The sequence below is a fragment of the Lepeophtheirus salmonis genome, chromosome 8 (genome assembly GCF_016086655.4).
Source record: "Lepeophtheirus salmonis chromosome 8, UVic_Lsal_1.4, whole genome shotgun sequence".
Classification (NCBI taxonomy): domain Eukaryota; kingdom Metazoa; phylum Arthropoda; class Copepoda; order Siphonostomatoida; family Caligidae; genus Lepeophtheirus; species Lepeophtheirus salmonis.
Window position 1 is genome coordinate 19,279,748 of NC_052138.2, and position 72,089 is coordinate 19,351,836.

Here is a 72,089-nt window from a genome sequence, read left to right on the forward strand (position 1 = left end):
TATTCTAAGCAATTAGTTAAGGCACTTTGAAAAAGTCCAATTATAAATAATGTCTTGCTGGGATAATTGTACGGCAGAATATATCTAATAAACAGTACAAAGAAAAACCAATTTGATTAGTCGTTTTAACTTCGCTTTATCTAATTTCATATGTATCTACTAGTGCTGATAATCGGCATGAAAAAAAGTCAAGAGATAAATATTTACTAAATAATTGAGAGTGTTTGGATAAAAATACTACATGTCTGTGTTGAATCGATACAAAATAATCAATTGATCATAAAATATATATTCACTCTAACATATCGATCTACGTCGTCCATCAATCTAATAAGTTTTTTTAAAGTTCTTTGACCCAGTTATTTTTTAAGGTTATGCATATTCTTTGTAGAGTTTTAATCACTTCCCTGGAAAATATATTTAATTATTCAGCAGAAATTTAGATATATAAAAATATTTTAAAGTTGTAATTTTTATTTCAAAATACGGGAGCAAACTTTTTTGAGTTGTTAATAAACACAACCCTCAGTGAACAATGCTCGACCTTATCTAGTGTTCCGAGATATATGGGAACACGAGACTTGCATTTCCACTTGGATTGAAGGTTTAAAACTCAACTTTATCTCACAATCAAAACTCGAGACTTGAATAAAACTAGAACTTACGACTCAAAAGCTTTTTTATACTGAACTAAAGAAAAAATATATATTACTAATTAGACTTGTGATAAAAAAAGTTTAGACTTGGCTTGAACTTGCAGTATAAAGAATTTTTTTCATCTCAGGGTTGGAGCATCAAGAATTTGATAACTTTTACTTTAAGGAACATTAACTTTTATATAGAAAGTATTTACAAATATTTTTAATAAAACGTTCTGTTTTTGTGCTTTAGATGATTGAATTATTAGATTCTAAAAGGACGTGCTCCATGCATGCATTTTCCTTTAATGTTATTAACTATGACTATTTATATATATTATTAAGGTTCAATTCATGAAAAGTCCTTTATATATATAATATTTTTTTAATGTAATACAGATATGTTTAAACATTACTAATTGAATTTATCAAATAAAAATGTTCTCAATAATTCTCGCATGAACGGTTTATAACTATAAATTGGATGATTTAAAATTAATTATGTATATATACTTTCAGCTTTTTCTTGTAATTTCTTTTTAAATATACCTATTTTGAAATAATTTTATACGTTTAATTCAAACTAATTTGATAACATGAAATATGTGGTTCTTAAGCATCCGAGGCCTCGAATATAGGCTGATTATAGTGAGGAAAGCATTGTAGATCGAGACCCCCCCGTTGAATTGTAGAGATAAAGTTGCCTGTCCACTAATATTTCAGTATTTTTAACCATATAACTCCATGATATATAATGGCTTGTGTACATATTATAAGAGAGTTTTGGAATCGTTGATTAGTGTAATTTTTTCATTCAAAAATTTCATAAATGTAATTGCAAATATATAATCAATGGGTTATTAAAAGGAAAAAATAACAAGCTTTTTTACTCAGGACCTTCTAGTGTTGAAAACCTTCTGCATCATAAAAAAAGAATTTTAATCACATACTTTTTGATAAATGATATATCCAGTTATAGAGGTGTTACATAAAGAAAATAATTCATTTTTTATAAACATTAGCAAGAAAAGTAAGTCGGTTACTATGAATTTCAAAAATTATCGATAACTAATAAAAAATTCCAAAACTTCGACTTAAAAAAAATCAAAAATCCTCAATTTTGTATCAATCTAAGCAACAATACTTTGTTTTTGGAGATAAATAAGGATCCTGACCATGTATCATAACTTCGTGATGGTCTAAGGTTGTTTTTTCTTCTTCTAAAAGTAAAAAAAAATATTTATTTACAAATAAGACACAAATCAAAATGCATTTTCAAAAAAAGCATGGTCAAAATTTTATTTAATTACATAAAATATGAGAAATTGTGTCTTTAAAAAAAACTATTTTTAACATTCCACCCAAACTTTTTTGAAAAGACTTCCCACAATTTTTTTTAATTCTAAAACTGTCACTGTCCCAAACTATCAATCAATTAATATTTTTTTTTTTATGAGGGGCTCTTTGTTAATATTTTTTTTTCTTTGGAAAACGGATTTTCAGTTATACTATTACATATCAGAAGTACCGTAATCACAGTTTTATTATTGAGATTGTTGTTTTTACTGTTGGGGGCCTTATTGAGTGGACTTGGATGACTCACCATTAATTGACCGATAAGTAATTCCACAAAAAAATATTGGAAGTATTAATCCCCTTTAGCCCCCTGGTTATTACAGCTCTAAAAATAGATATATAGTTACCAAGCCAAATAGACAACTTCCAAGCCATAAAGACCACTTTTATGAATAATTCAATGATACGTCATTAAATTTTCAATTTGTTTCATCACGTTTCAATTTGCATATTATAAATAAGTACATGGGTAAATGAATATCTGATAATTTTAATAATACAAATATGTACATTGTACATGCATTTGCTGATTTATGAACAGAGAGAGATTACCTGGACCGATATGCTTATTTACCTCTCACATATTTAATTGCTTCATATAAAAATATTTTAAGAAAATGTAAATTTGAGACATGTATTTTGTTATAAACATATAACTCCTTTGGAAAAAAAAAACAGTAATGTAAATCTTGTGTATTTTATATCTGTCCCGTTAAAGGGACATTGATAATTTGGAGAATTAATTTTCCTTTCCTCCCTGTTGTAATTATTATTTAACTTCTGAGTAGTGAGCTTCATTTCCTATTACATTCAATTACATTTAGAACCTGGTTCAACATTCGTGCGTGCTCATAAAATACAGATAGTAAGCCTGATGTTTTGTTGGAGAGTTGTATTTGTAAATCGTTGGACTCCGAGTAGAATTGAGGATCGACATTGCAGTTATATACTACTATATATGATTTACATATCCCCCTCACCCTCGTTACAGCACTTGTACCTGATCTAATGAAACACAATGATTGCTAATCTGCACTTGTCCAAAAATATACTTCAAATTTTCATTATTACCATACTTATTATTGAACTTTTCAACCTTTCATTACTGTTCCTTCAATTCCTATCCTGATTTTCTTTATAATACTTTCAATACAAAAAGTCTTCATAGGACCATTTTTTAAAAATGGTTTATTCTTACAGTATATTTAATATCAATGTTTGTGTAACCGACAGGTTCTTAAATTTGTTTGTCTTTAGGAAAATACTGGATAGACATAGTTTTAAAATGTTTCTTTTCATAATAGTTTTAGTTTTACCTATATTAACTAATATTTAGAGGTTGTAGTAGAATTTTATGAAAAATAGAAATCTTACTTAAAAATATTCAACATAAATCATAATAGAGCCATTTAAAAAAATAATCTTTCATAAGTTAAAAAAAAAAAAATCACGGAAAATACTACTTTTATAATAAATGATTAACAAAATATTGTTGCATTTTATCTATTTTTGGTTTAAAATGTGAGATTTTTTTTTTTTTCATATTATATTACTGAGTATATATAAACACCATTACTACAATGGCCTTGAATAAAATATTTTTGTGTTTTTCGATTAGATAAATAGATACTATTTTAACAATAATCATAAAAGTAAAATATAGATTAAAAAAGCCAAATTTGTTGAACTAATTGATAATTAACTAAGAGGTTCTGTGGTAACTGTATATATTATTATTTTAGCTTATTACTTATTTATTTATATATTTTACTATGGAAGGTCAAATATAATGCAGTACTATCATTTTTACCCAAAATTTGTTTAGGAAGAGTAGAAGAAAGAAATTACTTGAATTAGCACTCACTAGAGTGCAAACCTCCCCATGATCATTTTTCTTCATTGAAAAAAGTTTGAAAAAATTCATAATTATAGAATAATGAAAGTAAATTCTGTTAGTGGTGTCCAAGCTAAAGCAGGGGTCCCACTAAAAATCCCTAGATTTCCCAACGCATATATTACGTCATAAATGTGTTTGATGACGTAGAAAACAAATTGATCAAATATTTAAATTACGCCCGCACATATATATAAAGAAACTGTAATATTTTTATGTCCGAATATTTAAATAATATTGTTAAATACCACGGAATTCTAAGTGAATGGAGGACTTCTTTTCCGGGGGGAAAAAGAAAAAAAAACATTCCTTAATGAGGGTGAGAGCTATATTTTGGTTATAAAACTAATTTCACGGATATCTCCAAATCACTTCATTCTTTCCTCAAGGACGAATAATCCAAAAATTCCTGGCTAAGAGTTATTATCAGACGACGAAGTACCTTATGACTATTCAAGGGTTTGCTCACTCTTTCTTCAGCATGGTGATGTGTCTGTGAGAGTATTAACAAATGAAGGGATTTCGAAAATACAAGATACATCCACAGGGGATTGAAGAAAAAACTTCAATAGCGTTATTTGGTGACTGTTGCTGTTCATAGCAAATCTTCTAAAATATATTTCCATTTAGGACCAGAAACGTCCAAGATACGCTTCTAAAGCCACTACATCTGCTAGGATATCAAGTGTAAATGAAGCCATCATTCAAGCAGAGCAAGCTTTTGTCCTAGCGGACTGTGTCATTGATATCAATAACTGTTGTTCAAATTGTCAATTAAATGCTTCCAAGTAACATTCATTCAATCATAAAACTGAAGACTTACTTTAATTTTAATACATGTTAGAATTATCTCTAGAATTCATTCCTATCTTTTTTCCTTTTTTTGTCAATGTTAAATAGGATCTGTTCTTTGTATCATAAAAACTTCAAAGTAAGCCTCATGCTAAGCATTGACATTATAACAGAAAAAAAAACCCAAAAATTTACGGAGAAGATATTTTCACTGCTAATAAAATTATATATATCATGAAAGAGGAAGAGTACCCCTGAATAAGTTACTTTTACTGAAATTTCCATTGCGTTCGTCGTTTCTGGCTATATAGCCATATCACTATTCTCTAGACTAAAATCTCAACTACAAAAAAAAAATATATCAAAACTAAAATACATAACAAAATTAATGGTTGTTTTGGTTTTTATAAAGTTGTGTAAATATACCTTCTCTATAACCTCATAATGAGGTTATACAATTATTTCTTTTTAACTAGTGGTCTACTTCCAAAAGTCATCAAGTAGTAATGTTTAAAACCCTAAGGTAAATTTAAAAGTAAATTCATTAATATATTAATTTAAATAATTCAGAAGTATACTTTATTGATTATTTTGCTAATTTGATTTAAACAATGTAATATATTAATACAAATATATTGTTTATATAAACAAGATAAAGAAATTTCAAAAACAAAATAAAGAAATTTGAAACACACAACAAAGAAATTTAAAATTTCTTTAAAATATATTTTTGAGTACATCTATAATTTAGACTAGAAGAGATAGAAAATATAAAGGAATCAAGAGTATTTACCCTAGTAATATACCTATGATGAATATTATAAGTACCCTGTTTGAATTATTTAAATTTCAAGATTAAGAATTATAGATCTTTTTATTATAAACAGCTACATTAATTAATTACATAGAACGAATTAAAAGGGATGGAGAGGGATTAATTGTTAAGGTGTTCTTTGAAAATTAATGTCTTAGGAGCCAATAGGACGGAGGATGAATGTCCTGGGAGTAGAATGTGGTGGTAGTTTTCCAAACTAAGATATAGTTGTCATATAATAACCTTAATTATTATTATTGAAAATAGCAGAGGTAGGAAATAGTTCCTATATTGAAAATGACAAATGTATTCATTCTTGAGACAGGTTAGAAGTCACTTTCACGATATCTCCATAAAAAATAAATGATGCATTAAAAAAAGGTGATATCCGAAGATGGAGCCATGATATCTTCTTCCAAACTCTGAACATCAAATTTAAGGTAGGAGCTGAGTGTTTAGAATATACAATTGAAAAGTAATGAATTCATTAGAACAATGAGTAGATGCATATACCTATATTCAAATTTACCAAAGACAAAATCCATCTACATTATATAGTTAGAGATGGGTAATTTATTTGTTATGTTTATTAAGGACAAATTAGGGATCCTTCAAAAGACAAAAATACAAAATACAAAATAGAGGTGAATTTATGATTAATTTATTCAGGATTTTCAATGAAGTAGCATTGAATTGAGAAATACAACTCCTTGGGTTCCTTATCGAGTCTATTATTTGATTATTCTTGCTCTAAGTTTATATAGAAATTCATAAGCTTAAGAGGATTCCATAAAAAAAACCTTGAGCCACTGATGTATTTTTAAAGTGATTATCTACGGGAATTTAGGTTAAAATGTATCTCCACAATGAATGATCCGCCCGTTAAAGGAGATGAGAGCCAATAAGTGAGTCAAAGATCTTGCTTTGAAGGTTCGATATCCCTGAGCATGAAAGCGTATTCTTAGGATATTAAAATGAGAAAATATGGATTCAGTGTAACAATGGGTGGATAAAGATCCATTATACGAATGTTTTGTCGAACATATCCGTATAAATCACCGATAAACCAAAACTATTGAGCCACTTAATTCAAACTCTCCCCTCTCATAGTTATGTTATGATTAATGAAGTATGTTTACCCGACGAGGTTCCGTGGGGATTCACTATCGTAGTTACTAAAGAAAAAGTAGGTACAAAATATCTCAACGTAGGGTTAAGCGTAGGGAATTATTTTCCATCAATAATATAACTTATCCCTACCACAGATTAAATTCCCCTCCAAGTGGCAGCACTGAGCTAAAGGCCATTCTATTTATTGTATCTCAAATTTATGCAATAATATTGATTCTTTTGAAAATTTTAATAAATAAAGCCCAACAACGTTTTATTTATTTTCTACACTTACGAACTTTTAGATGAAACACCCTTTATACAAATAGTGGACATTTTATACATATTTAATTACAAATGCAGTTTGTTTGTACTAAGTTGCAATATCGCCAACACATTTTATATTATTTGCATAATAAATCAGTAAGATTGGCATGGATAATATTATTTTTATTGATAAAATGACTCACGATTTGTTCTCATTTACCTTAATTAAAAACAATAGTTATGTTTTTTACCTCATGGCTGATTAAATATTTGCATGAATTAATTGGTATCCTCAATTAAATATATTTTCTTAAAACTTAATTAAAAAAATCACAATTTTTATTTGAAATATACATCAATCTTATAAAATTTAATAACTTTTGCAACAATAAAAAAACAACACTTTTATGTGCTCTATAGATGTATAATAATTAAATCCTTATAAACTATTTATTTAAATATTTATTAATGGCTATTTACACATGAGAAATTATCATATTTGGTAAAAATATCTGTATAATGTAAGTGAATGAACAGAATTGCAAATAATCATATCCCTACTATCGTGTATGAGGGCTACAAAATGGGCCATACTTATTTTTATCTTTTTATTTAATCTCTTTCAATATACATATATTTTTGCAATTTATCATTAAGATCAAATTATTTTGCAATTTTTTTTATTTTTTGACATTTTAATTTATTAAATTTATATAATTTGTGGACAGTAGCTTGAAGCTTTATAATTGTAAGTTCAATATGGGAGAGTTAAATTAAAAAACAAATTATTAAAAATTCCTATCAGTAGATAGAAGAAACCCCCCGGGTTTTAATTGATGCTTCTTCATTTATCTATGTAAGTGCATAAAAAAGTTAATTAAATTATAATTTCGAGTGTAGAGATGTGAATATTAACTGTTTGTTATCAGGCATTGACTTTGAATAAACATATAGGGAAGAATGCACCAACAAACTTTACTCTACAACTACACATTTGGCCAAAACAAATGCGTTTCCCTAAAATAATTATTAGTTAAAAAAACAAATTTAATTTGGGAACAAATTATTTTGTTTACTTGAAGTATTATCATTTGAACTTTATTGTATTGAACATTGTCCATAGTAGTGTTCCACCAGTGTTGCTAGTCAGGAGCATTTTAGACATGTTAAAAGAAAAGAAACGAAAATCAATATGGTATCCTTGACAATTTGAAGAATGTTTTGGAGGAGAGCCTCTTAGATGTCGTGACATTTTATTCGATCAGATACAGCAGCTGTGACGAAGGAAAAGGAAAGTAAACAAGGACATAAGCAATTATTACTCCATTGCCGATCCTTAATTCTACTCCAATTCTCATAGAGTTACAGTTATAACTCCGCAACAAATCTTTAATATTACTCTCCGTCTTTTATGACCACACTTAAATGTTCAATCAGGTTTTGGAGATAGTTGAAAGTAGTAGAAAAGGAAAATAGTCATGACAACAGCTTAGAAGGATGAAATCCTCTCATCAGTTTATCCACTCTAAAAAATAAAACAACAGCAAACTAAAAAATAGACCCCATTCTCATGAAATGTTATCACGATGTAAGTATTTTCGTGTTGGTTCCAGTACAAAAAAATTAGTTTCAGTATTTTGATTTGTTTCAATACTTTTCGATTAAACATATTTAAGAAAAATTTAGTGATCTGAGGATGAAGTCATACCGCTTCTATAGAAGACATATTCTTACAGAAAAAATAAAGGCCACCCAGACTGCCAACGGGAAAAAATAGCTTAACGATTTGAAGTCCCATGTAAACCGAATCATCTTTTATTCGGATGAGAAACAGTGGACTGTCAACAGATCCCACAACATCCAGAACAACGGATGGTTGGCCGCAGAGAGAGCTGATGTCCCCCACTTCTTTAAAAGCAAGGTTATGGCTATCATTATAATCCTTGAAATCGTTGGTAGCAACGAAATTGTCATGTCCCCATCTTCTTTGACCAAAATAGAGGGTGGCTCCCGACAAGTACTGTGAACTCCTTTCTGACCAAATGATACCTTGTATGAAAGCTGAGGCCAATGGTGGTGATTTCCTATTTCAACAGGACTCGGTGCCCTCTCACAAGGCCCCAAAGACCCAAAACGTGTTAAAAGAAGAGAAGGTACCATTTTGGGAGCCCCAGACATCTAACTCCCCAGATAGGAATCCCACAGATTACTTCTTTTAGGTGGAGTTAGAGTTCTTTCAATTCTCACAATAGCGTCGACTCCTTGAAGGCCTCCATCATCAAGTATTGGGACCAAGTCTCCCCCACGGACGTGGTCAAGGCCTGCAAATCCTTTAGGCCTATCATCGAGCGAATGATTGGTGAAGATGGCGGACACATTGAATGGTTTTTTTCTTTTGTATTATTAGAACATAGAAATTTAATTTCAAACATCTAATTGCTTCGCTGATTGATCGGATGCAGTAAAAGATTTACATGGTCGACCCTCTAGGTTAATTTTCTACATGAACAACTTGTACTTTGACCTAATCCGAAGCTAATATCAAGGGGTGAGAAGACGACCATCTGATGATTTTTTCTCTAAATTGAAAATAAATTTTGTTCACTAAAGGGTCCTGATGGTATCATGAATTATTATATAACTCACTACGTTGTTTCCATGAATTTACAAGGGGAATTCTGTGCAGGAAATAAAAGATTACATACATACCTCACGAGGAAAAGAAGATAAAGTGAAGAAATAATCTGTAATGTTTTAAAACAGACATCTCGCGTAGAAAAAGTATTGTGACCAATCTAATTTGGGCAAAAGTTAATTATATTATGGTTGTTCTTCGCTCAAAAAATGAACTGAAATAAATCATCGAATGAGTGCCTGGAGGGAAATTTTTCTGAAAATAACGAATCCACCCAAATAAGTGTGAATATGTCCAAGCTAGGATATTGGTATATTGAAGTATGCAATATTCTCAAATAGTAAAGTTGAATATTTATTTGCTTAAAAAATATTGTAACTATGTTCATTCAGCGCCATCTAGTGATGAATTATTATTTGATTGAATACTTTATTTAAATTATAATAGCCTTTATTACTGCTCAACGAATTTCAGAGTGGAGGGAGAACATTGTTTATTCACGCCACCTATATGTATGGGAAATGTTCCTTACTCCAAAGTTGATAATTAGGGAGAAAAATAAATACCCCCCCCTTCGGTTGTAACAGTCCTGCCTTTCAACACCTTTCAATGCACATTATTACTCGTGAAGATCCATTAATTTTGCACATTTTCCACTAAGATAATCAACCTTTTAATTCTATTACAACTCTTGGTATTGTTATTTGCTCACTTACCTATCTGTGCACCTATTGGTACATGCATGCATGAGTATATAGATAAATATGTATAAATGTACGCATGGTAAACCTAATTTACCTCCCTTAATCATCTTTATGGCATATTTTTATTCCATGACAAGTAAATTACGTTTCGTGACATGAAGAACAAAAAAATGTAGCTATGATATTATTATTTATGAAAATTGAAAATATTTTCTGTTAATTGAACCTTGATTCAATTTACTAGCTATTCCATACTTACATGTTCTTAAATACAGGGTGACACTTGGAAAATTTCCCTTCTTCATTTTGTTAGAAAAACACAATATAATTAGAATATATAATCAAAATATCGCTAATTTTTATTTATTAGGGCGTTACCAAACTAACACAAAAAGTAATCATGTACGTTTTTCTCAGCTGTTGATGTTGGAGCTTATTTTAATTCTAGAAGGGTTTTGAACATTATTTGGCCAAACTCGAATTGCTTTTATTATTTTGTCAACGATTCGCAACAATTATTAAACTATAACTCAACAATTGGGAAGAATTGGTCCAGCATTGGATTACTTACTGATATTTATCCAACCTTTTTTCCCCTTTGCGAAGGTAAGGATGCGTAATACTATCAAAGTAACCCCATGTAATGGTTTATGAAGATAATTTATTCAAAGTTTGAAGATCTGACGACGACACATTTCTTTATGCAAAAACAGAGGTTCAAACATACACAACGATTTATACGTGAATAATTAACTCACACTTATGCTGAATGGAGGATCTATATTGGAATGGCGGACTTGAACAACTTTTTTCTTCGTTACATCTTAAAAATAATAATCAACATGCTTGAGATTTGAGAAAGAGGGCGGCTAAACCTCATTTGTCTATAAAAAACAAAAAATGAAAAAACTTTATTGGAGATATAATGCCAAACAAAATTTCTATCCAGATAAGTATCTTCGATCTAGGATAAGAAAAGGTCCTAAAGGGCCCTTACGTGGAAGTGAGAGTTGATTTTGGTCCCATGCATCAATTCGGCGATTATATTATCTAAATCATCCCTTCCAAAATATAGTAACCTTACTTTTAACTTGACGACTACTGTTTTATCCTCTTTTAACACCTTGAGAGGATCACCGATGTTTTTCATGAAAATCACGTTTTGCTTTTGTAAAAGGATGTAAGTCAATGAGTCTTCCTAATGGCGTTGTTACTTCTTCATCTGGAGGTTTAATAACAAACAATGCATTGGATTCGACGTTGCTAATGTACAATGCGTTCAAGAGAAATTATTCTCTTCAACTTAATGTCGAGCCCATATCATTCCTAGAGAAAGATATATATTTTACACAAGATTCCTAGGTTAGATGAAATAAATGTAATTCTATAATGTTTACTTATACTTAATCAGTGCCAATCCATCTAACGAATTAAAGGAAGATTTAAAGAATGCAGCTTTATCGAAATACTAAAGCTTCACCAATTAAATGTAATAATTTCGAATTACGTATGATTATTAAAAATAACAAAACCCAAGGTGAAAATATCAAAGTATCACCCTGTATAGGGTTTAGAGTGGTGTAACCTGGAATGTATCAAATGGAACAAAGAGTTGGAATGAAAATTGTTTTTGTCATAAAGTATTAAAAAAAAGATTATTTTCCTAGAAAAATATTTGTGTTTGAACTTTTTTTTTCCTTTTTTTTTTTTTTTTGCTTGTAAGTATATTAAGGAACATTAATACAAGGTCTTGACGTAGGAATCTGGAATTTCTTTCTTGATAATAGCAATTACTTTTTAATAATAATTGGTGTAGCATTTACTTTAATTTTTGATGTGATATGAGGGCTCAACGTATCAACTCTGGCTTTTCTAACCAATTGGTAATTGCTTTTAAGTAGGTAAATGTGATGTAGCTATGGTGTAATTAATTTCATTTTTATCATAAACTTCTGAAAACGTCGTGTGATGAATAAAACTCGTTGAAAATTATTGTTTTTAAAGTTTATGACATTTTCAAATCGTGTTTGCTCCCAAAAACGCACTTTAAAAATCTCCTCTAAATTTACTCTAGTGTTAATTAAGCCACAGAACTAAAATAGGAGCAACCTTTGTTAATGATAAAAGTGTTGGTGGAGATCAAAACCCATTTTAAATACCTTGGAATAATGTCGTCAAAATATAGAAAAACGGTATTAATTTTGAAGTTTCCTGATAAATAATTATATTTATATTTGTTTTTTCACAAGATATATATTTCGGAACAATTCTGTTGCCAAAATTTGTATTCGTATTTTCATACTTATTTGACTAAATTTCATTTCACATGCATTGAAAGAAGTTTCAGTATAATTATTGTTTGTGGTATCTCACAAATTTAATGATTTTTCTGAAAAGGTAGAGGGGTCGGAAATTTTGAAGGATTACGTCATTGGGAGTCTATGATCATACAGTGTCAATAATGATGTTTCAGATTTAATTATTTTTGTACCAGGATAAAACGTCAAAAGCTAAAACGACAAAGTTTTAATTCAACAACTTCAAAATATACATGAAATACATAAAAAACTAAAAAGTATATGTATCCAGATTTAAATAATAGACATTAAACTATTTTAGTTCGATTTGAAAATATAGAATCATTTGTATAAATCAATGCTATTGGACATAATTGTAAATTTATAATAATAGTTATGTAAGAAAATACTCTTAAAGAGTCAAAAATATTCAATATAATTTTAGAATTATTTATATACTAAAATGTTCCTTAAATTTACAAAATCTATTTAGTTATGCTAATAATGGAATTTTTTTAAATGTAATTATGCATTAATTGGTTGCAATTTTCTGCCCTCAGATCTCTTCGTTTTGCATATCATTTATTCCATGATTTTTTTTATTTCAAAATATCCTCATAAAAATTGTCGGTTCTACTTTATGTACGTTCCACAATTTGTCTGTTCGAAGTTTTGCCCTTCTACGTTTTGTACGCTCGATGTTTTTTCCTCCGATGTTAATTTTGATCACCATTAATTTAACTAGACAAAAAGTATTCGCCAACAAAGATTTTTGCCTTGACAATCACTAGGTGGAACCTTTTTTAATATTTCGTAGGATTTTGCGAAATAAACACGATACTAAAAGTGACGATGACGGAACAGTAAAGATTATAGAGCTAGAGGAATCGAAAAAATAATTGTATTAAATTTTAAAGGTGCCGGAAGTTACGCCCTGTACAGTTTAGCCCTGTGAAGTTTTGCCCTGCAGAAGTCTCATCCATATATATTATAGTATAAATGTATCTTCCAAATATAATTTAAGGTCTTCCCTTACTTGAACTCATTTGTAATTCATTATGACATTTTGTAGTAATTCATATGAAATAAATGTTGTTTCTTATTATAATGAGTTACAACGGCATATAAAGAAGTTGGTCCGAACTCATTATAAAAAGGTCCGATATTCATGTTTGATATTTTATATTTTAAAGTATATGAAACTTGAATTAAATGCGCTCATTTTACACTAATGAATGCAAAAATGCATTACAGATGATTTCAAGTGGGGGGATACTCATTTTAAACCTTAAATTATATGTGAAAGTACATTTATGCTATAATATATGTATGAGGGTGTAACTTCCTCAGGGTAGAACTTCACAGGGATAAACTCCCTTAGGTGTAACATACTAGAACAAAATTTTAAGAAGGAAGAGCTTAAATTATTTAGTGATTTGAGGTGGAAAAACTATTTTATAGGCTATCAATCTAATATTAACTCCACATGACAAATAAAAGTTAACATATTTTTAATTTATTAATTCGTTTCCACAATATCAATGAGATTTTATAAGAAATTTCCCAAAAAAATTCCTTGCAAAAATATAATTCACGTATTCCTTTAAAAATAATCTATGAAATTATCATTAGCGTCATTGATGATATTAATCGATGATGATGATCGTGATAAAAGCCAATTCGTTAAATATATTAGGTTTTAAAAGTACAATTTTTATTGGTTATAATGACCTCACATCACGCTATATACCCATAAACTTACCGCCAATATGTATAAAGTTTCAAATATTGCAAGTCCATTTATGAGCCCTTGCAAAAAACTCCCACTATAAATTTTAGTTATAGACTTATCTTTAATATAACTTAACTGGCTATTAATTAAAAAAATTATTCATTTTCCTTTTAGTAAAAATGAATTGAAAGTCTACATTTCTTTTCAGTTCAGGTTTGTTAGAAAACGTAATGAATTGTAGGAAAGGTTCATAGATTTTGTGCCGTTTTTATGGCAAACTTTTTAAGCCAAAAATTGGTACACTTGTTATTCATATTTCCCCCTCCATTCTTAATTAGGGCTTAAATACGGGGATGAACTGAAGCTCAGCTGGCCTTGATAATGTCCGAGGACAAGTTCTTCCACTCCTCTGTAATCACAGCCTTCAGGGCATCGACTTTAGGGTAAGAAGTCTTGTTCGTCTTGCCCTCCAAGAAACACAAAAAATCAATTCCAGGGCATGCAAGTCGGGTGAGGGCGAAGGACAGAAGTCTGCTGGCCAGAAGGCAGCCATGATCTCCATGAAGAAATGCTGCACCTTCTTGGATGTGGCTACCAAGATCTATTTGGTAAATCATAGTTATCCACGGGAGACGTGTTCTTCAAACATGCCAGACATGGTATCTAAGGATCTTATTGTAGACGTGTGATTTGACTTTTTCGTTGGCTTTGAAGAAGTAGGGGGCATCTTGCTGCCGTCGGACACCAGGACGCCAAGGACCATGACCTGGGCTGGACGTTTGGGCTCTTGATTCTTCCAATAAGCGATCATTTCTCCTGTTCAGAACAATGTCAACTGTGAAGATTTTCTTGTCGGTGATCGACTTCTGCGTGGAGGAGATCGCACAGCCTATGACATTTTTCTTGTTGCCCAGACATTTTTGATTGTACAAAAACAAAACAAACATCAAACTATAGATTTTTGTCAGTTCTTTTGAATGGCACCAAGTACAAAATTGTCAAACTTTTAGAACTGAGGCTGGACGGCCTCGAAGAGGATTCTAATTTTTGAGTCCTCACCTTTCATGTATTTACTATTTCCTGTTGATTTATATGTATGTACCTAAGACACTAATAGAAGCATGTCTGCATAGTAAAAGTATATACATAATATCTGGTTCTACATAATACCATTAAAAACATTAAAAAAAAGTAGAGCAATACAAAACAGTAATAAAATGTATTTTATAGTATATTTAATTATACTTGAAGAGGTAAATCAATTGTTTGATTAAATCCCTTTAACTATGTATGTTATACATTTATAGAAGACTCAAATATTATTATGTTGTTGTTGTTGTTTTTTATAAAAAGTCAAACGATTAATACATCATCACAGCAATATGTGGCCCGTCAACACAAAAACAAGCAAGAATTATTTTCCTTCAAATTGAGTGTGAATTACATTTGTATCTTCCACGATTTAAAGTCAATTTCTATTTATCATATTATTCTTGTTAACTCTTTGCAGGTGCGGTAAATTTTACTTTAAGGCGCCAAAATTGATTTTTATATTAAATGAATGAGATATTAATATTTTATATTAAATGAATGAGAAATTAATATATTATATGTGAAAGGCCACATCGGGGCAAATATTAATATCTTAAATCGAATAAAGCTTTCAACCCATTCTGGCAGAAATGTAAATTATGTACCCATTGAACACCTCCTTCTACTGAAATAATATTCTTTTAAAGCATAAAAATGATATGTATTTCTAAAAATTTGTAGAGATATTCTTTGACTCTTCTTATTGTAGTAGAAAATACAAAAATATAGTATGGGGTAAAAAAGTGGAAAAAAAATGTTGTCCAAGTTAGATAAATTTTGATAACAACGCTTTCTATTCATATGAAAAAAGTTTGAATAAAAACAAATTTTGTTACTATATTCTATGTCTAACCTTATGTAAAATATAATAAAATATCAAAAAAAATAATTATAAAAGAAATATTTTTACTCTTAAAGATACACTAAATTTTGACCATTTACACATCTCTACTAATCACAATAAGCATTGTTACTGTTGGATAATTTAATTATAAAAGTTGAATTTTAGATCTGTCTGAAAAAAATCAAACCCAACACATTACGAACCCCATAAAATTGAATCCTAGCCCTCAGAAAAATCAAACTCATCTTTTTTCTTGAATCTGACTAAGCACATTTGCTACTCAAGCCTTATTTAACCGGAGATGAAAGTAAATAAGGTTGATTTTGGGAAAAGTAAAGTTCCGATCCAAAAAAATTCTGGGAATATCTCAAAAGTTTATTGTACATCAAAAATGGTAAGCATCAAGTTGGAAGTATTAAAGTACATATTTAAAAGAAGCCTATTCTTCCAATTATTTATAACTTAACAGCAACTAATTAAAGTTCAACTAATCAACGTTCAGAACACAAATAAGAGCAAAAGAATAATAAAGCCACAGGTGACGCAAAAATACATTGTAATTGTATATGTTTTAAACATTCCCATGGCTAAAGATACGTATAAGAAAGAGAAGGCAAGACGTTGGAATAAATAAATATGTCTATAAATTATGTTCACTCATTCACACAGCCTCGATCAAAAATTGATATTGAGAATACATTTGAAGAGTGGGAGAATAATTAAGCTGTAATGTTTCTCTACATACAGAAACCCCATTCCTGACAATGACCCAAGTCCAATGATGAACATAGCGCGGTAGACAATTTTAAACCTATCAGAATACAGGGTAATATTTTCCCCCATTTATAATTTTGTCGCCTCTCTTCTTAAAGCCTCTTAACCCACGACTATTATTTTGAATACAACAAATCTTCATTATGTTTTGCTTTCAGCTGTTTTATTGAGTTGACTCTAGTATGATTTAAAACTACCAACTTATATATTGGTAAAATTATCAATTCAATCTATATAACAATTGATAATTAATATGACATTAATAATTAACAATATTGTTAATTTGTTTCAATTTTTGTTTTCCCTTTTGGCAGTCGAGGTTGTGAATGCATGAAAAAAACTAATACTTTCAAAATTCATTGTGAGCGGCTTCAATACTAAATGGATAGAGGGTACCACATTCTACCATACTCCTTCACTTTCATTTTTACTGATTTTAAATATGTATTGAATTGTAATCAAAGGTAGATTTGAATAGATATGATAACTTTGTCTTAGTCACGAATACAACATAAATCCTACAAAAAGTATAAATATTTTCCAATCTTTTAAAAATTATTTTTTACCCACAAACAATACCCATTTATTTATTTATGTTTCTCAACAGTGAACCTATTATTTCAAAATACAAACAAAGTACATACATACATTTTAAATAAACAATTTAAACATATTTATTTCCCAAACACACAAAATAACATATCTATATTTTATTTTTTTACTCGAAAATAATATATATGTTTGTTTATATATCCAATGCATATTTTTGAATGGATAATCATACAAAAATTCTGTTTGCATTCAAATGTATTTGGGTCAACACCTGAGAAGCTTCCTTACCTTTTATATGGAGGTACATATACAGGGTGAAGACTAAAAACTTACCCACAATTACATTATAAGTGACAAATTTTAAAAACTATATATTTATGAAATATCAGCTGTCACAAACATTTAATGATAAGAATGTCATCAAAGCTCAAGGTCACCTTTAATTTGTGCGGTTCAAACTCTAACTGAGATTTCAAAGTGAATCATTATTGTGGCGAAAAAGGGCTGTTTTGTCCTTGGATTTTTCTTTGAATAAGGAAAAGGGGGGCTTCTTAACAAATATTTTACAATTTTCACAGATTTTTTTTTGTACACATTTCATTTTTGAAAAATGACAAGACTTTTTTAGAAAAAAAAATTACACATATATAGACTTCAAAATTTCTTTAGTTATAAGTGACAGATTTAAAACCTTCCATAGAATCTAGAAGATATAAGCTGTCTAGAAAAACTTAATATTTTTTTAATCGAGATATTTATAGCATCAGAACTCATGATCAGAACTTTAATTCGTGCGGGTAACACTCCAACTGAGATTTCAAAGCTAACTATAGGAGTGACCAGGAAGAACTGTTCATAGGTTTTTTCTTTGAAGAAGGAGAGGGTTGCTTTTTAACAAATCTTTGACAATTTTGACATAATTTTAGTTTGACAAAAGTTACATTAGACACATATAATTTTAGAAAGGTTACCATTTTTTTGTAAAAACAAACAACATTTGTTTCCAAAAAAGACGAATTTGAAAATAACCTTTTTTTTTTTCTCAATAAATTCGACAAAAAGATTTTAGTAAGGGTTGTGTAGAATTCGGACTTTTTGGGGAGGAAGACTGTTTATAATGTAAAATAGAAGTTGAAAAATAATATCATGTGAAGTCAATATGATCACTACCCTGTAGCATAAATGTTAATCTATTTATTATTCTTGATTATTCCTTGGAGCTGAAGAAATATACAGAACATCATGAAAGTGTGGGTCAATTAAGGGAACTGCTCACCAGACCGAGAGTGAAATGGAGTATTACTACATCCGCTTGTCCTGTTACAGTAATCCGTAAGAGGATTAATGTCATTGTAACAGGCGATGGTTACATTATTGAATAAAGAAGAAATATTAATAGTATTGGAGATAGTTTAGAAATAAAATATGTTATTCTTGTAACATATATTTGAAAAAATATATATAACATTCAAGAATAATATACAAAATCTATAAATTTTATTTTACACCCGATATATGTAATTAATAGCCTTTTTTTACACCTTGACTGGAAGTAATCTATTTCTCTCAAATGTAAATATACATCTCATATGTATCTTTTTTTTTTTTTTTTTTGATAAAGTTGAATTGTGGGGCTCAGGGAATAAGCAAGTTGAACGTGCTTGTATTAAAAGGTGTGTTATCTCGTGTTAATAAAGTTGTTATTACAAAAAAAAAAAAAAACAGGAGTCATAGCTCAATAAAATTGATATATACATACATAGGAATATTATTAAAAGGAACTTAAGGGAGAGTGAGACAAGTTGACGACAGAGTAAGTTGGGTTTCTTCCAAGTGTAGCAAGTTTCTAATAGTTGTGCTTCAGTTCTTTTGTGGAATACCCATCTATTAGTGTTGCATTAGCTAGTTCTCTTTGAGGATAATGAGTGCACTCAATCCTCAAATTTGGGACATAGTATGATTCTACACACTCTGAGTTATTTTATTAATAATCAGTATTTTTTTCCGTAACTCAAGAATTAGTTTGAATTCTGAAACCATTTTTTTTTATAAAAAAATATATGTGTTATTTCAGAGATCAATACATTTAATTAAATAAGTATTTATTGTGATATTATGAGTACTTGAAGTCAAAGAGTAGCTGGAGCAAAACAAAAAAGGTTAAACAGTAACCCAAAAAGGCCGTTAATGAAAGATTTTAAAAATCCCGCAATCTTAAATAATAATAATATATGATATCCCTTTAATTATAATTTGAGGTTTAATTTATTATTCATATATTAATGCGATATATTTATGAATATAATTTAATTGTTTATTAGATTATTTTATATACATATTTTTGGCTTACCTTTGTTAGTGAACATCCACTTTATAACGCGATAAGTGAACTGGGTAAAAAGACACACAAAAATTAAAATGTCTTTAATTAAAGGATAAACAATTGAACGATTATAATAATTTCTTAATTTATATATATATATTTAAACTATTCCATCCATTTTCCAGGCACAAATATTAATTAAAATGCTGAAAATACTTGTAAAAATTATAAGATATCTAGAAAAATAAATTTTTCCTTCTAAAATAATCTTAACAACATAAGTTTGGGGTTTCAACAAGACATAATTTGTTATTTTTATAGTAAAAACATTTATATAAATATTCATTACTTTATGTAAATTTTGGTCAACAAATTAGTACTCATAACTTTTTGATGGGGGTACATATATTATATAAAATAATAGCTGCAATACTATACTTCATTAGCTACTTGTGTAATCCTCAGTTCTTACATTAAAAAAAAGAATCCAAGAAATCAACAACTCAGATCTTTAAATCACTTCTAAAAGCTGAATAATTTACCAAAAATTGAAAAGTGTGACAACTATAACGTTTTTCAATTATTTTATTGAGGACTGTTTTTAAAAGACGGTTCAATACTTCCTTGATCAGATGATATAATAGGGAATCAAAATGGCCAACTATACCATCGACTTGGATACATCTCGGATACGTATAAAAATAAATATAACTTTTATATTTAGCCAATTATCTTTTGCTCTGATCCAATGATTGATTAATATATAAAGTGAGAAAAGATTGCACCTTGCTAATGAGATGATCATTTGAATAAGTAAATCTTTTTAAACATCTGGTCCCTACTTAAAGCATGAACAATAAACTGCCATACAAAATATAGTAGATAAATATTTCGTTAATTTCAAAAAGGTATATCTGCTTCCTCCCCCTTCAAAAATCCGACCAGTTCAAGGCTAACTGTTACATTTAATATATTTTCATCAATAATAATCATATATCATATAAATATATTTATTCATTCCTACTAGACGCAAGGTTTAAATTAAGGGTCATGAAGTGAGTTAAATCTATCTATATCTACATCATACTCTCATAAAATGATTCAGTCAACATATTCTTGATTGGTCATAATAACTCCAAGGTGTATAGAGTCTACAGAATGGTGTTTTAATAAAATTTATTAATTTTAAGAACAAAGTAAAATATATCCACAATAGTTCTTAGTATTAAAAAAAGTAAGCTAGTAAATAACTGGTGTTGGATTTGAGAATTTTTCCATCTAAAAAAAAACGACTTTATTAAAGTCTGCAGTTTTTTGAAAGTTACTCCAACTCGTCCAAAAATATTTTGTGGAAAATTTGACTTTAATTAAATTCAAATTATAATTAAAATTCAAAACATTCGAGTATTGATTATTCAAATTTCTTATATCACTCAAAAAGAAAGTGAAAAACTACAGACACTCCTTTCTCAACTAAGATAAAAACCGGCATATTAAAAATGTATAATAAAAAAATTAAAACTGGAACTCAAAAAGTTTGAATTGAATCCAAGACTAATAATAACCCAATATGACTACCCTCCGGAGCAATCCCATCTTTGACATGAGAACAAAACTTGATGTACTTCATCTACATATATTTCTTAGACATTCGATTCAAGTCCTTTATGATGATGGACTTCAATCGATACTCATTAAGGTGAGAGGTCTTACCGATTTTGCCCCCAAATACTACACACACTGTAGTCGATATTAAGTGAGGATGTAAAATTATATAGGTAGAACAGCCCTTGGGGATTGATATTAAGTGTACTATTGCCGTTAGAGTTATTTGCCTTCAACCACGTAAACCACTCCAATTCTAAACCTTGAAATAGGTCTCAATATCAACTTTTTCCTTTTGCTTCGAAAAATATAGTTCCAGCAGCTTACCATCAGACGCCAAGACACTTGGCATGAAGGAGATGCATTGTTCTGAATGCCCTCTTAACCACTTCTGATGATTCTACGATGAATATGTTAATTCGTTGGTTTAGAATCTGGCCAAAGTGAAGATCCAAGAAAATGTCAGCGTCCACGATATCAAACACTATTTAATTATTTGTATCCTGTAGACTAATTTTTTTGTATGCCTCCAAAAAATTTTAATACAGAGGTGGAAGGAAAAAACTAATTTGTCAGCGGATGCTTCTTTTTTCTTCACTTTTAAATAATGCTCAAACAAATAAAACAACAAGGAGAGGTTCCTTCCACACTCTGTATAATATGGTGCGTGGACAAAACGTCTACTATCGAACGTCAACCGCCAGAACGTCGACCGAAAAAATGTCGAATAGACTAAACGTCGAATAGACAAAACGTCGACCAGACAAAACGTCGACTGACAGAAGGTCGACCTTAGAATATAAAATAAAGTTCTAAACCAAATGGTGTTGCGATATATCCCATTCAGACATTTCCCGCCTGAAACATAACCCAACAGAACCATTTCTATATAAACTACCAGTAAGGGATCCTCCAATACCCTTTACATGTTGGGGATATTTTCAATCACTGCCGTGTCCAAAAATGGGATGAAACCCACCGCCACTATCTAAGCAACCACTAAGAGCCCATCACAACCCATATGTACCCCCTAATGTATGAGCTGTTTTCGGACGGCCTGTCCCCAAAATTGGATGAAACCCACCGCCACTATTTAAATTTACCCCACCTCCGCCTACAACCCGAAAGTATCCCCTAAATTTGAGACGGTTTCGGGTTTCATCTCTTTTTGAGGCCATTTCGTACCCCGAAATAGCCCCAAATTTCGATATATAAATGGGGGCTTGTAAGGGTTCTTAACTGTTAGTTTATATATGAGTGGTGGGGTAAATATCTCGAGCTGGAAATGCCTGGAGTGAAATGTCGTAGAAACAGTTTTTCATATTTTGAAATCTAATATTTTGCAGTCAACTTTTTGTCCATTCGATATTTTATCTATTCGTTGTTTTGTCCATTCAATGTTTTATCTATTCGACGTTTTGTCCAATCGACATTTGGCGTTCGACGTTTTGTCCGCTGACGTTTTGACCTATATAATTGACGTATAAAACATCTAAATTTATATACTTTCATTATAACTTAATATAGGCTACATAAATATTGTGCAATCTTAATGAAATTTAATGTATTTTTGAGAGCACAAGCTTAATATTATTTGTAAAATTGTGTTCACATTTCAATTCTTAATTTAAGAGGGGAGAAACATTTAAGCCCTTCCATTTTCCTTCGAATATGAAGAATATTTTGTCATTTAAGATGTACTCGTACATAAATATACTTACACATACGCATAAGTATATGTAGAGTTATATGTTTGTATTATTACAAAAATATTCAAGCATGCCTCAAGGGAATTGATGAGGCAGAGAGGGAGATTTATGGTTAGATGAAACGGCTGAAAAGACGATCTCATCAAATGAAATATATCAACAACTTTGAAGCTAAACCAAGCGAGATGATATATGATGTGTTATTTGAAATATGTATGTATATCTTGTGTATAATATATATAAATTTATAAATGTGTTCTTAAAATGACACAATTTGTGGAGGAAGCTATAATGAGACTTGCGTTTAATGGATGACACCAGGAAATGAGTAAAATCCCATCAATGATGACAATGCTATTACTAGATTTGTAACAATCCCTAATATGGGCTTAATAATAGTCTCGTTAAGTCCAGTCCCTATTATCAGTCTATAAAAAACCTCCCAAGTTTTAAAGGGTCCTCTACAAGGTACCATTTTAACTAATATCATGGTAAATCATCTCAATTATTCATTTGAGATAGTTTAGTAAAACTTTAAGTTTTGTCACAGCAACTAAATATTTTGCCATAATTTATAATTCACACTAATAAAAAAATATTTATTTATGATGACGTCACGTGTTGATATCTATAAAGATTCTTCTATTGGACGGCTATTGAGTCGGATTTGGATGGGATATCAAAGTTTTGAGACCGATACATTTCTAGCTATTTATAACTGATTTACCAAACAAAGACTTATTTAAAGAGTCAAAAAGCCAATGAATCACTTTTAGACAATCATATTTTGGGATATGGGTATAGTAAATGTCATATAAAAGTACTGAATAATTGCATGCATGTTTTCATTTTAATTTCTGACACACACAAATATACCCTATCTGTATTAAAAATTACTCGGTATCTTTATTTCAAATCTAAAGAGTCAATAAATCATAATATTTATGGAGCGAACAACATATGGATAGCATCGGAGGTCTTGCCCTGCTAAAACCTCCTACCTTGAAAAAAAAAACTAGTTGTCAATTTTATAGAAAAGTAAAATAGTTTTGTCAATTATTATGTTGTTGTGAAAATTTTAGAATTAAACAACTATTTGAAATTCAGAATTACGTTTGTCTTTTAAAATGTATGTATTTTAACAAAAAGAGTAAAACAGTTATCGTTTTGTATAATTAACTGTCAAAATTTTCTAAAATATTTTTTTTAATTTGTTTTTTTCTACAATATTTTAATTTTCTCAAACTTATCAAAAAAGATTTTTGTATTAAAAAAAAGGAAGTTTATGTCAAATTTTATCTTTTTGTAACTTTTCTAAAATGTCAAAATTATTAAAATTTTCTCAAAAAGACCAACACTCCAAAATCATAGTCACGCCCCTTTTTAATAATGTTAATAAACTGTTTATTATTAGTATTTTATTACAAATTTGTTGAACTTGAATTGCAGCAAGCTAAAATCTTATTTAAATAAGATATAGCATGAATATTGCCATAAGGATTCGACTACTAAATAAATAATACTTAAAAACGTCAAAGATGTTATTTAATGTATCTTTTAACTTTTATTTTAAAAAATAGAGTATATTAAACCCAACTTCATATTTTGTGCAAGTTATAACATGTAGGTTGCAGATTGTACAAAATCGCATTCAAATAAAAGAAAAATATTTTTATGAATAATTTATTTGTTTGAGAATATTTTTTTTTTCTAGGTTTTAAAAGTTTTTGAAAACAATATGCCATGACAAACTAATGTTAATATTTCAATTTAGACTTGTTTGAATATTTTATAAGCTCTGTAAGTGTAAAATATAATATTAATTTATTAGTTGGTTACACATTTTATTTTGTTTCAAGTAGGTTAACTTTAAAATGGCAGCATATAGGGACCTGAAATTTAGCATGAAGGACTATGACTGCCCAAAAATGATGATTTGCGTATTTGAATTAATAATTCAAAAGAATGCGAGTTTATAAAAAAACATATGTAACCACGGCCAGTTCAACAGCCAAAATGAAAAAATATTAAGGGAACACAAGGAACTTATATTATATTGACTATTCTTAGAGTTGCGAATAAGATGACTTATCAGCGAGCATCGATTGTTCTGAAATCATTTCAGCTAATTATATGCAAAAATCATTATATATGACTTTTTAAGCCCCTTTTTAGCAACTCAAGATGTGGTAAATAATGATATGTTTTGACATACTAATATGGATATAAATATTCATATAAGATTGAGTTCCTAATTAATTTTCATCCAAGGTATTTAAATGGGTAAAAGAAAAATTACTCAGTGATAAAGCAGCTTTATATTCGTCATTATATTCCTTAATAATTAAGACTCAATGTTCATAAGTTGATATGCTATTCTTCAAGGTTACCATATTTTTATAACATCATATAAAACAATATCCTTAACACCGTTAATAGCTCTTTGTCAAATCAAAGACCAATTTTAGAGGACATAGAGGGCATTTAATTATTAGATTCCTATGCTATTTATATTTTCCTTCAAATATCTTTCTTAAATTATCCTCAAAGGTACTCAACAGTTCGTACTAAACTGTTGTTGTTGTTGGAGAGGAAGAACAGTTTTTACACACTATTACATATAATACTATATCAGATGGTTGTATGAAAAAAAAAAAAAACAGGCAACTTTCAAATATATAAGTGAAAACAAATTGTTTTGGTCATTCTTATACACACTGGTCATCCTGTATATGTATAAGTCTGGTTAGGATTTTATTAAAATTGTGTATGTTTAACTTACTTTAATTCATTAATTTGCCCTAATCGAATTTAGGAGCTAGTTATAATCAATGCTTTAAAATAAAGTTAATAAACTAGTTTGAAGAAACTGTCATGGCAACTAAAAAACTTTTTTTTACTAAATGTCGTATTTTAGATAGTTACTACTTTAACCCTAATGGAATCTAGGATAACCTACCACAATATATAAATAAGAAAAATTTAAATTTGATTCAAGTAAAAGTAATAGTGAATAACAAAGGTAAGGACTTGGGCTCGAGACTTTTGACTCAACTCGATCGCACAAGCATTGACTCAAACCTTGACTTGGACTCAAAACCTAAAAACTCTGACTCGAAAGTTATTACAATTGTTCACTGGATCTAAAGTTATATTATTTAATGTGTATATTACTTTTTGAGAACTTCACCTAGACTCGAAACAAATATTCAAGGATTTGTACTTTAATGGACTTGTGTGCAAAACTTTTAGACTCCACTTTGACTTCCATTTCAAGGACTTTTTTCCGACCTCTGCGGAATAATAATTATCATCTGCTATTATGAGTACGTCACTCCATATATGGGTACATCACTTGTTATTCCATATATGTATTGTAGTATGAATAAATTATTTAAATTCAAAATCTTAACTACTTTTACAGAGGATAGCTCAAAATAATTATATTGTTACATATTTAATTACACTACAAACACATTAATGAATTTTCAACAATAATTATTATAGCTAACATTTTTCGATGACAGCAAGTAATTTATTATGTTTCAACATGTCGCCTCAAATATATTTGTATTTCTCTATGCATAATACCCCCAACGCTCCTAAGGGACAAGAAGTGTTTCCATAACCAGGGCCGTTACTACGATTTTTTATTATTTTTTTAGGGGGGGAGTTTAGAATTTAGAAAAAAAAATGACAAAAAACTTGCTTGCAAGATTTTACATATATTTTTTTTTTAAAAAGGAACATAAATTTTTTGAACAATTTGACACAAATTTCAGAATTGTGAAAACAATATGAAATAAATTAAAAAAAAAAAAACCTTTTTCTCAAATTCGACAATAAGCTTTTAATCAAGAAGTTGTACCCCCCTCCCCTGTAGTCAAGGGTCTGGTGAATTTTGATCACATGGTCCATTAGGTTTTATGCCCATTAGTCCGAAAAAATCATATACTAGAAAGCAATAAACCCCAGACGATGTTTGATAAAGATTTTTTTGGCTGTGAATTGATTTCTTCTCCAATATTATATCATTTTTGTGATACATATTTGAGGTACGTTACCAAACAAAATATTTTCATTTTATTGTTATCCTCGTGAAGTAAGTAGTTATTTCTTTCTTTTAAATTGACTAAGTGAATAGAAGTTACATAAAAGTATGAACTCTTTGCATTTTGAAATTCAACAAGATATAATTTATTAATTAACAATAAAATTTCAACAAAATTAGCAGTCAAAATTTACTAGATTCTGAGAGTTTTTAAGTATTGAACTTCCATGTACTGATAAGTTCTTTAATTTAAATCTGTGCTTCCAAACATTTTTCTTATTTTTCATCTCTCCATATTTCACACTTGGCAGCAAATATTATGTAATTTTTTATCTTACAGGTATAAATGCGATTTTTGTAGAGAAAAACACCGTTTGTTGATTAGAAAAGGAAAAACGCTTGGTGCGTCTGCTATTTGGATATTTTTTTCATTCTTTGATTTGGGTGTGTCCTTAAAATATAGGAAGAAACGTCAAAATTCAACGTCCCAAATTAGCACTTTCCATAAGTTCTTTATTGTGCCTTATTTAGAACCAAGGACAGTGGTCGAGTCCCACTTCTCAGACTTTAAAGAAGATCCCTCTTGACCTCATTCATAATTTCATTTTTTAATTATTCCGTTATATAATACATAGAATAAATCATATAACTAAGTAAAAATATAACATGTTATATGTTCGTATTATATTCTATTATAACGAAAACATGAATATTTTCTGCAAGATATGTGAAATGCTTTTAATACACATTTGGCCTCATAAATTCAAGAACCGACAGTTAAGGATTGTTCTGAAGACTGAACTGAACCATATAAATTAGGGATTAAATATCAGTTGGTATGATTGACTTATTTGGCTAACTACCAGATGATTTCCGGCCATTTCTCTGTTTATTTTTGGAGGAGAGGTTGTGTGATACTATAAAGACAAATAATGAATGACATAGATATTAACTTGCTTTTTAATGTAACTGTTCAAAATTGTATTAATTCTAACAATACATTGCCTTATATCCATTTAGATACACTTTTCAAAAACTCATACATTATGTATCTGAGCATTGGTTTAGTTAGATCCGTATATATTTTTATTCAAATATATATAATATACAAAATTATTTATATATTATATTCCACAATATGCAAGTCTGACAATGACTTCACATAAATAATACACCCTGCAGTTCCGAATATTAAATTAGGAAGATGCTTATGACAAATAAATACCATTATACAATACATATAACTATTAATAATATAAAAAAATGAGAGACATACAAAAGTTGGCCAAGAATTTAAAAAACCATAAATATCAATTTTTTTTAGAAAAAAAAATATACAATATATTGTACATATTTATATAATATTTTGGAATATTTGAAAGAAATGTACCTATACTTAATGAATTTCTATATTAGGGTTTCTCTTTCGGCTCCTGGCATCTCATTTTCCCGGAATTTCAAGAGATTTTCAACATACGGAAAATTCCTCGGAAATATTTCTTTTTACGGGAAAGCCTGCATTATGTTGCACTATTTAACTTTTATAATTATATATGCAAAACAAGGTGACTTTTAGCCTGCGAGTCAGTTCCGTATTTCAAAATTATGTAACACCCAGTTTAAATCAAAAATTAGTTCATTTATCACTTATTATTTAAGCCTCCATTTCTAAACTGAGATTATACAGCCCGAGATTTATAAAAATGCTTCTTATTCTATTGAACCTATATTTTATAGTCAGTTTGCTCATAAAAAATTATATCTGATTATATGCAAATCTATACTTATCGTATTTCTATATTTAAGTATCTTTAGTTGAGGTTTCATAAATTTAATTAAATGTAAAACTGATGGGTACTCATTAGATTCCCAAAATTCGTATAAAGTAATGAATATTTTATAGAAATATTTATGAAACATTAAAATATAATTTAATTTACATGAAACACAAATTGTTAAAATTATTTTAAAAATAATAATTTATTTTTTCTCGATGTCTTATATTCATACTAGTATTACGGCATTTTAGTTGATATTTTTGAGGGCAGAAAAAAGATAGAAAATTGAAATGATGTAATTACAATAATCGTTCAACGGTTTATCAAGTCACCATATATTTTTTTTTACTTTTAGATTTTCTTTTTTAGCCAGTTTACTAACCGCATTAAAAAAGGATGTTCATTAACAGAAGCTTAATTAATTTTTATTGTGGGTAAGATTAAGTTACACAATTTTAGAACTGTGGGCTATGAAGAAGCAGCTTTCTCACTTTTAGTCATAATGAAGAAAATAAAAATTCATAATATATGAATAAGACTGGCTTCAAATTTTTTATTTCTTCAAAAAATATATCAATAATTACTTAAATTTCACTATAGCTATTATTTACCAATGGTAACCCGCAATTGAAAAACACATTTACCTGGATACCGAACAAAGACAATTTACCGGTAAATGAGAACCCCTATTACCTATAATGTACATACATCAGGGGTTTACTTGTACAATCACTAGGCTACCAAATTTTGATACATTCGTTTATATGGAAACAAAACATTAAACATTATTATTTACGAGACTCGAAACTCAAAATATCACAAAGACATTGTGAGTATCTTTCCATTTGCCTTAACGACATGAATACCTGCGATTTTATATATATACATATATATATTTAGGGAAGACCGTGACAGTTACAAATATTTTTGTTATTGACCCAATGACTCCCAGTTAGTTTGACTTAGACTTGCCAAATTTTAACACCACATATTTACATATGTTTTCTATTATTAAAATAGATTTAAATGTTATACTAGTTAATGGGTTGGTTTTGAATACGTCTTGTAAAATATTGTAATTGTCCTTGTAGTCAGAGACGGTTGTAACTGTTTGAAATATCGAATTTAATTTATGAACTGAAAAAAAACGACGAAATAATATTTTATGCTTTTGAATGATTAAATTTGAATTTGTTCTAGAGCCTGGGAAACCAAATTGGAAACATTCATCTCTTTAACTTTGAGATACTGATTCTCATTAACCACAAAAGTTATGTCAATAATTCTTTTTGCAAGAGTTCCACTCTTAATATAAATTTTATTTTTAAAAATGCTTCACCCTTTTTCAGCAAACATTCTCTCTACTTAGTTCCTGAACGCCTTGCACGACGAACTTTTTGGACATTTTGACAAATTCCCTCCCAACTGTAACTTTTTTTTTTTTTTTTTTTGAGGTGTCGCACAAGTCTTCCTCTTAACTTGGCCCCACATAGCATAGGCGGGAGGGGAAAGGTCAATTGATAAAGGAGGGCACATTTCCCATCTTGCTAACTAACCTAATTACATTCTGCATAGTTTTTGTCCGGCAACAGCTTAATAACCTTCTTAACATGGTTTATCATGTTTGTCGTTTGTTTGCCTTCGATTTTTGACGATGAACCGGTTTGAAACTCAGCAATGAATTTTTGGTGTGTCCACCACTATCAAGCTTCATGTTAAAGTCTCCTCTACCATCTTTAAGCTTCTTGACTGTAGCCACAAGCTTCTTGTACAAGGGAATGGTATGGAAAATATCTCCAGTTGAGAGTTCTGCGTCGATAAGACCTTACACTCGCTGACCCTTGGACTCAATCTTGAACTAAGGTAATGGAACAAAAATTGTTGTGGAATCAAAATGATCATGTTTTAACTATTTAACAGACTGATACAATAAAAAGATGCGTTAAAATAAAAGCTACAAAGATAATCAAAGTAATCAAAGTTTTGCTTCCCCCACACTGTATTAGATTAAGATATAATAAGATTTATACTATATATCACTGAGCAGTATTGTAGAACGGATAAATTTACCCTCACAATACTTTTCAGGAACTTGCTCTGTTTTAATGGCATGCTCGACGTGAAATGTAATTTTATAAAATATAAAAAATCTTATGAAATTTTTAGTACTTGATGCAAATGTCTCCATTACAGCTAAGCGTTCGAATGTTTTAAATTTATCCTTTTTTTGAATTTTGAGAAAAATGTATGAACACATACGAAAATCATTAATAGAACATTTCATGTGACGTCAGCATTACTGCTCTGAGACATTTTAAGGGTCTATAAGACTAAGTTTTATATAATTAAAAACCATTTTTTTATTAATATTAAGGAAAATAGTTGCCTATTGGATTTCAAAATGGGATCAACAATCAAAATAGCATAAGCAAAAGGTATTAAAAATATGTTATTACATCGTTCTACAATAATATTTCCTTATTGTAGATAAAAACTAAAAATTACAATGTAAAGAATAACATATTTTACTTTAATTATCCGACTTCTCTCATCCCCAATCGATATTTATTTTACAAATTTAGTGATTTGATATGAATTTTTCAGCATATATTACTTTAATTCAACTAAAATACCACTTTTACCAAACCATTTTATGTAGTTTAATCAAAATTTCTTGGAAATTTGTATATAAATATCAAATTTTGCCCAAAAATGGGGTTGTACGCTTTATAATTATAATGAAAAACTAATCTTTTAATATTATCATTATTCAAAAATAAGGGTCCTTACAAAAACTACTTTTATTCATGAAAAACGTTTTTTTATTGAATAATACCTTATAAGTTTTACAAGTTTTTTTATAATCGAGAAAATGGGACTTTTGCATTTGTCTCGGGTCTCCCGTACACTCTAGTTTCTTATGACTATATATTTTGTAAACAATTGTGGTCTTTTAAAACTTTTTTTCAAACAAAATAATTTTTTGTGAATTGCTATGGATTTTTGAAGTTCTTTTCTTTCAAAAAGTTTAATTTTTTGTGAATGTCTGTGGATCTTTGAATTTTTTTCTAGAAAATTTAATAATTGAAATTTAATTTAGAATTTTTTTTTTTTAATTTGAAATTTTTGGATTTTTTTGTGAAAAATAATAAAAAATATATAAATTATCCTTGAGAGGTCCCTGGAATATATAAAATATATGACATTTGGCTAAAATTTCTTTTTGACAAAGAATTATCTTTCAGTGAGTTTGTTTTTCTAAAGAAAAAGACACGTGATTCAAAGACATGTTGTAAAAAAACCTTGAGTTAAAAAGGTTAATGGTGAGAGAAGGCACATTTTCTCACGTGACTGATTTAATGTAATTACACCATAGAATGGGGTGGGTTTTTTTTTTCTCAAATCGTAAATTATAGACAGGGAGAGAAAATTAAGTACAAAAAATGTCTAGAGAATTAAACATTTGAAAAAGACCTCCTGTTGCTACGATATTGTCATATCATAACATTGTATCTATACAAAATATTATGTAAATTCATATTTAAAGTGGGAGGATCATGTAGAAAAGTAATGTCTCAAAGCCTTAGTATAAGGTACATAAATTTTGCTCAAAGAATTTCAATTGGAATACATTGTGTTCTATATTTTTGTAAATAGCTCCACATATATGAATATATTTACTTTGGAGAAATTATTTTTAAACATACGAGTATTGTTGTGGTCCAAAGACCAAAACAAGCTTAATACTTTGAAGGAATCGAAAGATAGAGGAAAAAATTAAGATTATTCTTTATTTCATTTTTCAAAATTTTATTTTAGTTGCTTTGTGATGAACAAAAGTGAAGAATCGGACTCTAGTATTGAACACCTTGATTAGGACTTGAGTTCATATTTTGAAACTTTGGGCTTGGTATGATACTGAGCTTGAAAGAAAAACCTGAGCACTATTGACCTAATATTATAACTATTGACTTGAAATGCGATCAAAAGTAATTTTACAGTCAAGTACTCAAGACTTGATTTGGACTATTTTATACTGAGCTTGAAAGAAAAACCTGAGGACTATTGATGTCCTAATTATAAATGTAGAAAATAAGTCCATAATATTATAACTATGGACTTGAAATTATCCGTCCTGTCATCCAAAAGTAATGGAGATAAAAAGATAGTTTACGGTGTATAATTTTCCACAAAATCCTTCACTATATAAAGTTGCACTCGGACAAGGAACAAGTCCAGGTTATACCCGTACCTAGAATTTCAATGAAAATATCCCTATATATTTCCTAAAAAAACGCGTACCCTATCATTAATAAATCATTGGCGGGTAATATTTAAAAAAAGTATTCGGATCTTTATTAATTGTCACGTACTCTTTTTTATGCGGGCATTTGTCGCAATTGAAGGGTAATTTCGACACTGACAGCTTTCAAAAATGTTTGAGAGGAGAGCAGCTACAAGCTGACATGACTCTGAGACGTCAAAAAGGGAAATAAACACAAATCAAATATTCCTTTAGAGTCAATGCATACATCGGATGGCAATCCTCTGACTCCGAGACTTAGACTTATAACTCCAAAACAACTTATTAGCCTTGCTCTTCATCATTCATGTGCACACGCATATTTTATGTTCCTTCCTCAAAAATACTGATAACAGACTTGAAAAATAAAAAACAATGTTTAGTTTGCAACTACAAAAAATATTGTACTTGACTAAGTTCATTTTTTTTTACAACTCTACTTATAACTTTGATTAATAGCATGTTGAAAATGTTGCCCAAAATATTGTTAGTGATAAGTGTGTGCCGTTTAGCTGACAGAGAATAGGGCTTATTTTTTTTAAAGGAAATTATGAATTAGATTTTTCAATTTACAAGAAAACAAAGGGTATAAGTGTAATGAATTTATGTATAATGGATTTAAATAAAGAAAACGTTCATGCAAAAAGATTAAATAATGGTTTTGGATATTTTTTGCAAAGTACCCATTCTTTCATTCTCTGCATTTTTTTTAGTACGAAAAGGAAATATTCTGCATTATGAGGTATGAGTCATAAGCCTGCTGACACTTAATTTATGAAGGGAATTTTCATCTCCTTGTTTTTATTGTAGAAATAATAATAATATGTAATTGTACACATAATATAGTAAATAAGTAGAAATTCTTTTTGAAAGAAACAGCAGAATATGCCATTTTCTTCAAAACAAATGTTTTGCCGCAGTTTATATGATATTACTTAAATATTCTTATATATGAATTATAATAAATAATACATTTTTTTTGTTGGGCTTCTCATTTCCCGGGAGTTTATCTTTGAACGGGATCCCAGGAAACAAGTTTTAAACTAGAATTAGCCCTTAGTGGAGCACAAACCTTGGAGTATAATTATTTTTTCTAAAAATGAACATTCATCTCTGATGTATGTTATAAGAGGTGGACTGAAAAATTTGTAACCTAATATATAAAAATACATTTTTTTGCCAAAATTCAATTTATTTATTCAACTTAGTTTTTACGATTATAGCAGTCATACAGTTTTCAGATACCATTTTTTTATAAAATTTCTCGTTAGTCTCAAAATAGATCTCTGTTTCGACGATTACCTCTGACTTTTTTTCAAGCAAGCATTTTTTTGAGATATTCAAACAAGAAAAAGTCACTGGGGGCCAGATATGGAGAATACGGAAGTTTAGGAATGATTTTGAATCATGATCCATGCAATGGCCTGAAGTGCATCCAATAATGCGTTGTAATGATCCCTGTTGAGGGTCTCTCTTTTCGAGGTAATCAATGAATATTATACCATGCGCATCCCTGAATACTGAGAACATAACCTTGCCAGCCAACTGTTGCGTCTTTCCACCCTTTGTATTCGGTTAATCACCTGTAATCCACTCCGGTGACTGTTTATTGGACTATAAAGTGTAGTGATTAGTCACATATCTTCTAAGAAATTCCTACATATTACTGTTAAATATTGCGTTATATCTATTGTGAGCTAGTTAGACAAATATTTTGCATAGAGCTTTTGCTTGTCCAAATATTCATCAACGATTTGTTCATTGCGTTCCCTTGATATCTGTAGAGTCTTAGCTATGTCGATCAACTTCACTTTACAATCATTCAACATTATTGTGTTTACTTTTTTTTATTTTCGGATGATACTTAATTGGTTCGGTTATCTTAGTTTGTTCCAAAGTTATAGTAGATTATGCATTTTAACGTTTTGTGTAACCTTGACCTTTGACTTCAATCTATAAAAATTTAATAAAGTTTTACCAAAATTGCTCAGTAACTCTTTAAATCATACTGCTCCCAAATAAACAAACAAATGACCATGACCATTGATCTTCACCTCTCAAAATTAAATTAAACAGCATTTTACTGTATACAAATACAATCTTTCTACAAATTTTATCAAAATCGGTTATTAATTTTTTCCGAAATTTCCCTTGGAAACTTCTGTTTAACTTCGTTGGCAGAGATTATATACGAATATCGTTCTTATTATGATCATTTTTTTAAATAGTTAATTGCATTGTTCACTGAAAGCTTAAAATACCAAGAAGTCCTGTGAACACGGGCTCTCGTTAGAAAACTTTAGCATGTATTACATTCTCCTCAGTAGATTTTTGTTATTATTTCAAGGCATTTTGCATGCCTATTAGGCATTTATCAACAAGATATGTATGTATAGTATGCATACTTTTATAAATGTATGCATATTGTTTATTAAATTTACTTAAATTATTTTTTCCTATCAAAAGGAGTACATTCTTAAGGGTATGTAACTTTGAATATACACACAACATAAGTTAGTATTTGTGTGCATTTTTCATTTAGTTCAATCGAAATCTATTTTGTAAGAAATAAGTATGTTGTGTAGTGGGTACATTTAATCTAGATATATCACATCATTACTTTTATTGTATCACACAAACTTTTTATCCGGATCAAAACTGGAAAAAAGGCCCAAAATCAATTGATAAATAGTTAAATTCTTCTCAATTATGAAAAAATCATATTCAATCATTGTTAAGAATTGTTCACAGCTTAACGAAAGCTAATCATAATTTAACAAATCTACATTCAGAACACTGATTGAGTGAAATAAGCAGAAAAGTTCACAGCTGACAATTAAATACTGTGTAAGTATTTTTGTTGTTGAGGTAATGCGTTTAAATGCAAGAAAATTTACTCACTGGTAAAAATGTAATTCAATTTAGAGGTTTAAGGGCCATATAGACATAACTCAAAAATGACAATTATTGCGGAGTTATTGCTTATTTATTATTAAATATATTTAAAGTTAATATTTAAAAAAAGATCAATTTTGAACGTTAAAAAGAATTTCATATATTAATTTTATTCCATAGATTGGAAACACCTGAGCTTAATTCATTAAAGTAAATATTTGAGTTGCAACAATTTGGCTTGTAGAATTAAATTTTTTTATGTCAATTAAATGAATCTACATAAATTATAAAGCAACCATCCTACTAAAAAGTATATTGTACAACTAAAAGTTAACCCACCATTATTTATTTTCCAATTCTAACGTGAATATTATCTTGTGGTGTTTAGCCAACATAGAAATAAACATTTTACCAATATTAACCATTATATTTCATACCCATCAAGTCATACATTAAAATAGTAGTAAAAGAATACTAATTTTATAGACTGTTGAGGATTTATATATTAATTCAACAGGTAAACCGTGTGTATTTTTTGCCTGGTACAATTTTTTTAATTGGTAATCTGAAGAAAGAATTTTTCATTTTTCTAAATATTATTTAATTCGTGATTAGTGAACTCCTTTTCCTACTCGATTCAATTATATTCAAATCCTGAACGAATATTTGTGTGTGCTCATAAAAGACGAAAAGTAACCTTGAGGATTTGTTACGGAGTTATAGTTGTAAATCATTGGTGGTCTCAGAGTAGGATTGGGGATCGACTTCGGAGTAATTCTTGCCTATGTCCTTATTTATTTCATTCTCCTTTTCCCTCCTTGTTACAGCTGGTTGCAGCTGCTCTTATCCAAAATATTCTTCAAATTGTCAGGGTTACCTAGAACAATTTTTCGGTTTCTTTTTTTAACAGACCATACACAACTTTCTCCTAAAAAGACACTTCTCATTCTACTTCTTCATTCCTTTTACATTTTCGTTGTTTGGGTAGAAAAATAATAAGAATGCATAAAAAACTATTCTTTGCAACCTGGAAAATATATTCATTTTTTTTATTAATAACTCAGAAACTAATGAAGTACTAGCTCAAAATTTTTTGTTCATAAAGGATAACATAAATTAACAAATTACATTAAGGTTGGGGCAAAAATATGATACACACACAAGATATTATAAGGATCAGTCTTTGGTATGTATAAGCACTCCAAGGAAGTAACGGAGTGTTAATTTTATCAGCCAGGATTATACCAAATTTATTATTTAATAAATGTTATATTTATTGATGATGACGAGGCGAAACAATTTTTTTCATATTTTTTTCAGAATAAAACAAAAAAATTATCTTCTTGACAAAATATATTTAAAACTAAATGTAAAAAACGGAATATGATAAAGTTGAATCGCAAAAATGCTGACGAAATTGATACTGAGAACAAAACTAAATTGTACGTTATATTAAAAAAAAAAAAACCTTTTTAAAAGTAATTAAAAATTTTCTCTTTTGGACCGTATTTTACAATAGACAATAAGAAAGGTAATGTGACAAAACTTAAACGAGACACATAAATAGCTTTTTATCCATTCTGAACCTCAACTGTCAAAAGGGAAAGGAAAAATGGAATCACAATAGCTCATGGACAATGCGCTCGGGCGTCGTTATTCTCTTGAATTAAATGTGTGTACGTTCGCGCACAGGTGATTCTTAGAGTAAGAAATATACTTTAGGTAGATGGATTTCACCAAAAGATTCCTAGGTTAGATGGAGTAAATGAAATACTATTATATTTATCAAAATAATTATTAATGAGATTGTATGAAGTAACACGTATTATAAAGGAAAGCTCAGGATTTATATAAATTAGTAAAAAAATTCAAATTCTATGTAATACCTTTTTGGATTCATAATATGTAGAGTCAGCTGCTTTATATCATATGAAATTCAACTTATGAAAATAAAATGAAATAAAACGAAGAAGGGAATAGTTGTTTAGTAAGATAATACTGTTAATTAGAGTGTTTGCTATCATTAAAGTTGACAAAATTCAAAATTATCATGGATCATGATATGTGTTTAGGTGTGTGTAATGACCAACTAATTTTTTTTCTGTGCCATCAAAAACCGTTACCCTCCATCCGGTCAAAGTTCCAGCGTTTCGGAAGTACTTCAAAATGAAGTCGAATTAAAAAAAGAGAAAAAATCCAATTATAATTAAGGCAAAAGAAAAAAAAACTTATTTTATAAATTTTTTGAACTTGTTTGTAATTTTTTGACTTTTTTATGTAGTCGGTTTTGTAAGTAAAAACTCATGAAGTAACTATTGACGGCATACAAATATAAATCAATAATTAGGGATTTTCTATTTATTCAGCTATTTACATAATTAATTTTTTTCAAGAACAAGATACAAATGGCAATAAATATACATAGTTTTTAAATCTTTGAATAATCAGAAATTAATTCATGAAATCAGACTTTTGAAAGTTTTTATTCAATTATGATCTTGAGTGATTTGTAATAAATTACATTTTTGTGTCTTTTCTCTTGATCATATGTTTTGTGGGATTAATTTAGGAAGTCATTACCAATACCTAAACACATCTCATGATCCCTCATAATTTTGAATTTGGTCAACTTTAAAACTTTTTGAACACTCTACTGTTCATATTCAGTTCGTATTAAAACTCTATTATTAGCCAGATTCAAGGAATGACCAATCTTTCTTCTCCATAAACCACCTAGATAACTTTTGTACGCGATCCAGAACCTGCCTTAACCTGTCCATCTGAGAACGTCCATTTTTCCCAATTAAATATGCAAATAAGCCCTAAACCCTTTCCTTGGTACAAACATCAGAATTTGTAAAAGATTTAACTAATATTGCTTAAAGAACTAATGTAGTACTATGAATAAAGTTATCTTTAGTCCATTTTAATAGATAAAGGTAATATCCTTAGAGTAGTAAATCCTTAGCATTTTTTGCATGCGAGTGTTTAGATAGTTGACAACCTAAATAAGGTTTTTTCCTCCGGAAACTGATGTGTTTCTTAATTACCTATATATATTTACAGGGTGTGTGGGGTATTTGTAGCGCCACTTCAACCCGGTTTCTTGACCTCTTTACATTTTTTTTTAGGTTCCTGCTCTTTAACACATCAAGGGTATATATATATAGGGTTAAAAAAAAATCAGATCACTCAGGATGAATGGGCTGATTGTAGAGGCCAAATGGGAGCCATAGTCTACAGAATCCGCGTGGGCAGGTCCAATGTTGAAATAGCAGAATTTGACAACATTTCAAGCTCCATCTTTGAAAATTGGATTTACTTTAAACAACTGTATGGAAATATTATTGCAATAATATTAAACACACTTGTAGTTACTCCCTTGGGGAATGGAACAAACAAATATTTTAGATATTTTTTTCATAAATAATGTTATGGGAATTTAAAATGTGTTATTATCCATAATTATCTTTGATAAAAATACGGGCAATTTTCGTAAATGGTAATTTTCTACGGGAAATTAGGGTGAAATAATTAAGTTATTAAGTCGATATACCAATACATACACTGAATTAATATTCTTGAATAGATCCAAAATACAAAAAAATATTTCAAACGTCTTTGTCAAAGTCCAATTTGAAACCCTATGTATTAGACTAATGACGCAGTAGTAATATAACGAATAAACTTTTGACTTGTTTTTCACAACTAAAATGGAGGAGCAAATTTACAACTTTTGAAAGATTTTATTATCTTCGTAGCCCTAACAAACAAAAAAGTTGTGAATAATTGATATAAAATGACATACATAAGAACATGTGCATTCAAGATTTATGTAAAAAAGTTATACCTGAAGTGGATTTACAATATCTGGGAGAAGGTTTGTTTAAATAACAGCTTCTTCGTATAAAAAAATGACAAGTGTCATCGTGACTTATAAGTTTTTAATTTATATGAAATTAGTTTGAGATTTATGTAACTTTGTGTTTGAAAAAATAAAAAGTAAAACACGCCAAGGCTTAAGACAACATCTGTCTGTTATTGTATAAATTTATTTAAAGATTATCAAGTTGTTTTTCTACGATTTTGTTTGAATGCAGCCCGTAAATTGTTGAAACTGTCCCCACAGCCGAGAACAGATGTAAATGTTAACAAAATCGAATAGGAGTTATACATTTCAAAAAATAGAAAAATCACACTTTTCGTAGAATAAATAACTAGATCTTTAAAGGCATTTAATTATTAACTTTTAATGTATTATGTTTAGGCGATACAGATACATATTATGATTTTTATTTTATTGATCAGTATTATAATTAAGAAAAATTCACTCACACATCTGTCTTATGGGCTCTACACTGCCTAACAAACATGTTTGTGGTGAAGTGTGAAAATATAAACAATAAAGAAAAACTAACACTGGGAGGAAAATTTCAACAATTGTTACATTTGATTCATTTGTACTGAGTGCTACAATATCTTAAATATGTCCATCCTTCGGGAGTTTCAATACATCAAAGGATATAACTTACAACAAGAAGAATAAAAAGGTGACTGCATTATTATGAAAATATTGTTCCCCCAAAAAATAATTTCTACCCCACAAATTCCGTTTTCATCCGAAAAAAAAGTAAAAAAAAATATGGATTTTTGTACATAAATCTGCATTATATTGTATAATGGAAAGCAAACTTGAGATTTTAATTCTTTTGATATTCGAGAAATAGAGTATATTGTAATTACCCAGAGTTCAAACAGTTTTCAACCTCCCCCACAATAAATTTTGATATTTGTATTCATTCCCAAGTAATCTCTTATCATCTCCATAAATGAATCATTTTCTATGAGGTCATAATGTTGCATCCTTCTAGTCCAATTACAATTATGTACATTGTGTAAATTAATATGAACTCTGCAATAAGCAATATTATTACATGTGAATTATATCTTCTGATAATGATAGTTTGAACTATTTATTATTTGTTATGTAATAAATTGCTATTTTAAAAATTCGACTCATGGAATAATTAATCAACAACATTAACACAAGCAAATTTCCTTGTTATCCTTCATTACAAATAACATTAAAAAATCCTTCAAAAAAATGTTATAACAATATTCCAAATGAATTAATAGATGTAATATGTACATTGTACACGATGTCTGAAATTTAAATTTTTAGGAACTTATTGAAAAACGATTTCATAAATTTTGTTTTGTTTGGAATGACTAGGGATTACTTATGTACATATTTTTGTATAAGGACATCAGTATGCATATATTATGTTTTTACAAGTATTTATTTTACTATTGGTTCATGAAATAGAAAGAATACAATAGAGTGGTCATAATAGTTTGAGACATGTATTTGTAATGTTTCTGTGATTGCTAGGTTAAGTTACTAAAAAAATGTAATGTTTCCCTGTAGTTGGTCCATCAATTGTTTTAGACTATTCTCAGAGATAATGAATCTAGTTTAATATTATAATCATGGCAATCAACAATAATGATAATTTATCTCTACAGTTAAATTTTCAAAAAGCATACAAGTTCAAAACAACTCTTAGAGGACAAATCAAAAGTGCAAAATATTATTTCTCACTTTAAGAAGGTAGAGATGTTGATTCTTAGCCAAAAAAAAAGAAGAGAAAAAAGTTACAGATTAGAAAAATAAAACACGATAAAATCCCAACGAACAGAGTTGCTTGTCAATAACGTCGTCAAGAACAAACGGTACTTTATGTTGAGTAGGGGTTTTCATCGTGAGAGCTTAAATTGTATTTTAATTTTTTGGGTTTTTTCCCTGTGGTTATCCTTTTTTCTTGCCCCGAATTATATAGACCCCTTAATTGATAGTTACTTTTATTCCAAAAAATAAAATAAGTATAATCTTGATCAGGGTCATTGGATAGGCAGCCAACAGACAGAGTAATTTTTTGAGTTTTGTAAAAAGAAAAATATATATATGAGTAAACCTCACTAACTATTACGTCATTTGACCTATGATGAAGAATAATTGAATACTCTAGCTTTATGTACACAAGATCTTCTATGTCTCCTCATAAGTGTTGTCACAATATCAATATTTTCGTACCGGTTCTAAGTATTTTGATAGTTTTTTCGGTGAAAATATATAAGGGGAGACAGGTTAGTTCACATACGTCTTCAGGATTTTTGTTTTGGGTAGTTGGGAGGAGGCTAGTTTAGAAATAAAAATACAATTTTCTTATTTTTTGTGAAGGGGTCTTTTTCACAATTTTGGAGGTTATGTAATAAAAAGCTAAATATTTGAATTATGTAATGACACTGTTCGTACAAGTTCCAATACCAATTTAGAATAGTACCATTCTAAATACTTCAAAACTCCGGTAACAACGGTAATACTTAACAACGGTACTTGGAAACGTAGTTCACTTGTAAAATAATCTCAGTACCTTTATTCTATCCTTCAACCTTTCTTATAAAATGAAACAGTCAAAAAGGCCCAAAATCCGTTGGTAATTACACAATTCTACCCCACTATGGAAGTATAATGATGGAAAATTGTTCACAGCTTAACATGAGATGATTTAATTTCAACCCATCAACGTTCAGAGCATTGATAATGGGGGAAATAAGCAGAATACGACAGCTGACAAAAAAATACAACGTATATTTTTCTGTTAGTGAGGTAACGTTTTTGACATATATTAAGCAGAGTTTAAAGAAAAAAATGTTTGTTTAAATTGATAGAAAATAATTTTTTTGTGGCTGCTCAGAGATTTAATATTTGTTTTTTTTTAAATATATATGATGTTGAAAATACACATTCCCTCTCGAAATATCCAGGGAGGTTAATTTATGTTTATCTTAGTATATAAATATTTTAATAAATTTAACATCATAAACGGATAAGTAATGGCGGATAGTGTGCTAAATTGAGCTTTTAACTACTAATTTTTGTTCAATTGTGTAGTTTGTATACATATTGAGCAAAAAATTGTTATTGATTTATGTTTTGCATCAACATTTAAACAATATTGAGCAAAAGTCACAAAAGTTAAATAATCTCAATCTATGTTTTTACTTTGTATATATACAACCTAACATTTCATAGACATATTTCAGTCAATTATAAGGCGTGTATTTTAATATTTGGGATGAGCTAAGATATTAGCTATACTTAATTTCTTTATTTGATTAAAGAGATTCTATATGAGACCCAATTTGATCCCTTTCAACTTCTCATTCTTTTATTGAGACATGAATTTTGTCTATTTTAAGCCTAATTTGCAGCAGTTGTAAATGGTTAATAAGGATAATTTGTTGACAGGAATTGATAAAAATTCGCTTAAAAATACAAATGCAATCCCCATTCAATTTTGAATAAGAAAAATCATTCTAACTTGTTTTTGTGTTGACGGGCCACATATTATGTAGATATATATTTACAAAGATATAAATATCGTACATTATATGTAAGTAATGTAATTTTTGATCAGTTTTGTAATATTATTAACAATAGTAATGTTATTTTTTTCATTTTCTTATCTCTTTTAGGTACATACTTGTTCCAACCACACAATCTACTTCGAATAGAAGCTCAACAATAGGGTTAGAGTCGAATAGAATATATATCTACTACCATATAATATTATAACCATGTATGTATTTCCCCTTCTCCTCTAACCATCTTTATCTGAATGATAAATTTCTTTACCTAAATAAATGAAGGTACGGTAATATCTCTCCCATCTATCTTTGTATTTTCATATAGGTATATATGCTATTCTATGCTCTACCTTATACAACTATTTTTATGAATTACACCACATTTTCTGGTTCTTTCCCCCTTGTTGAAGAGTGGATTCTAATATACACGTCGTAGATCTAATAACATCGAGTGGGTTCAACTGTTTACCACAATTATGTAAAATATTTAGAAAACATTTATGGAGTTATTAAGAACTAATGTTGTTCAGCCTCCAGTTGTCCCTCCTCCAGCCTTGATCTCAACCCCCTGGACTTTTGCAGTTTAGAGTGGCATGGAGAAGAATGTCCGCTGTCCCTTTCATCCAAATTTGGATTAGCTCCGAGCCGCCATCATGACAGTGTGGTACGCCATGGACAAATAATTCATCGTAAAGAGCTGCCAGTCTCTTTATTGCCCTTTCGAGGCTTTTATTTATGTTACTGCTAGCTCTGGGTCCCCAATCTGTATAGTTAGAACTGTATACAATATTATCTAAGACCAAACTTTTTGTAATAGTAAACTGAACAAGGATTTTTTTTTTTTTTGTATTTTCATTTAAAAAGATAGAACAACGAAGTTTAATTTAATCACTAGTGATTGCGCTCATGAATAATGGAGATTAACGATCCGGGGTGGCCCGGGAGTTATAAGTCTAAGTTCTTGTTGGACTGAGAGTAGAATTGAGGATCGACATTAAATTAACTCCTACCGAAATGTTTTTGCTATATAAGGAGTGGGACTTGTGTTTATTTACTGCTTGCAGCTGCCCTAATATAAAGTTTATGGTAGCTAAGCTCCTATTCTCAAAAAAATTATAAATGTTTGGAATATCACATTAATTTTCAGTTTCTTCTTTTTTTACATCCGGCAAGTTATATTTTGTACAACTCTAACTGTAAGGGTATAGGGGAAACTGACATAACGGGGACTTGCAGCTCCTCTACGTCGTTAGAAGTTTGCTTCTCGAATGTGCTAACCCTCTAAATTTTCTCAAACACAACTAAAATTGTCCTTAACAAAAAAGTAAGAATAATATTAATAATAAAAGTCTCAAATTTAAATGCATAGCTTATACCCCAGACAAAAGTTTAGTGGACATCCCTGTAAGTGCATGCCAATGCATTGAACGACATTTTTATTGTATATAATTACAACCAAAAAGTATCAAAAAAACCCAAATATCGCTACTTAAATTAGTAATCCCTACGAAAATATTGGTATAGAGATAAAACAAATGTAAGAAGAGTTGGAGCCTGAAAGATCGGACCCTGTGCCCTGTAGGGTATAGGCCACGTCCATTTCCTAGTCCTCCAACTATATGATTATTATTCATTTATTGCACTGCTTTCTCTCACAAACATAAAAATGCATACCTTCAGTTGTTATGAACTGTCAATTTTTCTGTTTCGTTTCCCTTAATTACATCGGTGTCGTTATTTTATATCGTAACTTTACATGCAAAAAGAAACTGAAAAAAGGCTCAAAACAAGATGGTTGTTGATCAATTCTTTCCATCTATGAAAAAATGTTGAAAATTGATAATTTTTTAATTATTTCAAAATTATATTTTGTTCAAGAGGGACCAGTCATTATTGGGGTTTAGGTCAAGATCCCCATAAATCGGTCTTCTTGCTACTCATATAATTGCATTCAATCTCGTGTAGATTTGGTCGCTCATTAATATTCAAATGACAGTTTGCTTCTGTAGATTCATAATTTATTCACAGTAATCAATGGATGGAAATATTTGTTCAATATATATTATATGATGACGTAGATATGAATGGAATTGGTCAATTTGATTGATGAACATCTTAAAATGGGTTGAATTGACTGCTTCCTGACAACATGAGACTGATTGACAAGAAAGTAATTCAACTCAATGCATAGTAGTAGTTAATATTTCGACTCCAGTCAATACTTAATTTATATAGAATATTTAATATCACTTTTGAGAAAATCCATTGTTAAATTTTTTAAAGCCTTTGCTGACATTGCATTATTATTTATTAAGAAGGAATCCTTTTGGAATATAATGGTCTTAAGGATAATGCCAGACGATTTACATAATACATATATTGAGTTAAGCACATAATATTCATTCACAACATATTCAAAATCCGTCCAACACTAAATGTTCTAAGTGTGGATGAAAAGAATTGTCCTCCATTCAATAGACCCATATTTATTGATCATTGAAATATTTGTACAAGGTGAACCAAAATAGCTTCCATTTTCAAAACGCAATAAAACAGGTTTAGTACATTTGAAACTTGACACAGTTTTAAAAATCATATCAGAAAGATGACGTACTCCATTTGTGAATATACCGATCTTCAGTATTTTAATAACATGTGTATTTTTTTCATTTTTTTGTTTCTTTTGAAATTAATTTTCGTTGAAAGGTTTTGAAGGAATAGTTATTTGTTACAAAAAGATACAAAATTTAATAGGCAAAGTACTTTTTATGTCAGTTTTGGAGAATTAGTTGATTCTGAAATACCCTTTTCAAATGTTGGTTTTTCCGGATTTAATCCAGTTTCAATTGTCCGGTATGGACAAATTGCACCAATTTACAATTCTCTTATAATCTTATCTTATACTTATTCGGATTGCAAAAAAAAAATATGTAGAATTATTTTTAATCTAAGAATTTTGCAAATTTCAAGTTATGAAATTGAATTGTAATAATATTTTGTATGTTAGAAATTAAAGCAATTAATGGATTTTCATAAATAAAACCAATAAAAACTTAATATTTTATACAATAAAACTAATTTTAATTTAACTTTTATGTGAAAGTATTTTTCGGGAGTATTTATTTTCGACAGCAAATCCACGTTCCTCACTACTCCAATGCAGAATAGCGAGTGACTGAATAAAAACCCCTTTAGAATGAAACCAGGATCTCTTTTTACTACTTCTACTTCCTGATTGCTACGCAATTTAAAAAATGAAGCCCTTGTAGCCGACCGTGAATATGTACATAATTTTCCAAGAGTTACTTTATAGTCCTGTCAAAAATATTTTTTTTAGCATGAGATAGGTTTTGTTGAATTTTGATATTCCCTAAGTCAACCAAAAAAAAAGGAAATTTTTGAAGCTTAACATTCATACAAGTATTATTGTTTGATAAATTAATAATGAGTAGACAAGTATACGAACTTAAATGTAATGTTTTATCGTATCAGGAAAGATTTTGAGCATTTTTCATTTTAATTTGCTAATTATTTTTTCACATATTGTAGATTAATTCAGAAAATCATATAAAAGTATCCTTTTTTGACTGTGAGATCATCCCATATCAAGCAATAAATGTTTTGATCAAAAGTTTACTTATCTTGCAGATTTTTGTGGGAAATTTATTATTAAATTTGGATTAAGAATATGAAGACTTGACTCCGAACCATATGAACTCATTGGGAGAAAGTTGGGTTCATAGTCATCTCGGACTTACTGTCATTAATTTGGGAACATAATTTTCACTTTTTTTACTCTTCAACTGTACTATATATAATTTTTGGGATGGGTAATATATGAATTTGCCCCCTTCTAAATCGTAGCTATACATATAAATTGTTAGAAGGAGAGTTTAATCTTTAATGCTGTAGATTATAATTAATCATAATATTTGATCATTTGTATAACTTAAGCAAACAATTTTCTAATTTTTTTATTGAATCTAATTCGATCGCAATTTATATATACTAACAATTAATTATGACAAATGTCATATTTGCACAATATGTTTTATTTTTTAGAGCAATTTTCTAAACTAGAGCAATATTTTTATATTAAGGACTTCCAAAACGTGGACTCACATACAGCTCTGTTATTTACAATCCAAATGTAAAAAAAGCATCAGTTTCTAGGTGTCACTTAATCAGAAATATCATTATGCGTACCTATACATGGTTAGCCATATGTTTTAAGGCACTTTCAGTCACGAATAACTCGTTTTGTGGTGGTACAACAAACTTTTATTAAATAACAAATAAAATTACAAGATACAATTAATTAATAGAAAATCCAGTTCTTCATTCACAATGACTACCCCTAGATGAGCTGGCAACCTCCAATCTTTTCATCACACCTAGGCAAAGTTAACAAATGCTTTCCTCATCGATGTCGTCTATTGCATTCAATTGCATTAAATTCAACAATTCGTGATATGCAGGGCCTTTCTTTGATTATGTTAATCTTTTTGACTCTCTGGATGGTGTAGTTGATTGTGCTCGTGGTCACTTTGAGTACTTTTAATGCTTCATCAATTGCCCTAATGGCTTGTTTTTTTTTGTTGTGTTGGAGATTGGTTATGGAAAATTGTTCTGTCGGACAGGTTAATACAGTGTAGATATATGCTATCCGAAAGGGACAAGTAGTCCCAGTTTATACAAACCTAGTTATTTTTGACATGGGACTCAATTGTATTATCGTAGAGTCATTGGATACTGCTTTATTTTATTATTTCCTGATCATAACTTTGGTATATGCGTAAAGCATAACTTTTCAAATTGTAAGACAGGTAAGGAAAAAAATAATGTAAAGTTCTGAATGCCTCTTGGCTTGAGTAGATTCCTTTTCATAATTATATATTTTTTCTTAAATCAAGAATAACTCGTTATTATATCTGAGATGACGTCATTTATAATTTTCTGTCATTTTTCCCTTATGTCGAAGGCAATTTTTCCTTACTTTCGTTGAATTCACCTTGTCAATTTAGTTAAAAGGGCAAATTAATGGAGACAGCGTAGAGAATATTATGTAGAGTAATATTCTAGTATACTAAACGCCCCTTAGTGGACAAAAAAGTAACAGCGTAGTCAGTTATATTCAGGGAAATATTTATCACGTGGTCTTTGTTTCGCCTCTTAGTTTATAGCTTTAATCGTCACCCAAATCAAACCCAGGGATTATTTGAACATAACTCAAAGCAACTATAGTTTGTAACCTTACTTCAAATAGTCCAAAGTTCGATTCATGTGTTATTAGTAGTGTCATTGGAACAAGACTCATTAAGACTGAACAAAACGTCAAGTGTGTTTATTGATGGATACTTATGTACATATGTATAAGCAGAGTAGTAAACAAACTCGACACTTAACACAACAAGGAAAATAAAACAATTCAATATGTCTAAACAAATAATATATACATACGTACACTATAGATACATATAACACTCTTATTCTGATTCTCAAGTGTCTGCTTGTATATTGTTCGTTAGACTGATTCTAAAATCTGCCTTTTTCCAAATCTTGAAATGTTAAAAGGAAGATAGACCAAAAATGTTCCTTTCAATAAAACAAACGAGAAATTTCAAGTTTGAGCCATATTGATCAATATTTTAAGGTTGTCGAGTGTTTTTGAAGTTGTAAATTTCACAATTGTATGACCAAAATCGAATTATTACTTAAACATATTCGACATGAGTCAAAATAGAACAATTTATAAAATTTAACTATTATAGATTAATAAAAAATATTTCAAAGATTATAAATTTGTTTTCCCTAAAATGATGATGGACTATAATAAAATCACAAATAAGTATTGTTGTAGTGATTATAGCACGCACTTTTTTTGTCCTTTTTTCAACAAAAAATCTATTTATAAAAAAATTGAAAAAACGTTTTTAATACAAATATGTGTATACATTTAGTAAAATGAACGAGACTTACGACTTACGAGATCACATAATATAATTAATGATGACATTAAAAACATGAAAGTTATCATGTTATTATAGGATTTTGAGTATTATCTCTGATTTTATGGAGCTGTACTCCGCCACAAAGAATATCCTTTAGCCATTCTGGAGTAATTCACTATGCTAATTCGATGTGATCAGTAATATATTAAACACTTATATGCACTTTTTTACGTTGATAAATACTTTAAAAAGTTTAGGATCTTATGTGAAACATAAAAGACAAAAAAAGCACGTGCTATACGTGGTAAATCAATAATTTGTTTGCCATTTAAAAAAAATTGTTTTAGGAGAAAACTATTTTGTAACTTTTGAAAGATTGTTTAGTTATTTAGAATTTTTATTATTTACAAATTAAAATATTGTAGATTTTATGGACTAATTTGGGCAAAAATTATATTACTTTTTAAAAATTTCTTGAATGTAAATACTTCAAATGTTGTGTACAACCTCTTAACTTTGACCAATATAGCTCAAACTTTATATTTCTACATTTTTACCGAAAGGAACATTTTGTCCTATGTGCCCTTGCATTTCTAAACCCATGAATTTCAGAACCAGTCTAATGTAGATACATCTTTCAACATCAAGAAACAGGGGAAAGAGTAGGGGATATGAAGTATCTAGGATTGTGTTTGTATGTATACTCTGTCACTACATACATCCACTCTTAGTATTAGTTATTCAAGGAATGATGATGATGATGATAGGAGTGACGTGAGGAGCAACTACATGCTATCAATTGCAGCCTATGTAGTGATCATCATCTCAAGAGTCATTTATTATATTCCTTCATATCGTAATATACATACAAAATTTGTAAAAAGACAATATTTTTTGAAAATATTATGAAAGAGATGTGATCAGATAGAGTTTTTTAACTCATCAATCATTACGAATAAGAACTTTTAAGAGGATATAACTGAAACGGGGTGAATCAGACAGCATGAATATGGTTGAAAAATATATAAGGCAGTTGGATCACCATAGGTTTTTGAGGCTTTTGATGGATGTTTTACGCAATGTACAAGGTGTTAAGAACAAATCGGTGCTTAAGTGCGCCGGCAATTTTGTTATGATGCAGGAGTCTGATTGTATCTCTTTGTTTTTTTTCCATGAGAAACGTTGGCTTATAAAAAAACTCAAGTGCATTAAAAAAATCATGGTGACAGCTGCTCCAGATATAAAGAAGATTGAATTAACAGAGGTCATAGCATCGTTTTCTTGTCGATTATTTTTGTACACAAAAACATAGAAATTTGAAACTGGAAAGTTTCGAATGTGACTGGCATCCCAATATGGACCTTAAAAAAAAAATTGTAAGGCTCTCCTGGAGACTGATGATCCTAGATCTGACGCTACTGTGGCTGAGTGAGAACTGCTATGACTTAAATGGGAAGGAAATATTACCCCTCCCCCCCAACAGTGTGTATCTTGATCTGATGGATTATTTGGTCTGGGGCTACGTTGAATCCATCGCTGACTTTCTCATTGTCTCCATCGAGGAGACAATGCCCAATATCCCAAGGAACTTTATCGTGAATGCCTTCTCCTACTTCCGGCCCGTATCCATGCCATGATTGATGCTGGAGGAAAATTATTTAAATCTCCTCTTTTTTAGTATTTATATTCACAATTAAACCAACTTTTAAAGTAATTCTGCCGAAAAATAAGTCCTCAGTGACCATTTAAAGATTTTTGACAAATCTCTCGATTTGATCTTTAGACCCTGTAATTGATCGTCAAAGTTTGATTTGAGTACCATTCATTAATTTTTATCACAATACACATATTTTAGCACTGGCTCTAGTTCCAAAAATCAAATCAGTAATCAAATCAGAACTTTTCGACTTTGAATAAATTACAAAATATGGTTTAGGATAATTAGCCCTCACTTAAAATAGGATTCTTTTGATTTTTGTTCAGAAGGAGGTGGGCACTGGCTCAGAAATTTGATATCGTTTTTGACCTTGTTTTAATAAAGGACAATATTTATGTTGGAACGGTACTATAGAAGTAAAAGGGAATTGGTAGATTTAAAACGATACTATACTAAATTGCATATACTTTCTGCACAATTATGTCTTACAAAAATTGGCTCGTCCATGACGTAACTCACCAAACAAACAAACTTGTCTTTCATAAATCAACAAAAGAATGAAACTTGTTTATTAGCTATGTTCAAATTTCAGATATTATAGAAATCCTAAAAGTTATATGATATGTGATTTTCTGAAAGGTAGAGGTTACCTTATCAGTGGGCCAATTACATTGTAAGACGTAATGGTGCTTCATGTACCAGTTTTACAATACGATTGTAAATGGGCTGTTATCCAAGTACCACCATAGTACTTGTATATAGAACAGCACTACTGAACATATTGTTGACCAAGCAAGATAACATACTATTTGGGCAAAATCTTGGACTGATAAATTTAACTTCTAATATTTGGGTCACTATATCTTCGCCAATATGAAAGTTAGGAAATTCAAATTTTGCTATGATAATTAGCATAATCTAGAATCTGAGTTGTTTAACTATATATTCCTGTTATAAATACCAAATTTATAAAATATCTTAAATTCAGTACTTAAATGTGCTTTCTGGTTTCGATATATAATAATTATTATTGAACTAAGAAATGATACAGTTTACTGAAAATGTTGTTGTACACTTGTACAGGTAGCTATTAAAATAGAATATTTCCATAACTTCTCTTGTTGAAAGATAATAAGATGTATTGCACACCACTGCAGCTAATAGTATGTTTAAAATAGTAATCATTTCTCTGAAGGAATGCAACAATGTATTACATATAAGATTGTTAAAGATACATATAATGGCATGGCATAGAATAAATTTATAGCACATTGCAGTTAGCTTATTGTTACTTTGAAAATATGGGACAATATTTAATTTTGATTTATTTTTTGGCAGAAGTACAATCTCTATCAATGGTTAACCCCAAAAAATTTATTCAATTTCTTTTTTTTTCATTTCTTGCAAGTTACTTTGTCTTGCACTGGGTCAACGATATGTCTTCTATAAAAGCTTGAAGTAAACTAAAATTTCTTAACATAACAATTAAGGTATATTTATGTACATAACTATATATGAACGTCATATAGATATAATTCTGTACCATCATGTACATAGTATTCCTTTGTTATATCAACGCCCTTCATGACAATCATAGGTATTATTTGGATGTTGTTGTGACAAAGCTAACTTCAAAAGGAAAATCGATTCATTCGATCTATGTAATTGTACATATAGTCTATGCACAACTAATGAGCTACAAACTCAAAAAAGAAGAAGATAAATTAAAGAGTTACTTTGAGTAATTATTGTGTTGTAGGGGAAAGCGTTTAAGTAGCCGTGTTAATGGCCACAAATTACACACCTACCTACAAAATGTTCTTCTTCAAAAACAATTTATCACCATTGATTAATGATCCATTTCACGGATCATGGGTAGCCAAATGAAAGGAAAATATCATAAATTATTACAAACATAAATATATATACATTTGTATGAGCTAATTGGCACCACTTTGAATTATTATAAATATATAAATCACATTTCAAACAACTCTTTTAATGTTATATATATTTAATGTGCTATAACAACCATAAAATATTTATGAGGTCATAAAAGCCAATAGAAAGAGTCAATACATAGAGTGAAGGGTCAAAAAATTAATATTTAATGATGTGTGAGTAGTTTCAAAATTATCAAAGAATGGATTTCAGGTGGTAATACTCCATATTGTCTCTCACAGCGATACCTCATTAATATAAAAATTTACACTGTGTTTATTCGTTATAATGTTCGATGCATTGAGAAATAAATACGTAGAGGGGAAATGTTTTCCGAAGGATTGAGCTAAAGTATCAACTGACAAAATGGATACTATATGACTTCACATTTATTTGTTATTCTTACTTTGAGGTTTATACATATATATTTTTGTGTGGGGGGGGCCTTGGTTTTAAAATTAGACAAACAAAAATCCAAAAAACTATAGATATTCACTGTGAAGAATTCCCATAATTTTGTTATTGAATGATAATTCCATAGTTGGGAGTTTTTGGCTTATCACCAACTGATTTAAAGCCTTTTTATCTTCCTTTACGGCGAAAATAAGACTAATTTTTTTGAAAATATTTATTCAATTTCTTGTTACTTTAGTATATTCAGCACAAAATGGCAACTGCCTTTCTTCTACACACCCCTTGTCTCTTTTAATCGAATGTGTGGGTACTCTCGGTGGTGGAAGAATCTTGAGCAAAATTGGACTTACACATTTTAGAGTAACATACCTATAAAGAATAAAGTGCTTTAGATTCAACAAAGTGTGAGACTCTAAAATGACTTTACTAGCAGAGGAAGATTGTACTTTAAGAAATTAAAATTTAATAATTCTGATAATGTTCTGAGGAGTTTATGTTATCCAAAGTTCCAAAACGAAATAATAACGGCATTATACATACATTTTGTTTAATAACAATTATTTCAATTTTATATTAGTTCGGTACTGAATATTTATTTTCATACTATACAGTTAACTTTAGTAAATATATATTTGAACGAGTAATTCTGAAATTCGAAATATGTATATATTCTAATTTTTTCCATATAATAACATCCCTAATGAGTAGTTTTGAAATTATTAAAGAATAAATAACAAACTACATTATTTCATTAACATTTTCTTGTCGGTTGTCAATTGATCTGCATTTTTTTCTACCTTTTCAGTATTTGGAATATTGATTGGTTGAATTTAAATTAGCCCTTGACAATTTATGAACAATTTACGACAATTACTAAATAATAATTCTATTGTTTAGAAAATTGAATTAGCTAACTACCTACTGATTTGAACCATTTCTCCCTGTTTCTAATTGAAGAAAGGTTGCGAGGTGCAATAGATTGTTCAAACTCACTCTATAATTCACTATAGTCACTTCCATTTAAAATAAATAACTTTTTACATATTAATGTTCTCATTTAATTATTGGTAGCTACAAAGTTTTCTTTGATTTTGCATACGCCTAGGTTTAATTACCTTTATAAATACTTAATATATGTAGATATAAAACGCTGTTAGAGTTAATTAAAACACTATTTTATTGGTTCTCCTCGCATATGTATATTGTAATATTGCAAACTATTGATGTGCTATTAATACAAACTGTTATTATTTTATGAGGGGCTCGAAATGGACAAAGTTTCATAATTACTTTTTTCCAACCTATTAAATATTAATTCAAATACTTTTTCATATCTATGTATATGTGGAGTTATGGTATAACAAAGGACCTTTGGATGATTTCTGGAACAACAACCAAAGTGAACAATAAGGTGTGGTCCAGAAGTAAAGTCCTATTAACTTAAATCTCACTAAATTAAGAGTATTGTAATTAAAGATTCCGTTACCATATTTAAAAATATTGGAACAACATATTTAAACCCCAGTTCACACTACAAATGAAGTTCAAGAATGGGTCTAGGGCCATTTTCAGCACATTTGGGCCTCTCTCTTCACCTGGTTTTTAATCGTTTAACTTAAGAACGTATTATATAGTCAAAGGGGATACCAATTCAGTTTCCGTGCTCTGCAAGGATTTTGGATGATACCCGTGAAAGGTAGAGTGGATAAAATATTCCAGAAGACTTTATGCATTCTTGCAACAAGTCAGTGAAGAGGCGTCTGCATATTTTTTTTAGAACAAGGATAACTACATTGGTAAATTGTACAACAGTATTAAACCTGGAAAAAGTATTTACAGAGTGACCCATAAGTCTTAAAACAACTTCAACAGCCAAGGAAGTACCCAAATATTTATTTCTCCAAACATTTTCTTACACCTTTGCAATTAACGTGAAATTTCCTTGAAAAAGAGTGGCAGTTCATATCCAAATGGTGACCATTTAGGGCATCCACAGCTCTCAGACTCTTCAAAACTGCTTAACACGCTGTATGGATTGTCTCCTCTTACAAGTTGTCCCATGTGGACTCTATGATGGCCTTCAAGTTGTCGACGCTACAGTAGGAAGTCACGCTAACCTCCCTCTTCAGAATAGACTATATGAAAAAGTCTGCAAGGACCATAAATGAGGACGGATTTTGGCACCTGAAGACGCTGTTCTTGTTCAAGGTAATATTCTCGATTCTCCGACCCAGCACCCGTTCGTTGTGGCTTTTGTAAGCCAGCTCCATGGTGAAGATCTTCTCCTCAGTCCAAATGATTGAAATGTACGTACAAGAATTGAGGAATTTCAGAAGCACTTTCCCCGGGTCAGCTTCTTTGCCATTGTGGCCTCGCTGAGAAGCTGCCGCTTTTGTAGACGATAAGGCTTCATCCTCAGATACGTCTTGACAGCCCTACGCATGGTTTCTTGAGAATACTAGCCTGATGAGCCATCTTTCTCATGGAGCCCTTCTTATTGGGGTTGATCTTCGACCTCGTAGCCTCGATCAACCTGGGTTTCCTCATTGACACTGGGCGACCCTCTTTGGTCTGTCTTCGACACTACCTGTCTCCTTGTACCACTTTTTGTGTAGTTGACTGAATACTTGAGGTCTTTCCGGGCCTTTTTAATTGCCTGTATCTTCATGATTTCGTAATTAGAGGCTGAAGAACACGTTTTAGAAAAAAAATTGTGAACTACAAACAACTATGGAGGTTCCCTGAATCATATGCAACAAACAGAATACAAAAAATATACATGTTAAGTTGAAGTTGCTTTCCTAAGATATATTTAATACAAATTATAAACGGTGAATATAATTCATTTTTGGACAGGAGTCTAATTCTGGACTACCCTGTATATGTAAGTAAGTAACCCCATAAATTGGTACTTAAATAAAAATTTAATTGCCGAATATTCATGCGGATAAAAAGTTTATAATTTAATATACCCACAATTAAGTATATATTATATATACACAAGTGTACGAACATATTATATTAAAACCTGTGTTTTTATGTTAATTAGAGACACATTTTATACAATATGTCTAAAGCAATTTTATTAACTGGCAAAAGGAGCAGTGTTCCTTTTTTTCTTTAATTTTCATAGGAAACAATTCCTATTCTATGTTTTTGAAGAAAGAACATTTAAGTATAAAGTGCGTGTGCGTATGAAAGACTGAGACAAACACAGAAAATTGGTTTGGGAGACGTATAAGTCTTTGCGGACTCAGAGTGTAATCGAGAATTGACATGAGAGTAATTCCTGTCTTTGTTTTTGAAAAATACGTAATGGGATATGTTTTTTGTTTCCTTCATATCATAGCTTCTCACATCTAATATAATCAAACGTATTTACAGCGTAGCTGATCTCCTCTAAAACAGTCGTTAAAATGTCATAGTTAACATGTCATATTTCGGTTTCTTTTTTTGAAATACCGGAAGATAATATTTTCTGCAACTCTAGTTGTTATTATTCAAACGACAAAGTTGAAATTTATTGAATGTCTGAAGCATTGTGGAGCTATTTACCAAGCATTTATATGCCACTTAGTTACTTTTCTTTTAAACCTACCAAAAAAAGTATACCCTTTTTTTTAAATTCGAATTTTTTACATTAATGAATTTCGAATTATATTTTTTTTAGGTAGTACATTTTGAATCAATTTTCTAATAAAACTGAAGTTTAGACCTTAATTTATTTTAATAAACAGAGTTCCCTCCTCTATAAGGAAATAAGTTCATACAAGAAATACACTGTAGAAATTATGGAAACTTGGAAAAAAAAAAAAATCATAGTTGTTATATATTTTCCACTACAGTTATCTGAAACCCATATTCCTCTAATCTCAAGAAAATTTGTCTGTCAAAATATGACCAACAAACTCTATATATCATTTTTGAGAACTGGCGGTTATCAGAGAGAATATATGTAGCATTAGTATTGTATCGGTGCTTAGTTAGGACTCAAGACTAGTGTCCCGTCAAGTTCCCTCTAGGCTCGGTCCAGTTTAGTCCTGCATATCAGTTTTAAAAACATATTAAGTTTGCTTCTTGATGACGTCACTCAACTTTATTTCTAATTGTTTAGTCAATTCTAATACTGGCAACCCGTAGGACCGACAATCTTAAGCACTGGTCCTAAGACTAGACTGTACCAAATATATAAGTACTGATACAACCCTATATGGTAGTTTGTATACCAACAAAATTAGACAATCAGCTATTATCCTTGTTATTAGCAAAAAAGATAACTCTTGATAATACTTTTTAACACCTTCAAATACTTGAAGATAGAAATGAGCAAAAAATAGTTCAGTTTAATTCCCTTATTTCTGAAAAAAACCTACTTTTTTTCTTTCAACCTCTGAGTCTTCAGAAAATGGATTTTTGAAATTCCAAGCCTTTTTATGAAGAAAAAAATGTCCGAACTATTTTTATAATGTCTCTATTATGCTTAGAACTTGAGTCATCAAGAAAAAATAATGTTTTTTTTCTTAAGAGGCTCATTGAGTCCATCATTAAAATACTTACCTAAATTATTTCAATTTCATTTACTTTAATAAATATAGAATATAAAAAATATTATTTCATTTTTTACTTATTTCGTTTTGTTATTCAGCCAAAAAGATGGGAAGTGAGAGTTACCATATACATATGTAAGGTAAAATCTTTTTATGTTTAATTTCATGATGGAATGCAAATATTTTCATAAACACAGACATAATAATATTACTACCTGGGGAAAAAAAAAACAACACTTTTCTCAAGTGTTTTCATACAACTCAAAAATGTCTTTTTATCCAGGATCCCAAAGTACTTGAGAGTCCGATACAACTCCACCTCACACGTTCTTTATTTGCTCAAAAAAAACTTTTAGTGTAACAAAATAATACTTCAAAAAAATAACACATTTTTTTTTTTTTCAAACATCTTAAATGTTGTTCAAAAAAAGACAAATAATAATGAGTCATGTGTAAAAGTGAACTCAACATTTGCTTTTGTACCTCTTCTGTAAGTCTTTACAACAGAAAAAATTGGAGGTGCTATTTTACAGAAACGGTTAGTTAATTTTTTTTTTTTTTTTTTTTGAATAATATAGTATTGTTGTTGTTTTTTTTTCAATTTGAGCGATGAACAAAAAATCGAATAATTTAAAATATTGTGCAATTTTTTTCAGTTAAAAATCAATTTAAAGGAGATGCTTTTTATCAAAATTCAGAAATGTGGATAAATTTTTTTTTAAGATTTTTTTTCATTTCAATATTTTATTTGTTGTGCACCATCTTCTCAATGGAGAAACATTTTAATATGTATTGTCGAAGTTGGATACATTTTTATTGGTTATTTATCATTTTGTATGTTTGTGAAATAGTATAGATCTAAAACTTCTAAGATTTATTTTTTTAAATTGAACACAAAATTGAACATTAAAACTTTATTTTATCAGTCTTTTTTTTTTTCATTTTTAGAGTATAAAAATTATTTTTGACGTAAAATAGCAATAAAAGTGAAAATTTACGGAAAAACATTCAAACACTCAAAGGATAAAATATTTTTTAAGTTAATTTCAGTAAAGTTCCTACAAAATGCGTCTAATTATACAAAAGTCAAATAAAATGAAGGATCATTTTGGAAGCTAATATTTTCTGGATATTGTTTTTATTGGTTTATATTATAGCCAATATTAAAGAATATATCTTATATTATAATTTAAACAAATTTGTTGTCTAAAAATTTCGATTTTAATTTATTTTTTTAGCTTAACTTTTAATTTTTTTATGGAATATTGAATAAATAAGTCATTTAAAAAGTCGAGATAAAGTTCTAAAATTAAACAAAAATAAGCACATCAAATCAATAAATAATAATCTAATACATTGAATATAAAGTATATTTGAATTGGGATTCATCTTCCAGCACTCCCTTCCAGAAAATAGTTCAAATAAGTTGGTATTACTGTGGACATTGGAACTTTATAATGTGCTACAGAATACCTACTTATGACTTAAACTCACATGGGAATATGAAGACAATTAATATATTATCCATGACTGATCAATGCTCATTATATAATACATATTTAGCCTTATAAATGAATGCAAATTTACCACAGCTTTTTTTAATCTCTTTTATTATATAAACTAGATGTAGGATTAATATACATTTTACAATCATAATATAATTAAAGTATTGCCAAGTTTTAAATTGTTTATCTCATAAATTTATGACGGTGTTAAGATGCCAAAAAATAAGTGGCTAAATCATAAGATGTCTTTGTTCTTCAAAATAATAGAATGTATACGAAGTTGGTTCAAAATTCGGCAAAGTCTAACCTTTACAAATAAGTTTTTATGTATAAGGCATTAAATACTAGATGTAGTTACTGGCATTGTTTGGAGTTATTAGGTCTTGACGAACAGACAAATTTTGCTTTATTAATATAGAAAATTAATTAGTCTGAGACAAATCCTCACTGTTATTTTTTGTTTGTCATAATCTTACACAGATGTAGTTACTGAATGCTAAAATGCTAACATTCCTGAAGAATGATAGAAGAAGAAAAATAACTTGAGAAAATGGAAAACATTGTTGCTACCAACAACCAAAATCCTACGCTAAAAAATACTGAGGATTTACAACCCTAATTTATGCACTCCTTTTTTCCTTTTTTAAGATGGCGTTCTGAGCTTTAGCTACACCGCCCCCCTTTGCTAATTTAATCCAAAGTTAAAAACTTTGTTTCTTATGTGTAGCCCCCTTCTCTTTTTCTTTTTTAATATGACGTGCTGTGCTATAGCTCCACACCCACGTTGTTAAAAATAAAATGAGTTCTTCACAGAAAATTAAAACAACAGACAAACTTTGTTGCATTATTATTGAGGATATATAATCTCTTGGTTGTCGCGATCCCAACATTTTTGTACCGATTCCGGTACCAGAATGAAAATTAAACTAAAATATGGTTTAGATAGCTTAGTCTTACTAACTGGAGCTTGTTCCGGATTTTTGTTTGGGGTAGTAGGAGGGGGTTAGCTCAAAAATTTGATTACATTATAAAACACAATTTTCATCTAGCTCAGAAATTTGCAAGATTACGTTATTAGTGGCATACTTTATACAAGTTCTCTGTACCGTTTTTGAAAGTGGAAGAGACAATAATTGTTATGTTTAAGAATGACATTTTTTTGCTGCTATAGATTGGGTAAACAACCATTGTCTGGAAATGTCCTCGTTAAACATCCTGTCCAGACTGTCTGAGATCATTTTTATAAAATTTTTTTTTATATGTCTAGTATTTTACGGGTTCAGTGGATTTTTAGCATATAAAAAGAAGACAACTGTTCCCCTTAATTTTATATACAATAACGATTTCGTATTTTTTTATAATCTATACAAAATATAAGTCAGTTTAAGAATAAAGAAAGATCATAATAATTTTTAAATTATTAAAATTCTAGGATGATATATACTAAATAAAATATTTTAACTCTAAGCATTATTTACTTCAAAACATTTACGGTCTAGCCCCTTAAACTAACACTAATTCGGCCATATGTTATTTTTTTGGAAATGAGGTTGTATATGGTCATAACATATGGGCTAAAAAGTCCCGGGCTTAATAAAGAAAACACGTTTTTTGTTCAAATTTCGCTTTTTTAAAATTAGTGTTATTATCTACTTTATTTTTATTTTATTATTTTTTCACTTTATAGGACAGAGTCCTAATATCACTTTTCAAGCCAGTGCTTAACTTGAACGGTATTTTTTCCCATCAAGAAGTAGTGTAAAAATTGAAACACATGATTTTTTTTAAATCATATTTTTAGAAATAACAAAACTAGCACCACAATTAGCATTGTCATGAAATTTTGACAGCTGCCTTTTGAAGGATGGTTCTAACTGAAAATCATTTGAATTTTGAAAAAAATAACACCATCTGTGTGTAAAGTCCGGTTATTTTCAGTCCATATGTTATATGATGTAATGGTACCGATTTCAATATCTGTTTGTATAGTCCTATTTTAAATATGCCAGTACTCCAGCACCCCTATAGTAACGGTTATACCGAACAAAATACTTGAAAATGCAAATTTTGAATAAGCTATTTATGACTAAGCAGATTCTTGTTTTAAATAAATAAAAAGACATTTTTTTTTAATATTCCATAAAATCACTTGCAATATGGGTTGACTGTTATTAATTTTAACCATTTATTAATGGGAGTTCAATTTTATACTTTTTTTTATATTTATGACATAATTTTATGATTTTTATTCTTGTAGCTATTTTTTAAAAACTCCACCCACCAGGAATTATGGATAAGAAATAACAATGAAGCACTTTTTATGTTGAAGTACAATAAATGTGATTTTAGTGGATACTTATGATATATAGTTTATGAGACATATACTTTTTATTGAGTTTACATACTATTCATGAATTTAATTAATTGTTTTTAGTACGGAGGGATTACCTATAGTCGATTGTACCTGTGAACACTTTTTCCGTTCATCCGTTCTTTTTTATCATAACTGATAAATACTTATTTTGCAATCCAAACTCGTAAAAATAATTGACATTTTTTTAAAATTTTGTCAGAAATAAAGTTATATAATTTTACCTATGCTAAAATAACAAACTATATCTTGAAAAGACCCCAAACGAATACTGTTAGGATATAATTTTTTTATATTAAGAAAGTATATATTTTTTAGCAATACTTTGAGCTGATACTTTTAAAAAATATACACACTTAAATATTGTAACTTTGAGTCTGCATCGAAAGATATAATGTAATAAAATCTGTTTTAATTTTGGTTTAACATTTTACACCAGTTCAAAAACTGTGTAAAAAAAAATGTTATCAAACAGAGAGGTAAACGAAAGGACGACCACATGATAATTTTTGTTCAAAATTTAGTTGTACTACTTTTTTTCTCGCAAAATGTATCTTCTGACGTACCGTAGATGACGTTATTTTATCATTTTTCAATTCCATTCGCATAATTTACCATTCCAATTCATAGAAGCTGCTTAATTAGTTATGGAGTAATTCATGATACTCTTAGCACCCTTAGCCAACAAAAAATACTCTTTCAACCCACTAAATTTGTACAAAAACTGATGATATGGCCGTCGTTTTGATACTTGTTATTTCCGTTAATCGTCCAACTTTTTACCGTTCAGGCGATCAAAATGATAATCGGTACAAATTATACTTCCAAAATTCCTTTATGCACCCTGTTTATAACCTTTGCTAACAAAAAAAATAAATGAAAAAATGCCAAATGATTGTCATTCGTAGGAGTATTTTGAAGAAGAAAAAAAAAACGAAATTACATGGTACATATTTAGCCAATGCCATTTTATATTACTGGTGACATGTCGTGATATATACATTATGTTAGGATAAACCAGAACAATATTTCTTTATAGATTACTTAGAACCTCATATCCAAAAAGTGGATGTATATCTTGCGACTTGCCGAAGCCTATTGCAATTTTCTGTATTAAAGTCGACCTTAAACCCTCTATTCCTTCTGGGATTTTTATCCACCCCATAAACTGAAATATTCTTATAATATCTTGGCTGTATAATATTTTTACTCAACCTACTATGTAAATCTTAGTTTACATATAATTCCTGTATCCCACTTTTTTGAGAGATGGTACTTTCTGAGATATTAACAAATTCTGAAATTATTTATTGAGGTCTCACGGAATTGTTTTTATGCGTTCTAATTACTTACTTATTTCGTGCGAAGATTATTTATTGCAACAGTAAGAGGCCATTAGATTTTTAGAGGTCAAGGTAACACAAAACGTAAATAATACATATTCGACCATAACATTGGAAAAAATTGAGATACATAACTGGATTGGATTTTAGGGGAGGTTTTGCGCTCTACTGAGTGCCCATTCTAGTTATGTACCTTATTGGATAATAATTAATTGGTTTAGAAAAAAAAAATATCATCTGGATTCTGCATTCTACTACATCTCAGATTACTTTTTTCAATTATTATTTATGATTATAAATCAGTTATGGTATCATATGTAACAACTACAAATAGATTTTGATATACCTAAAATATCTCACACGGCAGAGAAGTACTTACATTAAGGTTTAGAGGGAAGTAACTTAATACGTTATGTTTTTTCCTCTGTTTGATTGTTAGTTTGGTGGTCTCCAGGATTACGAGAAAAGTTACAAATGAATTTTATCTAACTTAGTAATAAGGTTATGTATGATCACAGTTAGAGGCCATTGAATTTTTAGAGGTCAACGATCAATGCAACAAAATAGTAAAAATCCGTAATCGACCATAACTTTGGAATATATTCAGGTACAAAGCTCAAATTAGTGTCCTTGTGTAAGTTTAATGAAGACATTTCATGTAGTAAAAAATCAAATTTAGAAAAAATTAAAAATAGAGAAGGTTTGAGGTCTACTAAAAAATCTATTTTGTACTTTTCTCTTCTATGACGTAGTATCCAAGACTCAAGTTATTCGGTATTAAAAAGTTCTTATATAATAATAATAATAATTACAAGAAAGAATAAATTTGCAAAAAGCTGCGAGTAGGTTTGTATCCCCCTAATGCTTAGCTCACTTTGATTCAATAAAACTGTGCAACACCCATTAAAATCCATGCTCATCTTATCTCTTATATCAATTTAGGAACATAGTTAGTTACTTAAAACCCAAATATATTTGTGTTCCCACAATTTATTTAAATATATGACAAATCCAATGACATAAAAAACTTGAGATCTTTAAAATCATGATGACTTTTGAAAACATCATTGCCTTATATGTAAGTATATAGTATTTAGTTTTATTTAACGTCCAAATATGTACATATGTATGTAGGAATAGCAAAGCTACAAGAAAATATTCCAACTGGTTCTTGTTGTGAAGTCCAATGAACAAGCTGTTCCATTCACCAAAAATTATAATCATTTCTTTTTTACGATTATCTATATTAATACTTAAAGTTATGACTTTAATCATTGAAAACAAGGTTTAATTTAGAGAGATAGGGGAGGGAACGTACATAAATATTTGTGTTAAGACTCGGTGTGAGACCGGCTTTTCAGTTCGGTTCGATCTTAATTTTTTTCCTAGACCAATTTGGACATATATTTCTCTCAAAACCGCGGTCTCAGACCCTGGACCGAAATTTAATCGTTGTTTAGTCGAAGATTAATTTACGGGTCTCACATTACGAGCTATTTTTTGTTACATCTCATTCTGTGGACCAATTATATCCACAACACAGGTATATGAGCTGTACCCATATTGTACTCTATATCACGATGTTATGTAAATAACAATCACAAAAGATTTGATAAAGATCGGCTAGACACCGATTTTGGGTTTTTTTTTTTTTTTTTTTTTGAGAAAAAGTTAAGGAATATTCTACTTTTCCTTTGTCTACATGCAGTAACCTAGGCCCAGATGTATAAGGGCACCGAACATTGACGTTTTAAAGGTTTTTGTTGATTAGCATTGGAACTCGTGATCCCCAATATCACAAGTCAGAGCTTTCAGTGAAGACTTCAGGTCATTATACAAAGCCAAAGGATGCTACATTGAATAATAAAGCTGCAACACATTTATCAATATCTGTTGATCTCTAAAATAGAATGGCCTCTTACTGTGACCATATATAACCTTCGTATTAAGTATTCCATGGATCGGTCTAGACTGAGACGAACCTCGATTAAATTATTCTTTTGGACTGATTGTGTCTCAACTCTAGACCAAACTTCTTTAAACTACCGAATAAATCCGCTCTAACAAAAAGAACTCAGACCAGTCTAGGATGTTCAAACCAAACCCACACTAATACATACCGGATGCATAGTAGATGAAATCTGGACATTTTTATAAGAGTGAGAAAAACACATGAGAAGAATTGATAATCTCTTCTACTAGCTGACAAAGTGTCTGTATTAACACCCCCTTCCAAGAAAAAACAACACACACAATCAGTTGACAAATGGACTCACAAAGAGACAAAATAATCGAGATTGCTGCTCCAGTTCGCGTGGAACCCACCCACACAGATATTCAAAAACATGATTTAGAGAAGTAGGTAGACTATCAACAACGTCAAGAAAGTAATTAATGACGTCATTGTCATCGAGGCGATCTTCAATAAGGTATTGCACACACAAACAAAGCTAAATGGTTTGGTTTTTTTGGACACCAACATTCCATTCTGACACAAAACAATGCGGCCATCATACGCGACAGATGTCGACCTGCTCGACTTTTCCTTCTGTCTATATGCCAAGACCTAGACTAGGTGGACAAACACACCAAATATTGAAGTATTTTCGTTGATTAGCATTGGAATTCTGTGAGCTCCAACATTAATACCACAAGTCAGAGCTTCTAGTGATGATTCAAGTCCATTTTACAAAGTCAATGGATACTACATTCAAGAATAGAAACGACAATACATTTGTCAACATCTGTACAAAGTGTAGTAAATGTAGCTTGCCTGGATTCTAAAATTAAACGTATTAACATTCTAGATTCAAAATGTGTAGTTTTCAATTACTCACCCGGTATGTAGATTGTAACTATAATGTATAAAGCTACGTTGATATATTCGAAAGTCTGGATCTCTGTATCTAATATAAATTTATTATTTTCATCTTAATGGCCTATTAGTTTATAAAATAAAGGGGCCGTTAGGTTGTTGTTCTATTAGACAACAACAAGAACGTGAATACGAAATATCTAATTAAGAAGTTGCTCATTTGGATCTACTAAATATGGAGGGGGGGAGGGAAGGAGAGAGATGGTGGCAATATGAGGGTTTAATGATATATTTATGTATCTACCTCCAATTTTCGGCGTGTATATACATTATATCTGAAAAGGTGTCCTACATTTATATTTTACCTACATAGAGCTATATCCATAAATTATGTCATTTATATTTTAGTCGTTATAAAAAGACGAAAACCTCACCAGTATATTGAAGTAGTTGCATAGTTTGAACGTAATTGTTAATAACAAATTTATAATGATCATTACTCTTGATTGTGAGAGTTTTGGTAATTATGTATAATTACACATTTTTTATATATATTTAAAGAGAGTTTGGCAATACATTTTCTTACTTTAGTCTGACAGACATTTGTATCACCTTGATATAAATAAGAGTTCAAATTTTTTGCGTCATTTTAGGGACTGTATTTTTGGAGGGGAAAAAAATACAATCACAGTCTCCTAATCAATGTCATTCTTTTTTATTAAGGTTGCCTAAATAGGTTAAGTTAATCTGTATACATGTTTATTTTGTTGCACTATTATTCAAACTGTTTTTTGACTTCTTACATTAGATTCTCTTTAGACGTATCAACAGTCAAAATCCAGGCCGCAGACAACTTATATTTGCACCCAAGGCAATAGAAAACTACATAACAGGCTAAAAAAATATCAACTCGAAAAAGGGATTTGACTTCTTCCCAATTCATTTTCAAGATGATTTACTTTTTTACTTAAAAAGCTCTTCTAACTTCAAAAAGGCCCGCCATTTTTTATCTGAGTGGTATCTTAGGCATTACATTTTTATTTTTTGTAACTAATTTTTTTTTATCCTTGGCATATAATTGCTGTAAGTTATTGTTTAATCAAAAAAGACTCAGGGTAATTTTCAGTTTAGAAGTAAATATTATTTTTCTAGCGTCGAGACAAATACACTCTATATTAAAAGACTAATGGGGCATAACGAAACTATAAAAATATATTATCCGCAAGAGGGTGTGACAGTATGTAGTTTGAGGGCGTAGTATTTAATTCCTTTTCCTTGCGCCCAAGTATAATTTTGAATTTGAATTTACAAATAATATTTATTTATTCATATATTAAATAATAGTATAATTCGGGGAGATGCATTATCTCGCTGCAAGACTCGATCATTTAGTAAAGAAACTATGATAAGTAAACAACATTCAAGTCCCATTCTCAATAACTATATTTTTGAATTTTTCAATGTGTTAACATTCGGGATGTACCAAGTAATTGGCAACTGATATGTAAACTGCAATTACTGCTAATTAAGTCTTTTGGGGTTTAGCTACCCCTGTTTTTATGAACTTTGCTTAGAGGATAATTAAACTTTTAACAATATGGATTAAAACAATAAAAAATCTTGTGAAAAATGTATTTCTATTGAAATATAGTGAAAATACATTGAAACATTCATTTTATTTACTCCACACATAGTAGCACCGGAACCATAGGGGATATCCCTCCCTTTCAATTTTATAAAAAGAAAAAATTTATTAGTTGCAATAGAAAAATCGTTTTGCTTGATAATTTTGTAAGTTAAAATTTATTGATTATTTATTTTAATTGTCTCGTATAAAAAATGGTGATTCTTTGAAATTTGGCATTTATAAGGAAAACAAAAAAATCCGTTCAAATTGTCACCCCCCCCCCCCAAGAAAAAAAAAAAAGTAAGTAACCTGGAGGTATCAAATATATTCAGGTACCGTTACATAGTCGTCAAGTGGATTCAGACTTGACGATGGCGGAGGCAAAGTTCCTTTCACCATAATTCTCAGACCCTAATTTTATTATTAAGTAGGATTAAAATGCCTTTGATGTGTGGTATGGATTCTTATCTTGAGTACATACCCAAAGTAATATTAAAATTAAGGAGATTGTCTGAAGTGAAATGCAAAAGTAGTCATATTTCATTAATTTGTTGACCACTTAATAAATCTCAAAGTCTGCTTGATTTTAAATACAAACTGAATGATAATTATTTTTAGAATAACTTAATCAGACAAATATTTTTGAAACAAAAATGCCCATAAAATTCAACTGTCAAAACGTAGTTTGTATGTGAAAATTCCTACTTGATTATTTTGATGTTTATAAATATAGCTATATATAGGCAATAGGATCTTGAACAACAATCCTATGACATTTTAAAGATGTTGGACCACATGGCTCAAATTTTCAAGTCCAATGGAATATTTGGCTTTATTTAAAATAGATTTGAGGATTACAATTTGATCTAAGTATTTTTAAAATACAAAAGGTGGCCAAAAGTCCTTCAGTTAGTTCTTCATTTTTTGACAATCCAATGTAGCACGATTTTTGACGTACGTGCAGGAGGCCAGTCCTATGGAAAGTAAAAATCTGCCTTCTTGGATTACTTTGGTATCTTGCAAACATAGAGAAGCAACTATTTATGTTTGTAAAATCATAAATTAATCCTTGCTAGTCAATCTGCATCCAAAGGGGAACCAAATTGGCTTCATTTTGTGACCTTCATAGGAAACAATGCCGATAATCATTATTGAGGTCGGATGTTTAATAGTGGACACTTGACGGAGGTTGTGGTTGACTTCTAAAAAACATACGACCCGATCATTTTGTCTATTGTACTCTATATCCACTTTAAATGTCTTATCGTCCGAGAAGAACAAAATTCGGTTTCTGTGATACCTCAGGTCATTGTACAGCATTTTGTACCAATGAAATTGTTATTGTTGCTGAGTGAGCAAGGGTCGTTCAATATGTCGGAGAGACTTGCCACCAGCTTTTCATGTCATTGGACATCGTGGAACGTCTCACAGACCACTTATTCGCCAAGTCCGTCATCGTCATCCTGGGATTTAAAAAAAAAGATTTTTTTGCCGTTTCAGGCTTTAATTTGATCGGCCTTCCGCTTGTATGACGATCACTGATGTCTTCACCATTGTTGACCTTAACCCTGACCCTCGAGACGGTGGTTCTACAGACATTAAGGGTCTTTACAGTATTAGAATTGTTAAATCCGGTGCAGACTAATCGAGTCACTTCATGTCTTTTTTTTGCTACATTTTCGTTAATATTTATACTAGAAACTAGTTAAATAAAGGGTTCAAAATGTAAATAATCAGCCGTTCTTTTCTTAACTTCTGCATAAAATTAAGCAAAACCTCGTAAAACGCTATTAGAGCCATGTTCCAAAAAAAAATGACGGCCTGGCATATAATAATACATACAAAAAGACACTAAGTAGTAATTTGGTTCTCTAGATCCATTATGGTGCTCCAATTCTGTAAAAATATTATTGAAACCCACCTATTTTCATACAACCAGCAGCTTCTTCTATTTTTAAAAGCAAAATAAGTCCGACAACCTTGCACTAGATCTTTCTAAATAGAGATTGCCTGTTGTTTCGATCCATCAAACTCATGGTCTTGAATCCTTAAAAGCCTTTGATTTCAGTGTCAAGGCTAAGACTAATGCATTTTCGTGGAATTAAATGTCCTCAAATGAAATATTTGAAATAAGGATTACTTATTTTAAGGAATGGTTTTAATTTGCAAAATTGCTTTAAATTTATTAAAAGGATACAAATACTAAAGAAATTCCAATCAAAAATTCTCAAAACCAAATTTAATATGGAAAGACTAATTAAATATTTTTTTCAACGCGTAAAGTGATTCAAAAATTAAAAATGGACCTTAAATTTTTTTGAAAAAGTAAAACTTTCTTGATTTGTGGTATAAAACAATATTTAGAGTGTTTTTTCAATATTTACCAACATAATTGTTCAACATCTCCAAAATAAAATAAAATCCCAATTCACAAGATTTAAATGCCTTAAAAAGCTTATACTACGATTCAAGTCTTACCAGTTTGTGTTTAGGCATATTGTTTAAAAAACTATTTTCGTGTTCTTATGAATTGATCTACGTATAAACAACATTAGGAACATCAGATTTAGTCTTTGACAGCTCCAATTTGAGTTTTCCTTTGACATACATTCAACCAACCAGAGCGGAAGTAACATGAGAGAAACGATTAATTTTGGATATTCCTTTAATTGACATCCAATTATTATTTTAGTCAACACGAGATATAAAATATTAAATCAATTGAAGAATAAGAAAATCTTTATTTTTCACTTGTGAAGACAAATGTATGTACAGAATTCAGAAGTTCAATGCCCCTCCTCCCCCCAAAAAAAAAAAACTGCCGACCCCCTGATGACGTCATTTTGATATAATTTAGACCTCTATTTGAAAATGTATTTGGGATGGAGCTCCATATCATACACAATAATTTTGGCTGGATAACTTTAGCTCTTTCATGGGCAAGTTTTTATGTCGCAATTCTCACCTAATTTTCTCAACCCTCTAGACCAAGGTCGTCCAATACGTGTCCTGTGGGCTACATTGTGGCCCACTTAATGGTCAAGTGTGGCCCACTACTCATTCTTACTTGAAGTAGTATTTTTGAAAAATTATCTGAGAATATAGAGGATTTATTTTCTTAAAAAAAGAAGGTCATTCGATAAAACTTTGCAACAGATGATTTTTTTTTTACTTTCTTCAAAAAATTATGGATGTTCCTGAACAGGGTTGCCAGATTGACATTTTTTTGAATAGTTTGTCTTTGAAAAAGTAGATTTGGCCTAAATTTGAAATAAATAAGTATTTAATAACTTGGTTTCATAAAGCCATTTTTCATTAAATTCAATTTAATAGGTTCTATGGCCCATTAAATTATTTCTGCAACCTATTATATTGGATATCCCTCCTCTAGACTACAAGGTATGAGAGATTTAAAAGCTAAGGTTGTTAAGACCGAAATGTGAAAGAGTTTAAGAGCAGCATCATGGATAACGTAAACATATGTCCAAAGAATACATCTAGTGGATCTGCTCAAGTTTCTTTTTTTTTCTTTTTTCGTGTCAAAAGTGTGATTACTGCTAAGTGTGGTCACATTGAATTACTCTAGCTATGAAAAATATCAACATTTTTTGTTAAAAGAGTTTATGAATAAAACCTACTCCTATTGATATATTGCAATCTGTTTTAGGAAAAAAAACCTCCTGCACCCTGTATCTAGTAGACACAATTATATTTAACTCTTGATTTGTTGGTATCTTAATTATGTCTATTTTGATCACAATTTCTCTCCTCATAAACCCCTCACGAAATATCCATTAAGAACCTCCTTCTAATTATCATATTAAACATTATCATCACGAAGGAGGCACAAAGGATCACACAAAAAAAACATGTACGTTTGCATGATTATTACCTGATGGTTGATTGTGTTAAAAAAATTATCTATGTAGATAAAATTGAAAGTAAGATAATTAACAGTTGATGAAAGGATTTGATGATTTGCATTGCCCATAGCGGGCCTCTTGAGGATTTCATGACTCATGATTCAAGGTAACTCAGGTTTCTTGTTAATATAAGGAACCTTTTTTAAGGAGCTACTCTTTTGTACCTTTTGATATAAGGCTTTAAGAAAAATATAAAGAGACAATGAATATGTAAATACACATGAATGATATCACGATTTTTAAATCTATTTAAATACAAGAAAGACTTAATTTAACCTTCTTCAGGTCACACTTTTTACTAAAGAATGAGTAGTACATGAGTACACGTAGTTCTTTTGTGATTTTTGAGGCCAAGGAGTACATACGGGTCCTTGGCCATGTTTTCGCCCATGGATTTCC